Source organism: Nothobranchius furzeri, chromosome 10 (assembly GCF_043380555.1).
Source record: "Nothobranchius furzeri strain GRZ-AD chromosome 10, NfurGRZ-RIMD1, whole genome shotgun sequence".
NCBI classification, from domain to species: Eukaryota; Metazoa; Chordata; class Actinopteri; order Cyprinodontiformes; family Nothobranchiidae; genus Nothobranchius; species Nothobranchius furzeri.
Window position 1 is genome coordinate 43,540,633 of NC_091750.1, and position 67,501 is coordinate 43,608,133.

Consider the following 67,501-nt stretch of genomic DNA (forward strand, 5'->3'; position numbering starts at 1 on the left):
CAGGCTAACGTTAGCCTATCCATGCTAATAGACAGCAGAGGGAGTGTGTGAACCAGTCAATGACCAGCCGAGGGCTGCTAGTCCCAAGCGTATCTATTAGTAATGCCGGTAAAAGTGCTATTCCTCAGTAAGCAGCGCCAGCCTCTCAGTTACCGGCGCCAGCTTATCATTAATCAGATCAGTAGTTTGCTTCAGAATTTATATAGCCTCCTGCTGCTGCGCAGTAGTCTTAATTTTGGCCCCCATACCGCGCCATAAGAAAGATGGTATATCCCTCACCACGGGATATATCACCCCCAAAAACCAGACAAACTCAGAGTAGTGTTTGACGCCTCTGCAAAATACAGAGGTACCAGTCTTAATGATCATTTGCTGCCAGGCCCAGATGTGCTGAACAGCCTTAATGGTGTTCTCATCAGGTTTAGAAGGCATCAAGTTGCATTATTATGTGACATTGAAAAAATGTTCCACCAATTTCACGTGTATGAAGCAGACCGAGACTATTTAAGATTTTTATGGTGGAAAAATGGCGCAATGAACACTGAGCCCCAAGAGTTTCGGATGAAGGTGCACCTGTTCGGTGCTACGTCCTCGCCTGGGTGTGCAAATTATGGATTAAAGCATCTTGCGAAAGAAAACGAGACACAGTTTCCTCTTGCATCTCAATTCATAATGAAGGATTTCTACGTGGACGATGGGGTGATGAGCACTGCAAGTATCAAAGAAGCAATACAGCTCGCTCAGGAGGCTCAGACACTCTGTGCATCAGGTGGTCTCAGACTACACAAGTTTGTAAGTAATAACAAAACATCCAACTGGAATCCTTAAGGGTCCCGTAATGTCCATCCTGTCAGAATAGGCCTTGGGAGCCCAGGTGTTACTAGAACTAATGGTGTCTCCTCACCAGCGTGAGCCTCCAAACTGTGAAGGTTGGTCTCCAAACATGAACTAAATTCATGCATTTATCTCCTCTTGTAACTCTTTAACATGTTTTAAAAGGCTTGCATCATGATAAGTTACACCTCCCAGACCAAAGATAGGTACAATATAAGATAAAATATTATCATAGACACTATTGAGACGTCATTATTTATGAAATAGAAGTTATTTTTGTTCACCATTACTTCAACCAAGAAATAAGATGCATGGTTTTGATGAAACCACGCTGTCTCATGCAGTCCTATGTGTGTCACACACACACACACACACACACACACACACACACTGCAGTATTTTAGAATCATTTGAATGACTAATTTAACTACATTGAACTGCTTTTGTAATACTTTAATCTCTTATTCTGGAGTAAAACAAAGAAACAAGCTAAATCATCACATATCTGTGGCATCAAGAAGTATCTTCTGAGTTCAAACACAGGGATGGAGCACAATGTTTACAACTGAAACAGTATCAGGATGTTTTAACTCACAGAGGCCTGCAGGTCTTCAGTTTTATAAGCAAAGCGCTGAGAATCCGCTTGTTATGAGCGCTAAATGTTATTTTGCCGCTGCCGTGCGGAGCGGTAGGGAAACACATTTCAAACACGGAACCGAGTCTGGCTACCGAACCAAGCAGAATTCTGATGACGTCACACCGGTGCACGAAGGTGTGGGTTCCAACCCACAGGAGAAGAGGGAGAGAGGAGGTAAACAGCGAGTGGCTCGCAGGAACTGAACTGATGTTTTTGAGCAAAACTGCGGTAAAAATGGCTGTTTGTCCTCATTATCAAGAGTGTAACCCCCCCCCCCCCCCCCCCCCCCCCCATTTAGACGTGGCGCTCATGCAGGTGTCTCTGTGTTCCGACGCTGCGACACGTAATATTTTTTATTTATTAAGCCTACAATTTATTTATACCCAGTAACGGATATGATTTTAAATGTAGCAAATTACAATTCTTTTTAAAAGAAACATACTCAAGTAAAAGTAAAAGTACAGATTTTAAAAATGACTTAAAAAGTATAAATACACAAAAAAGCTTACTCAGTTACAGTAAAGTGAGTAAATGTAATTCGATACATTCCACCTCTGCCGGCCAGATAACTTTTTTCGATATAAAAAACATTTTAAATTAGATGACTTAGAATAAAACTTGAAATTTGTCCCTGAAGTAGATTTCAGCTTCTTATCCGCCATCCTTTTGAAAATACCGCGGTGTATTCTGGGTCATTTTTTACCAAGGCTAGGCTACAAGACACCTCCCGTGTATCCTTTCTCTGCTTGCTAAATGGCTAAAGATATGGAGAACACACGCCTCGATAGAACATGAACATTGGAACACGTCTTGGCGGCTCCTGATAACGTATCTCCTAGGCAACCGGGGTGGGACCGAGACATCAAGGCAAGGTTCCTTGGCACTGAGAACCACCCCTCATGTGTGTGATGGAATTACCGGGAGATGCTAAATGAGGTCATAAGCACTGAAATAAGTGTTTTATAGATCCCATGAATCCCACCACCGTGTCTACTGCTAATTCCGGAAAGGAGATTACATTGGGTAATAGGTAGGAACCTAGGTAGACACTTGGTGCTAGGAATTTATCTATGCTTAATCTAGCTTCCAGTGGAACAAGGAAACCAGACACATTTTCCCATCAAGTTTTTCTTTAATCTTTTTTAAGTCGTTTTCAGGCATAGACCAATGCAGTAAAACATTTTCTGTGCCTCCACATTACCCACAAGACAGTCAATTTGAGTCCCAAAGATCTAGTAATTTCTAGACCTCTCTGTTGCCCTACTTACATGTGAAATGATACTGATCAGCTGGATTATTTAAATGCAGAGAATTCATCAGGTCTATTGCACTGACCATTTATGGCAGAAAGGGGGCGTGTACGAGGCGGACGTGATCCACTTCTTGAAAGATATGATTTATAAATCAGGTATTATGTGCAGCTGTGCATACACAGTGTTTTCTAGGTTTGAAAATTACATTGTATAACACTCATTTATACTGTTTATTAGCAATAAAAGTGGATTTGGGGTGTCTCTGTCTTTAGGGGGGGGGGGGGGGGGGGGGGTTGGTAAGGATGCTAATCAAAGGTATTAATTGAGGCCCCAGACCTTTACTCCTCTGGGGCTCCTTAGGGGCATCAAGGCAGTTTGTCTCCCGTTCCACATACAGTTTCTTAGGGTTTGAGGCTGCAACCAGAGACTGGTGGTGTTGTAAGACTGTGTGATGTTGGGGTTGTGTTTTTGGATCATCTGGTCTTTGTATGTCTAAAGAAAGAGCTGTAGTCTCATACTCAGTACAATGTCCGTGTTTAAGTTTTGGTTGGACTGCATCAGGGCTGCCTATTGTCTTATTGGATCCTGTTAGTATTGTTCAGGAAAATGATCTAAAGGCATTGTTGTGGATAGGAGAGTGACTGGTTTGGGAACCTCAGAGTTGCTAGCTTGTGTTTTGCAGATCGTGTGATTCTGCTTGACCACACAATCTCCAGATATTATTTAATGGTGTTATGAGTTCATAGCTACTGAGTTCATTAAAAAACATTTTTTCCAGTTCAATATAATTCAGTTTATTTATGTACTACCAAATCACGACAAGAGTCGTCTAAACATTCCATTACAGTTCAGGGGTCTCGTTTATAAAACATTGCGTAGAATCCTTACTAAAACCGTACTTGCAGCTAAAAAATTTACTCACGTCAACGACTGAATCACACAAGATTAACGAGTGAATCACACCTTTAAAATAGATTGGTCAGGATGAGAGTCAAGGATAACTTATTCTGGGGCCATGACTCTCAATCAAAATAGATCTGAGAAAAAAAAGGAAAAGTCATTGATTTACTCATATATTTACAGTCAGACTAGCAAGGGCATCAGTTTGTTTTTAGAAATGCTGGGGGCAGTAACCTTACACTTGAGTGGGGCTTAAAGATTGCTGGGGACAATCATTTAATAGGCGAAGCATAGCACAACTCACACTAAAATCTACTTGTTTTTGCTAATGACCTGTGTAAATGACATGTGTAGTCACATATTCACCTTGTAGTCTTGGATTAGCCACAAGTGAGCGCTGTAGCTTAGCTTTTGTTTTTGTATTGAGTCCTAGCAAGAGCTACGGAACGGCCGTCCGGAGCGAAAATTCTTTAACTTTCAGCATTTTTGACAAGCTGCCAAAACCCTGCTTAAAGCTGCCTACTGCTGACACAGCAAACGGTTCCTGCAGAACAAAGCAGATATTGTTCCGACTCCCTAACGGTTCCATCCATCTGTTGTGACTTGGAAAACATCTCTGGACTGAAGGGTCGGTGCTACGGTATTCTACAACCTAGGTGCCAGAGGTCATCCGACCTCTCTGATCTTCAGATCCACGAAGAGGGTCTTCCAACAGGTGAGGTAGACACACAGATAGCGTCTGATGCCTTTTTGATAATAATCAACTTCATAGCTTAACGCAAACCAAATTCTTTCCCTTTTACATCCAGAAATCAGCTCTCCTAGATACGAAAGTTCTGATAACATCATATTCATACATAGGCACCATACATCACATCTCATTCCACCCACCTAGATCCATCCATCACAGTAAATATTAGTTAACTTGTCATGTTTTAATTGTTTGGAAAATAAATTCCTACTTTTGCAAACCTGACTCTTTTCCTGAATCAAGACGATGTGCTCTACAATCCCTGAATAAACAAAGAATCCTAGAATCTTCTGATTAAACATCCAAAGACTAAGCAGGTTGATATTCTATATTTATATAGAATATCAGAGCTTATTGGTCATAAGTAAAGGTAATATATTAAGCTTTTAAAGCACTACATTTACCACTCTACAGAGCCAAGCAAACATCAACCTTAGACGCAAATAAGCATTCCAGCTTCCTGCCTTCACCTGGAGGGTTCTCAGACTGGACTGGGCCTATCGGAGCAATCTACAGGTTCCTGATATCAAAGGTTCACTCCACCGGCAGTGACCATCAACCCCTCGGATCAAACGAGAACCTCCACACCTCCACAAGGGTGCATAGACTTGGCACGACAAATTGCATCTGATGCTGTTTTTAATAAACAACTCCTCCTTGAACCGTCACCTTATCGTGGTGGAGGAGTTTGAGTGCCCTAATGATCCTAGGAGCTATGTTGTCTGGGGCACTTAGTGCCCCTGGTAGGGTCTCCCATGACAAATTGGTCTTAGGTGAAGGGTGAGACAAAGAACGGTTCGAAGGATCTTTCATGGCGGTTAAAACGAAGAGTCGGAGTACCCGGCCCGGAGGGTTACCGGGGTCCCACCCTGGAGCCAGGCCTGGGGTTGGGGCCCGTGAGCGAGCGCCTGGTGGCCGGGCTTTCGCCCATGGGGCCCGGCCGGGCCCAGCCCGAACCGGATACATGGGCTCGTCCAACTGTGGACCCACCACCCGCAGGAGGAACATGAAGGGTCCGGTGCAATGCGAATCGGGTGGCAGACCAAGGCGGGAGCCTTGGCGGTCCAATCCCCGGACAAGAAAACTAGTTTTTGGGACATGGAACGTCACCTTGCTGGCGGGGAAGGAGCCGGAGCTTGTGGCAGAGGTTGAGCGGTACCGGCTAGATATAGTCGGACTCACCTCGACACATTGCATTGGCTCTGGAACCCGAGACCTGGAGAGGGGTTGGACACTCTACTTTGCTGGAGTTGCTCCGGGTGAGAGGCGGAGGGCTGGGGTTGGCTTTTTGTTAGCCCCGAGACTCTCTGCCTGTGTGTTGGGGTTTACCCCGGGGGACAAGAGGGTAGCTTCCTTGCGCCTTCGGGTCGGGGAACGGGTCCTGACTGTTGTTTGTGCTTATGGGCCAAATATCAGTTCAGAGTACCCACCCTTTTTGGAGTCCCTGGGACGAGTGCTAGATAGTGCTCCATCAGGGGACTCCATTGTCCTGCTGGGGGACTTCAATGCTCACGTGGGAAATGACAGCTTGACCTGGAGGGGTGTGATTGGGAAGAACGGCCCACCTAATCTGAACTCGAGCGGTGTTTTGTTATTGGACTTCTGTGCAAGCCGCAGTTTGGCCATAACGAACACCATGTTCGAACATAAGGATGCCCACCGGTACACTTGGTACCAGGGCAGCCTAGGTCACAGGTCGATGATAGATTTTGTAGTCGTATCATCTGACCTGCGGCCGTATGTTTTGGACACCCGAGTGAAGAGAGGGGCGGAGCTGTCAACTGATCACCACCTGGTGGTGAGTTGGATCAGATGGCAAGGGAACATGCCGCGTAGACCTGGCAGACCCAAACGCATAGTGAGGGTCTGCTGGGAACACCTGGCAGAAGAACCTGTCAAGACGGTCTTCAACTCCCACCTCCGGCAGAGCTTTGACCACGTCCCGAGAGCAGTGGGGGACATTGAGTCCGAGTGGGCCTTGTTCCACTCTGCGATTGTCGAGGCGGCTGTTGCTAGCTGTGGTCGTAAGGTGGCCGGTGCCAGTCGTGGTGGCAACCCCCGTACCCGCTGGTGGACACCAGAGGTTCGGGGAGCCGTCAGGCTAAAGAAGGAGGCCTACAGGGCGTGGCTGGTCTGTGGGTCTCCGGAGGCAGCAGACAGGTACCGGATAGCCAAGCGGGGTGCAGCAGTGGCAGTTGCCGAGGCAAAATCTCGGGCGTGGGAGGAGTTTGGTGAGGCCATGGAGAAAGACTATCGATCAGGTCCAAAGAGGTTCTGGCAAACTGTCCGGCGCCTCAGGAGAGGAAGGAAGCAACTCGCTCACACTGTTTACAGTGAGGATGGGGAGCTGCTGACGTCAACTGAGGCTATAGTCGGACGGTGGAAGGAATACTTTGAGGAGCTCCTCAATCCCACCAATGCGCATTCCGAGGAGGAACCAGAGCTGGGAGGCCTGGGGATGGACTGTCCGATCTCGGGGGCAGAAGTTGCTGAGGTAGTCAAACAACTACACAGCGGCGGAGCCCCGGGGGCGGATGAGGTTCGTCCTGGGTATCTCAAGGCTATGGATGTTGTAGGGCTGTCATGGTTGACACGTCTCTACAACATTGCGTGGTCATCGGGGGCAGTTCCTAGGGAGTGGCAGACCGGGGTGGTGGTCCCCATCTTTAAGAAGGGTGACCTGAGGGTGTGTTCCAATTATAGGGGGATCACACTCCTCAGCCTCCCTGGAAAGGTCTACTCCAAGGTACTGGAGAGGAGGGTCCGATCGATAGTTGAATCTCAGATAGAGGAGGAGCAATGTGGTTTTCGTGCTGGCCGTGGAACTGTGGACCAGCTCTATACCCTTGCAAGGGTGATGGAGGGGGCATGGGAGTTTGCCCAACCAATCCACATGTGCTTTATGGATTTGGAGAAGGCTTATGACCGTGTCCCCAGGGGCACCCTGTGGGGGACGCTCCAGGAGTATGGGGTGGGTGGTTTTCTGTTAAGGGCCATTCAGTCCCTTTACCAGAGGAGCGTGAGTTTGGTCCGCATAGCCGGTAGTAAGTCGGACCTGTTCCCAGTGAGGGTTGGACTCCGCCAGTGCTGCCCTTTGTCACCGGTTCTGTTCATCACTTTTATGGACAGAATTTCTAGACGCAGCTGTGGTGTGGAGTGTGTCGAGTTTGGTGGCAGGAGAATCTCGTCTCTGCTTTTTGCGGATGATGTGGTCCTCCTAGCTTCGTCCAGCTCTGACCTTCAGCTCTTGCTGGGTAGGTTCGCGGCCGAATGTGAAGCGGCTGGGATGAGGATCAGCACCTCCAAATCTGAGACCATGGTTCTCGACCGGAAAAGGGTGGCTTGCCACCTCCGGGTCGGGGGAGAGGTCCTACCTCAAGTGGAGGAGTTTAAGTATCTCGGGGTCTTGTTCACGAGTGAGGGTAGGAGGGATCGGGAGATCGACAGGCGGATTGGTTCGGCGTCTGCAGTGATGCGGACGCTGAGCCGATCTGTCGTGGGGAAGAGGGAGCTGAGCCAGAAAGCCAGGCTCTCGATTTACCGGTCGATCTACGTCCCAATCCTCACCTATGGTCATGAGCTTTGGGTAATGACCGAAAGAACGAGATCGCGGATACAAGCGGCCGAAATGAGTTTCCTCCGTAGGGTGGCCGGGCTCAGCCTTAGAGATAGGGTGAGGAGCTCGGACATTCGGGAGGGACTCGGAGTAGAACCGCTGCTCCTCCGGATCGAAAGGAGCCAGTTGAGGTGGTTTGGGCATCTGGTCAGGATGCCTCCTGGACGCCTCCCCGGGGAGGTGTTTCGGGCATGTCCTGCCGGCAGAAGGCCCCCGGGTCGACCCAGGACACGTTGGAGAGGTTACATCTCCAATCTGGTCCGGGAACGCCTTGGGGTCCTGCCGGAGGAGCTGGTGGACAAGGCCGGGGAGAGGACGGCCTGGAGCTCCCTAGTTGGGATGCTGCCCCCGCGACCCGGACCCGGATAAGCGGAGGAAGACGACGACGACGACGACGACTCTCTAGTTTAGAATCAAACAACAAATTCTTTTACACCCAGATTTCACAATTTCTCAGATACAAAGAACGGTTGCTACAACATCTAGCTTCCATCACAACACCTCACATCCACCACACCACATCTCATTACTCATATATTGTCATGTATAAATCATTAGTTTAGGAAAAATAATTTAATTAATTTTATAAACTATATACTGACTGTGTCTGAATGATTACTAAGTGTGTTTACGGTCCCTAAAGAAGCAAAGAACCCTAGAATATTCTGTTAAAACATTCAAAAATCAATCAGATTGATATTTCATATTTATATGGAATCATCACATCTTATTGGTCATAATTAATATGTACTAATTTCTCCATCTACAATCTTAAATATCTTTGGTACATTTCTTTAATACACTAAATTTGATAACTTGTTAAATTAAATGAAACAAATAGCTACATTGATTTTATAAACCCAAACATCACACCTTTCTGAGTCGCTTAGTAAAACATACCAGATCGTGCTTCATCAGAGTTCAATCATTGTCTCATTTAATATCACCTTGAATCACAATTTATAATCATTTGCCTTTCACCATTAATGTAGTAATAAATTGATTTTAATACACTATATTTTTTGTCTCTGTGTCAAATTATTATTAAGTCTGGTTTCCCTGGATTAACCAAAGTATCTAGTTCCATCATCAATGGAATATTAAAGGCTCAATAATACTGATAATCCATATTTTTATGGAATTTTACATTTTATTGAATACCTTTATATTCTATTGACTATTTGTTAAAAGTAACCACTTACAAAATGTTACACAAAGGTAGAATTTAAAAGCCAGAAATGACTCAAGTAAGTGAAAAGTTTTTCAATAAAGTTTTAATCGTTTCAACACAGCAGCTGATTTCATCTGTTATTATTTCTAACATCCAGATTGGGCTTTGAGACACACAGAAGTTGCATCCATTAGTTACATTGCTTCCAGTTTGAGATGAAAATAACACAAACTCTTTCGAATGTTCACACCTAACACAAGGATCTGTGTTCTCCGTGGCATGTATGGCAAAAGTGAAGGCCCATTTCTTCTTTCATTGCTTTACCATGTATCATCACTACAACAACTTTACTCCCATGACAGCTGTCACCCTCACCCCACTCCTATTTGTCTTCCTACTGGGTGTATCTATGGGTTCAGGTAGGGTGGGGGGGGGGGGGTGTCTTGGATAACAGTGATGCAACGAAAGGGACGCCCCCTTTCATAAACCGTTCAGACTCTCTGTGCAGAAACTCCAGCCAATGAGGGCTCGGTAGGCACTAAAATGGCCAAACCAATGGCTGGTTGTTTTCCTGGTATATAAACAGGGAGCAGAGATCCTCAGAGCTGGGTGACCCCTAATTTGGCTGTGGTGAACAGGATCTGATCCCAAGGCCTCTGTTCTTGTCTTGTGTGCAGGTAAAGTTTTGTTGTGTTAAAGAAAGGGGAGATAAGGAGATGTAGATGCATTTAGAGGAATAGCCAGACATACAAATCTTCAGTTCAGGGGGCGGTGGAAACACTTCATGTTTCTTACAACCTGCTTTAGCTATTTAAGGGTTACTACTGAGCATCATTTGATCTTTTAAATGTTCCTTCTGTGCATGACTCTGGTTATCTTTCATACTGCTGAGACGAACCTTTTGGATCAATGCAAACCAAAAAAAGATAAATGAGTTACACTGGAAGCTAATTCAAAGAAACTTGTTGGATTGTGGTGAATAGTGGAAAACATGAGTTGTTCATTGGAATTCATAGGGTGATGTAAAATAAAGAGTTTTGGTTGTAACTCTATGAAGATACCAAGGGGCTGTTTGAATTTGTCCAGGACATGAGGGGTGTATGGTCAGATGTACCAGGGCTAAAAATACACATGGAGCAGGCTCCCCTTCCTCTGCTACATTTCAGTGGGACATCTGAGCCTGTAGAGCAACACTTGTTCTTGGATTCCTCAGCCATCACCCTCTGAACTCTGCAGCTGTCCTGCAAAATATTTATGCTGAAATTATGAAGTCTAGTTTTTTTCACAGATTTTCAAATCATCTTGACATTGTGCCAGGTTTTGACACTTAATGGCAGATCTTTCATTCCTTTAAGTTTGATTTTTTTTCAATGCTTCCCTGTTTGTAGTGTTAGAAAGCAATCATGCCTTTTGGAAACACCCACAACAACTTCAAACTCAACTACAAGGTTGAGGAGGAGTACCCAGACCTGTCCAAGCACAACAACCACATGGCCAAGGTCCTGACCAAGGAGCTGTATGGAAAACTGAGGGACAAGCAGACATCCAGCGGTTACACTCTGGATGACGTCATCCAGACTGGTATCGACAATCCTGGTGAGACCATGAGACACTAGAAGAGTTCATCTGAAAAACAGATTACTCTGGTTTTATACATTTTCAAAATAAATGTATCTTTTTATTATTGACTTCAGTAGATTTCAGTCGCAATAAAGTTTGGTGACTTTGATCAAAAATGTTTTTGATTTGTTTTTCTAACAAACTCGTTATTTAAAATTAGACACACCAGTTTCAGGATTACTAGTGAAATGACAAACCAGTGATAATTCAAAGCTAATGAAAGATCTTCCTTCTCTTGGTCCTCAGGTCACCCCTTCATCATGACTGTTGGCTGCGTCGCTGGTGACGAGGAGTCCTACGAGGTTTTCAAAGATCTGCTTGACCCCGTCATCTCCGACCGTCATGGTGGATACAAGCCCACTGACAAGCACAAGACTGACCTCAACTTTGAGAACCTGAAAGTACGGGGCCATAGTCATCCAGACATTAAACAAATAAAGACCACAAACACAAGTTCTCATACTGGTTTTGCACACCCCACGTGGCGTATAGAAAAAACGAACATTTAAACATATCTTTATGAGCTAATCTTTCATCTTTCATTAGGGTGGTGATGACCTGGACCCCAACTATGTCCTGTCCAGCCGTGTTCGCACTGGTCGCAGCATCAAGGGATACACCCTGCCCCCCCACAACAGCCGTGGCGAGCGCAGAGCCATCGAGAAGCTGTCCATTGAAGGTAGGCCATCATTAGTCTCACCTTGTGAGTTCATGTGTTTGTTCTCTCCCCTATGATGACACACCCCTGGGCTACGAATCTGTCCCTGCAGCTCTGACCAGCCTGGAGGGTGAGTTCAAAGGAAAGTATTATCCCCTCAAGTCCATGACCGACGCAGAGCAGGAGCAGCTGATCAATGATCACTTCCTGTTTGACAAGCCTGTTTCCCCCCTGCTGACCTGCGCGGGTATGGCTCGTGACTGGCCCGATGGCAGAGGCATCTGGTGGGTGTGATCCATAACTGTTGTACTTCAGGGACATTTCTACATGTATTAGGCATTCACTTAACCACACTGTTGATCTCCTCTCAGGCACAACGACGACAAAACCTTTCTGGTCTGGGTGAACGAGGAGGATCACCTGCGTGTCATCTCCATGCAGAAGGGTGGCAACATGAGGGAGGTCTTCAGGCGCTTCTGCGTTGGCCTGCAGAAGGTACATGATGACAAGATATTTATAAAAGCCATTATGTGACTTCGGCTTTAAGATCAGTCCAGTGTTCACATCCCATCACTTTCAGATTGAGGAGATCTTCAAGAAGCACAACCATGGCTTCATGTGGAACGAGCATCTCGGCTACATTCTGACCTGCCCCTCCAATCTTGGCACTGGCCTGCGTGGTGGTGTCCATGTAAAGCTGCCCAAGCTTAGCACACACGCCAAATTTGAGGAGATCCTCACAAGGCTGCGTCTGCAGAAGCGTGGCACAGGTATGCAAAGACACTGGTGTTTAGATGATAATGCCAAGGCTCAGCCTGCCAACCATGACCCCCCACAGAGACAGCAAGGCTGTGTGGTGGCAAGTCTGCGGGATTACTGACATGTATTGTCTTCTTTAGGTGGTGTGGACACTGCATCAGTGGGTGGTGTGTTTGACATCTCCAACGCTGACCGTCTGGGCTCTTCCGAGGTAGAGCAGGTCCAGCTGGTGGTGGATGGTGTCAAGCTCATGGTTGAGATGGAAAAGAAGCTTGAGAAGGGAGAGGCCATTGATAGCATGATCCCTGCACAGAAGTAAAGAGACGCAATCTTTTGTTTTACTCGTGACCATTCATGTGCAATCAGGCCAGCTGACGGGCATGCAGAGACCAGCCCCTCACAGAGACACTCACCTCTGCTAACCTTCTTTCTTCCTTCCAGCTTTTTTCTTTTCTCCATTCTTTGTCTTTTTCTCGTTCTGCTCAGTTCTCAGTTCCGTTCGGTTGGTAACATCCTGGGATCAGCCTCCACTCAGCCAGGTTCTCCTGGCCCACCTACTTTTTATTATAAAAAGTCATGACTGAACCTGTTCTTACTATGCATTAAAAGGTGCCTCAAGACAAATGTTTAGGAGTCTCTTTTTTTTTCTTTGAGAAATGAAAGTGAGAGACAATAGCCGCACCGGACTGTGTGTTGTCTTTATGTGAACAAAACACCAGGATGAAGGAGAAATACCAACATCTGTGAATTTTATTCAACTTCAGCTCCATGATCTCTACATTTACCAAAACCACCCAGTCTCAGTCTACAGTTCGCTTGTGAGGAAAAGGATTAAACAGCAGGACAGAGAACATGAACCCATAGTGAAACTGTCTCTTTTGCATATAACACAACTGTTCCAGTAGCAGTTTAGAGATGACGGTGCCTTTTAAAACACTGAGCCCCATGGAGTCCTAATACTGTTGTGTCTCATACCAGACCAGCCTCTTAGCAGTCCCTTCAACACTCAGTTCAACAAACACTATAAAAAAAATTCACAGTATATTTCACTTCCAGACAACGTTCATCCACCTTATAATATAAATGAGCTTTGTGACTCTGGTTACCCTCTTTCTTCCATTTTACGAAAAAAGAAAGAAAACTAAACACCCACTAAAGTACTCAGCACTTAGCCTGATACTTGGTTGGGATCAGAAGACGGTAGCGTAACTTTTCTATGGCTTGGTTTCAACTCAGGGCTTTGGAACATGTCATGTAGTTTTCAGGGTTGTTCAGTTCAATTCCTATCATCTAGCAACAAGGTGGAGTAAAATCACCGTTCCTCACTGGAGCCCTTCTGTTGGTCTTTGTGAAAGGGAAAGGAAAAATGTTTCAGAACAATTGAGTTCTACAAACTGATAGTGTCTGTATTTCATTAAGCCTCCAATGCTTGGCGTACATCATTTTTCTTTATTCCCACTAAAACCCATACCCTGAAGTCATCATGCAGGATTGCAGGTTGGTTTTGTTCTCTCATGTCACTGACAGAAACTGGTTTAATCTAGTATTACTTCCCTTCTTCTAGCTATAAATAAACCTTGAGTTCTAAGATATATACTATATTCATATATTTTATATACAGCCATCAAATGACTGATATAAATCAATTTTTTATTATAATATTCTAAAAAATAAATAAAGTACCTGTGCAAATATCCACAAGTTGAAGTGTTTCACATTTAAGACATTGGCGCCCTCCAGTGACTAGTTCTGGTCATTACCTGAACAGGTACACTGGAAGGAGCTGATTCAAGTCAAAGCAAAGTGCATTGAGGTCTATATTACCTAATGCTAACATACACCGCAATGAAAACATCCAGGGAGAGGACAGGGACAGACTCCAGGTGTCCATTTTGGTGTCTGCTTCTTAACCTGAGGAGGAGAGCAGGTCAAAAACAGCCTCCCCTGTTAGACTACCAGAAACAGCACACACTAAACAGGACGGAGAAGATGCCAAACAACATGAAGGAGTTAATGACGGCTCATTGTTCCTCTCTGGAAACAAAGCCAGATGCTCTTGGCGACCAATAGAAAAAAGTTCTTGGTGTGTATGAAGGTGAAGAACAGCTGTTGGTGAATTCCTGATGGGTGGGAATGATGGGGAGCTGGGGCGGGAACTGGGCTGATTTGGGTCACCATGAAAAAAAGCCACAACTGAGAGATAGTATTAACAGTAAATCAGCAGCCAAACAATATGACTTCTGTAGCCTACGCAAATATCACAGTACAGTATTCACTAAAAACTGGGAGGGAGTATAGAAAGCTGTTTTTGTTTTTACATTAAATATGTACTGTATGAAGGGCTGTTGGTTTTAAAGGCAACTGGACAAAGAAGAAGAAAACACTGTCCACATTGCCTCCGTCATGCCTTTTCAGACAGAGCACTCCCCTGACCCAAGCAGTCATCAAGAACAACCGAGCAGTTTAGTACCTGTGCCCCGAGGATGAACAGGTCTGGGAGTGTGTGTTGGGTCTGCGTGGAGAGGTGTGTGTGCAGACTCTGGGGGTTTTGCTGCTTGGCTGATCCGTGTTTTTGGTGTTTTCCATCGGTGGGAGGTAATGAGTGAGATCACAGCACCCGACCAAATCCATGCAAGAGCTGCATTGCACTGACACTTAACTAAACTCACAACCGGAGTGGTTGGTTTGAGGAGCGGTGACCGGTGCTTCCAGGGATAAGGCTGATGACTTCAGCTGAGTTGCTGAAGGCTTTAAGATGAAAAACTCCACCAGAATTTAGATAACTGCTGTTTGTTTAGTGAAACTCACTGGAAAAATCAGAGCGGTTTTCCAGGGAGCCATCACTGGTCGAGTTTCTGATTAGACCTAAAACCCTGTATTATGTTGTAGCGAACATCTTTCTACGAATGGAGGAAAAAACCTTAAGAATTACATTTCAATCCAAATGACTGTATAAAAGACACAGCAGTTCAAGAACGTCTGGCGTGCAGAAAAGACAAGTGTATCCGTCCCACTGATTTCCGTGATAAGTAGATCCGGTATTCTATTGTTTAACTGAAGCTACGATATCCCGTTCACAGGCATCTCCATGTTGCATCTTTGGAACCAAAGTCTACCGCAGTGAACCTCATCTGGCGGCCTGCGGGCCACATCCAGCCAACCAGACCTTTCCACCCGGCCCCCCAACCCTTTGGGCCCTAGAAGAGAAGAGCATCTGGCCCTCTTGGTGTCTGCTGGAAAAAATCTTGCCCCTTGAACCAATTTAGTTCAAGACCGCTGGTCTAGACCCATGATGTGGGGATAAAAATCCCACCTACTCCTCCACACACCATCCCGGTGTTCTTTAAGCATCAAATATAAGTTACATAGGTAAATGAAATAAATGCTGTGAGTTTGAGATGGAACTAGCTTTGGATTAAGAACAGAAGGTTGATTGTATCACTGGTTGGATAGCTTTTCTCCACATTGCCCTCTGATTGGCTGTTAACAGACACATCACCTCCCCCTGACCTTAATCCAGTGCATGCATCACCGCTGTGTGTACATCAGTCAAAGCAATGCAGCTGCTCGCTTCACGAATGTGCATGTTACTGTTCCCAAGAGGTCAAAGGTCAGCAGGTCATTGTTGATAAGGGGAAAAAAAGAGTAAAGGGTGAAAGTTACTGGCATTGAAGAGAGGATTTATAATACAGGGTGGTCAGTGGTGTCTGAGTAACGAGGGAATGAAGGTGACCGTGGCTGAAAGCTAAGATCGGAGCAAAAAGAAAAGAGTCGTTATGGCTAGAACAGAAAAGGCAGCTAGACCCCCTCTGGTCCAGATCCAGCGGCTGCTGTGGCTCGGAGATCAAGCTGGCTGAGTTAGACGTAGGGGTGGGGCTGCTTCAGTCTTTACAAGTCGAATGTGTGAGTGTGTGTATGTGAAAGGCGGGGGGTAGTTGTATGTTGAAAGGGTCCAGCCCCTTGCCCTGTCTCCATCCCCCCACACACTCTTTTTCAATTCTCTCTGCACTCACTCACACACACGCACACACACACACACACACACACACACACGCAAACTCAAACAACCCTCTGGCTCAAAGTTCAAGGTCTTTAGAGATCTGGGTGGCAATGTCCCGAAAAGCTAGCGGTGCCCCCCAGAGTCGCGTGTAGCGCACCCCGTTAGAAGTGTCGGAGGTGCCCGTGGAGAGATGGCACACCTCGGCCTCAAAAGCCACACGGCCCCCTGCCATGCCATGGGTGCAAGAGAGCAGAAAGGGGCCAGAATGGTGGACCTGGCAGCCACATCCGAGTGCTGCCTCCCGCAGAGCCAGAACAACCTCCGCAGGGTCCCGCCGCCCACCGCCTCTCAGATTCCAGCCACGTCCGATGGCCCGGGGCTCGGACGCTTTTTGATACCCAGGTAGATGGCAACTAGGGGAGGAAAATGTTCAGACATTGAGCAACAGCATGTTTCCCAAAGCAGGTGCAGAACAGGAACTCACCTTGTGACCGCAAGTCTCCTGATTCCCTCAGATTCATTTGTGACCCTACAGGAAAAATAGAGCAGAGAGTAAATCCACTGGAGTACAACAATCCTTTCATCAGCTGTTCGATGTGATGGCATTCACTAACTGATATGATGCAGTGAAACCAAATGAGCTTCAGCTACAGCCAACGATGTGATCCACACAGTGTCCTCATCTTACAGGGAGATGTTGTAACTCTCAGCATGCAGATGTTAACTCAGATTTCATCCTCACAACTATTTAGTCATCGTTTGATTTTATTACACAAAACAAAATCATAGAACAATTGTAAACATTTACTACAGAGAAGATGATGGAGCACAAGGCAGCTTGCACACCAAAAGCATCCGAGTCAAGTTTGCTTCTGAACCACACAGCGAGCAACACGCTGACCAATGAAACTGTCAAAAAGAGAACACGCACACACCTGGAAGGGAAGTACTGAGAAGTGTGTGTGTGTGCGTGCGTGCGTGCGTGCGTGTGTGTGTGTGTGTGTGTGTGTGTGTGTGTGTGTGTGTGATGAGTTTCTATGATACAACAGCGGTGAGGAATTTAGTTTGCTGATGGAGCTCTGCCTCCATACTGACCTACAGTCAGTTTGGTGGATAGCAGTCTGATGTGCCTATTGACTGCACAACTGTACATCACTGAGGTCAAAGTTCAACCAAACTGCAAGAGTTAGAGCAGAGCCAAGCTTTGCAGTGTGCTGCTAATGTGCTTCGCTCAGCGTAGCATGAACATGCAGGATGCAATACAAATGAATGGGTTTCAGAGCGCTGAGTCAGCATTGCTGCCTTTGGTGTACAAGCTCCTTCAGACTCACTCTAACCAGCTGCCACAGACACCAACACGGACCCTGACTGTAAGACAGTAACATAAATCTCAGATGAGTCGTCGTCCTCGACTGTAAACATGCTTGAAACCAAGTGTGAGAGACCTAGACAGAATAAAGATTATGCAAATGCCATGCATGCAAGCAGGAGGGCAGTCGGGCATCCGGTGACGAGCAAACTCCAGTGAGATCAGGTGCGCAGATGACAGAGCAAGCAGACAAGGGAGAAGAGAGATACATGGGAACTTACTAACTGTTTTTGATCCTTGTGGAAGAGTACAACCCGAGACTGATTTGTTTGAGCCTTGGCGCTTGGACGGGTCTAGGTTGACCCTGATGCCATAACAGGGAGTGGGAAGCAGAAAAAGATAAGATGGAAAAAAGAGGTTAAGAGCTGGGGATTGGGAAAGGAGGCCATAGAAGATAATACATCTGACTCACAAGCGAGGAGGTGGTGAAGAAGAGTGCAGCGGGGAAGCTGATTGGCAGGGATAAAGCTGAGGTTTGATAGGATTAGACATGTGTGATTATGATGACTCGGAGGGAAGGCAGCGGTGGATAATCCACGGCCACACAAGGACTTGGCAAAGGGCCTGGGTGAATCTGATGTTCTGATAAACACGGACCCATACGGAGACAGTGGTCAAGCTGTTACTGCTACTGGAACACGTTTGGTGTTTTAGTCTCAACCAAAAACACTAATCTAAACCACCAGGAGCACCACATAGTACAAGACATGATTGTTCAAGACTAAGTTCACCAAGAAACTGTGTAATTAAGTCAGTTAGTCTGAGTTTTTCATGCAGACCAGAAATAAAAAAAGCTCTCCTGCATCAGCTTCTGATAGAAAACAGACGGTGAAACTCTGGGATTAGAGAAGCCTGACAGATCTCTGTCACGCTGTCACTTAACATTCATGGACTCACCCATCTTGACTCATGACAGGGAAGGCTGTTGGTTTAGGGGTCAGGAAACAGCAGAGAAGGTCTCGACTAGTAGAAGTTAATATTAGCATTAGCAACTCCACCACACAGCAGAACTCCTCCAAGCTGGTGGTATTCGTGGAGACAAAAAATCAACGTTGCAGAGCAAATGGAGTGAGTGGTAGAGTTGTGTTGCTGTTAGCCAATCAGAGGTTAGATGTCTGAATTTCGGGAAATACGATTCTAAATCCTGTTGTCTGAAGTTCAAATCTGCTCTGGCTCACTTCTAGTTCCTAAAACAGTCACACTAGAGTTTTTCCTCCGCTGAGAATGACTTATAGCAGAGACCACTGCAGATGTGTTGGAAAAAGCAAACTTTGTCTTTAACCCTCTGGAGGCAGGCGTTGCAGATTAGCAGCATTAAAACCTACCTACCTGGTTACTCCACATATGTATTTCATGAGCATTTTCTAACTCAGAAGTTCCCCTGAAGGACTTAGTAGTTCTTCCTTTCATCAAAACGTATTTTGAGCCTGAGTGGGTTAAAGGTTAAAAAGCTGATTAGTTCATTACAAACGGCTATTACCAGGGCCATGCTATTAAGAAAATGTGTTAAAACATTTTATCAGCCAAACCTATGATATCTGTGGTTGGAGCGATAACTAGCAGTTCTCCTTGTTGTTATGGTAAATGGTAAATGGCCTGTATTTGATATAGCGCCTTCTAGAGTCCTGGAACCCCCAAGGCGCTTTACAACACAACCAGTCATTCACCCATTCACACACACATTCACACACTGGTGGTGATGAGCTACGATGTAGCCACAGCTGCCCTGGGGCGCACTGACAGAGGCGAGGCTGCCGTGCACTGGCGCCACTGGACCCTCCGACCACCACCAGCAGGCAAGGTGGGTTAAGTGTCTTGCCCAAGGACACAACGACAGCGACAGACTGAGCGGGGACTCAAACCTGCAACCTTCAGATTACGGGGCGAGGACTTAACTCCTGTGTCGCCGTCGCAGTTGTTGGAGGTTAGATTACAGAAACTGTACCACTACTAGGTTTCTATGTCAAATTCAAATGATTAAGTTTAACCACGGACAACATTAGCACACAAATGAAAAGAAATACCACCCATATGTCAGTTCTAGGTATTTATCAGGTTTTAAAATAATTATAGTTAATGTAAAGTGAAACAAAACATTAATGCTTTTATTAAACTAAAGCAGAAAAGCTGAGTAGAAAACGATCTACTGCTGATCTAATGTATTAAATGATCATTACAATAATAATACAGGTGCTGGCCAGTAAATTAGAATATCATCAAAAGGTTGAAAATATTTCAGTAATTCCATTCAAAATGTGAAACTTGTACATTATATTCATGCAATGCACACAGACCAATGTATTTCCGATGTTTATTACATTTAAATTTGATATTCATAAGTGACAACTAATGAAAACTCCAAATTTGGTATCTCAAAAAATTAGAATATTCTGAAAAGGCTGAATATAGAAGACACCTGCTGCCACTCTAATCAGCTGATTTACTCAAAACACCTGCAAAGGCCTTTAAAAGGTCCCTCAGTCTTGTTTTGAAGGCACCACAATCATGGGGAAGACTTCTGACTTAACAGCTGTCCAAAAGACAATCATTGACACCTTGCACAAGGAGGGCAAGACACAAAAGGTGATTGCTAAAGAAGCTGGCTGTTCGCAGAGCTCTGTGTCCAAGCACATTAACAGACAGGTGAAGGGACGGAAAAAATGTGGTAGAAAAAAGTGTACAAGCTCTAGGGATAACCGCACCCTGCAGAGAATTGTGACGACAAACCCATTCAAAAATGTGGGGGAGATCCACAAAGAGTGGACTGCAGCTGGAGTAGGCGCTTCAAGAACCACCACGAGGAGACTCATGAAAGACATGGGATTCAGGTGTCGCATTCCGTGTGTCAAGCCACTCTTGAACAAGAAACAGCGCAAGAAGCGTCTCGCCTGGGCCAAGGACAAAAAGGACTGGACTGATGCTGAGTGGTCCAAAGTTATGTTTTCTGATGAAAGCAAGTTCTGCATTTCCTTTGGAAATCAAGGACCCAGAGTCTGGAGGAAGAGCGGAGAAGCACAGAATCCACGTTGCATGAGGTCCAGTGTAAAGTTTCCACCGTCAGTGATGGTGTGGGGTGCCATGTCATCTGCCGGTGTTGGCCCACTCTGTTTCCTGAGGTCCAGGGTCAATGCAGCCGTCTACCAGGAAGTTTTAGAGCACTTCATGCTTCCTGCTGCTGACCAACTTTATGGGGATGCAGACTTCACCTTTCAACAGGACTTGGCACCTGCACACAGTGCCAAAACCACCAGCACCTGGTTCAAGGACCATGGTATCCCTGTCCTTGATTGGCCAGCAAACTCGCCTGACCTTAACCCCATAGAAAATCTATGGGGTATTGTGAAGCGGAGGATGCAGTACGCTAGACCCAACAATGCAGAGGAGCTGAAGACGACTATCAGAGCAACCTGGGCTCTCATAACACTTGAGCAGTGCCACAGACTGATCGAGTCCATGCCACGCCGCATTACTGCAGTTATTGAGGCAAAAGGAGCCCCGACTAAGTATTGAGTGCTATACATGCACATTCTTTTCATGTTCATTCTTTTCAGTGGGCCAACATTAGAGAAACAAACATTTTTTCATTGGCCTTTAGAATATTCTAATTTTCTGAGATACCAGATTTGATGTTTTCATTGGTTGTCACCTATAAATATCAAAATTAAACGTAATAAACATCGGAAATACATTGGTCTGTGTGCATTGCATGAATATAATGTACAAGTTTCACGTTTTGAATGGAATTACTGAAATATTTTCAACCTTTTGATGATATTCTAATTTACTGGCCAGCACCTGTATATGGGGTTTAACCGGAGCATGCAGGCGTGTGTTAACAAGGGGAGGAAACGACCTTCTGAAAAGAGTTAAAGTAGTAGGTGCTCTACTGGAAAAAGGACTTTTCACAAGTAGAGAAATCCCACGCTATTGAAAGATCCTTTAAAAATGATTCTTGTTTTTTATTCATTACGATAACAGAAATTCTTCGTATCAGTTATCTTGATTGACCACACTAAACCAAGAAAAACAAAACTTCAGAAAATGCCAATCTTTGGCCTTTATCAGCAGCAGCTCCTAATCCTTCTAAGTGAAGTGACTGATGTTCACCTGCGAGTGAGTTTTGAGGTCAGCTTGGTGAAGAGGTTGGAGGTTGCCCTGGTGCGAGCATGGGGCAACGGGCTGGCTTCATGGTGGGACAGGGTGGGTGATGTGGGTGGGGCAGAGTAGACGGGAGGACCACGGTCTCTCAGCTGTCCCCCATGGAAGGTGCTGCGGATGGTGGACCCTCGGGTCAAACGGCACCGGTCCGAAGAGGACGAGGAGGAAGCTGCTCCAGCTCCAGAGATGCTGAGCGTGGAGGGAGAAGCTGCAGGCAGGCGGTGACCCAGAGAGCTGTTGAAGGAGGAACACAATAGCATACTGAAATGATACGGTACTATAAAAAATATATACAAAAGTAATTCAATTCAATTTTATTTATATAGCGCCAAATCACAACAAGAGTCGTCTCAAGGCACTTCACATAATAAACATTCCAATTCAGGTCAGTTCATTAAGCCAATCAGAAATAATGTTTCCTATATAAGGAACCCAGCAAATTGCATCGAGTCACTGACGAGTGTCAGTGACTTTACAGCAATCCTCATCCTAAGCAAGCATATAGCGACAGTGGAGAGGAAAACTCCCTTTTAACAGGAAGAAAACTCCGGAGGATCCTGGCTCAGTATAAGCAGCCATCCACCACGACTCACTGGGGATCGAGAAGACAGAGCTGGCACACGCACACACACACACGCACACACACACGCACACACCGATGGCACACACACACAACATTTAGTAGAAAAAAACTATTGTATCCTACCAGCAACTGTTTACATCATAGAAACACACACACACACACACACACACACACACACACACACACACACAAACACGTCAGGCATTATTGCCCACCCTCCACCTTAGGCAGCAGGTAGTAGTTACATGTAATCCAGTTCAATGCAAACCAGACTCAGGCTCTAATCCAGTTTCATGTCAGTGCTGATTCAGCTCAGCTGTAATTCGGTCAGGTTCAGGATTCTGCATGAAATCATGTAGATGAAGGTTTTGTATCCAAGGACACAAAGTTTACCTGTTTTCTTTGCCATTCTGCAGGAGTGAGTGTCTGTCAGCGCCCGAGCGGTCCGTGCACACGTAGGTGTTCCGGCGTGTCATGGTGCTCCCAGGGATGTTATTCTACACACAGATGAGCCACTTAAGATTCTTCACGTTTTCAGTGCAGCCGGTGCACAAAAAAGTTACCAACAGTAAAATAAAAAGTGCTACTTACACAATGTAACTATAGAATAAAGAAATTACATTCTACTTTCTAAGTTCACGGACATCTTGGCTCTATATTTAGTGTTTAGTAAAAAGAAGAAAACGTGACAATTATATTGTGAAAGCCTTAATTCAATGTTTTTGACAAATCCTCTGCCTTCATGTTATTAAAAATATGTACTAATACTCAGAGTCTGATATTCTGATTGTAATCTGACTACTGAGGATGAGTCCCACATAAAGAATAAGGCTGGTGCTGAAGTGCAGAAAGTTCAGCTGCTTTAATGACGCACTTTTTCCCCACTAATGAAATTACAAAGATGCTGATTCAGAGGAAAAGGTCTAAGGCCACCATCTTACTGATGGCGTCTCACTGGCGACACTAAATTGGTGGAAAATGTGCAAACTGTCCCCTGGACCAGGAAATTGGTTTTGGGCCAGTTCTAACCTCCAGAGACACCAGGGCTCTGGGCTGGGAGAGTGAGGCTTTTGGAATCTACTTCACTAAAGCTGTTTGCATATTATTGCCGACAGTAACATCCCAAATTTCTTAACATTTGACATTTAAAACGAGTCATTTGTTTACTATTTATGTGAAACAGTCTAGTCTGTAAAGGCCCAGACTCGTGTCTCCAAGGACCAGAAGCCTGGGCTCTTGCCCCCGTCCTGAGATTGCTGCGTTAGGGCACTGACCGTGGTGGCAGTCATGTCTTTGCGGCGGTCTGGGATCTCGGACTTGTTGGGGTTATTGGCACTGCTGACCATTGGGCTGGAGGGGGGCAGGCTGTGGCTCCCCATAACGCTGCAGCTGGCCTTACGAGAAGGCATCCGGCATTCCCGCAGCTCCCGGTCCCCCGTGCTGGTCGGGCTCCGCTTGGGGTGCATGACGGGCATGGAAGGCCCACCTTTGTTGTGGAGGACAGCAGAGCACAGACACAAAGAGACTCATATAAAGAATATTCTGTGGATGCAGTGGGATGGTCCTCACAACAAGACTGTTCCTGAAAAAGGCTCACTCTACCAGTCATCTCCCTTATCGTTAAATCTGCCTCTCTCAGTAGCTGACTGGCTGAATTAAACAGTTTGACCACCAGGCCAAGGCTCAGACCGACACGGCAGAGAAGAGACTCACAGAAGTCGCTGTGCCGTCGCTGCCTGTGGTAGGTGGAGGCACTGCGCTGGGTCTTGCTATGCGAAGAGGAGGTGGAGGAGGAGGAGGAGCCAGTGGCTGAGGAGTGTTTGTTGGTCCCGTTAGTGATCGGGCTGGGTCGTACCCTCGCCAAGGACAGGCTACTAGCAGAGCGGGCATCACTGCTCTCCTGTGATGTCCCACAGGAAGATGCACACCACAGAGAGGAGGAGGAGCAGGAGGTGAAGAAGATGACAAGACAGAAATTGTGACAGAGTTGTGAAAAAAAAGAATCTTTGAAGCACCAAATCAAACGGGGACTACATACAATGTTCTTTCAAAGCAAAAACATTAGAGAGGAAGAAACAGAGTCACTGAAGATTTAATAAACTGCAACCTCACAGTAAAATAGGCTAGTTATATTCAAAATGCATATCAATACGTCCGTTTTTATTTAAATAATAGGGAAGTTGAGCCTCGTCTTCTTTTTCCCATGACACCTCAGCAGGTTAGTCAGGAAACAAAATGAAGGAACTCACATCGCCTTTTCGGCCCAGGAGCAAATATGTGGCGGTGACCTCGTTGTATTTCTGATTGAGCAGAGAGTCTTTGATTTCCTCGGGGGTGAAGCCCATCCCGACCATCACCTCTGGGCCAAGCACGACCACAAAATAGAATAAAACAACGCGTCAGAAATAGCTGGATGAAAAACATACATCAGGTCTGCAGGGACGAGCTGACAGAACAGACTCACCTATGCGAGCCGGATCACTGTAGTCCTCCACAGGCTCTATGTGGGGCTTCAGGTCGTCACCCTCGTACCCTGTGTTTATCCATTTGTCCTTCATGACTTGCTGAAGAAACAAAGATCAGACAAATGTGATGCGAGTGTCAGAAGCAGCAGCTGCTCCTGGGCGCGTGCGGACTGCTCACCTCCAGCGTGCAGCGCTTGGCTGGATTGAGCACCAGGAATCGGCGAAGGATTCCCTCACAGTCAGTTGACATGTAGAAGGGCACTCGGTACTTTCCTCTCAGCACACGCTCCCTCAGCTCCTGGTGACCACATACGTGACATTTCACATGAACAACACAGAAGCATGACAGCAGAGACAGAATCGCAGCGCAACATCTGCACACCCGTTAGATTCTGTTGTTAAACGCAGGTGGTGGACGTCTGACAGAAAACACACCTGAGTTGAGATAGATTTAACAAGGTTTCTCCAGCATCCAGGGCATGGTCGTCTTAGTGGGAAGACCATTTGATGCATACAAAATGAAAACAGTCAAGTATTTAACTTTGAAATAGATCTTTGTTTATGTCTTGTCTTTTGCTGTAGGAACCTTGTTTGACTATAAATATCTGTTTAATGGCTCTGATGCTTGTTTCCCCCTCTGCAGGCAACATCGTGGAATCCCTTCTTTGTTTAAACCCGTTGAAGTCTCAATTCCTTGTGTTAAAATAATTTGTAGACTGTTAAAACAATAGCAGCAAGTCACTGGCCTTCCAGTACTTACATGGCTCAAAGCAAATGGGCCAATCATGGAATGGGACTGATCTAATCTAGCATAGCTGACTTTTGAAAACTTGATAATTCAGCGCAAAGTCAGGGTAAAAAGCCCAGAACTAACCAGGATAATCACCGACCACCAGGCAGAAGGCAGTCAGCAGCTGACAGGGACGTTAAGCCCGTTTATTTTGCTGGCCGTGTGCTGTTGTTGCTGATCGGTCACACTTTCAGCTCAGTAGTTTCCAGACTACAAACTCAAACTGGTTTCAACCACAGGGAACAGAATTCTGTTTCATCTTCAGCAGAGTTCATAATGCAGACGGCTTGATCACCCTCCACCTACCTCTGCTTGCAGCAAAGACAGGTTTATGAGTGCTATTCCATCACACAGAAGCGTTCTACCTGCTCAGATTACAGCACCGATAGATTGTTGGAACACTTTGGTTCTGGTGGAATTGGGACCACCATAGGGAAACTTGCCTTGAGGTTCTGTCCATCAAAAGGCAGCGAGCCGCTGACCAGAGTGTAGAGGATGACTCCCAGACTCCAGACATCCACCTCGGGCCCATCATACTTCTTCCCCTGGAAGAGCTCGGGGGCAGCGTAGGGCGGCGAGCCACAGAACGTGTCCAGCTTGTTTCCCAGAGTGAACTCATTGCTGAAGCCAAAATCAGCTATCTTGATGTTAGCGTCGGCATCCAGCAGAAGGTTCTCCGCCTATGTCAGGCATTCGGAGAGATGAAGGAGAGATGAGAGAGAAGTGTACTAGAAGGAAGATGGTTACAGTAGTTAGGTGGGTTGGAGAAGACAGGGACGGCTGGGTGGGGTGTTGCAGAGAAAGCACAGCAGAGATGAGCACAGATGGGGGGGGGGGGGGGGTTGCATGTTGGCTAAAACCATACATGACTCATACTGTGTGTGTGTGTGTGTGTGTGCGTGCATGCGTGCGTGTGTGTGCCTCCAGTTTCTTCACTCCTCAGTCCAAGCCAAATGTACAAGGACCATATTCAGACTCGAGGATGAGGATTAGTCCCACATTCTGACTTGATTGAAACGGAAACTGAGTGAATGAATGAATTTTAAGGCCCTGCCCACAACCTCGGTTCTTCTTTCTCACCTTCAGATCTCGGTGGACTATGTTCTTGGTGTGGCAGTAGTGGACAGCAGAGACGATCTGTGAGCAAAGACAGACAAACCAGAAGCTTTGACCCATGAATGAAAAGCAAAGTAGGAAATGGGAGGTTAGCATTTACCTGACGAAATTTGGCTCTGGCTTCAACCTCCTTCATTCTCCCATGAGACACGAGGTAGTCAAACACTTCCCCTGTGTGTCACACAGCAGTCAGGTGTTAAAGACATCATCATCATCATCATCATCATCATCATCATCATCACACAAGTCTAACACATGGCTGATTTCACTTTATTCATAATTTTACTGTAATTGATACTTAATGAAGTGTAAATCGGTGTTATTGTCCTGATGGGGACTTGTTGCCACACAGAGGAACAGTTTAACATGATGAGCAATGTCTTTTCCTGCCAAGGGTTTGATGAAGAGATCGAAGAGCTCTCATATCTGTTCAGACACATTTCAGAGAAGCTTTGCTCCAACAAAAGATGACAAAAACATCTGAGACTCAGAAACCGGTGCTCCAAATCCTCCTCTTCAAACACAGCTCCGTAACTTTAGAGAGAGGAAATAAACCTGCTGCTGCAGGGCCCCATCACCTGGTCTGCTTTAGCCACAAGCTAACAGAGGGTAACGCTCACTGATGGATAAATGAATGCCTTGTGAGTCGATTTTTGTGGGGAAAAAAGCACTGGTGCTCGTGTTTTAGGAAGAAGAAGTGAGCTATAGGAAAGGGGAGCAGCAGACAGCAGGATTTGGAGTCTTATTTCCTGACATCTGGACATCTTGCTTCTAAACGGGAAGTAAATAATGTAAATAAACCAGTTTCTCTTCCTCTGACATTAAAAGTTTTTCTGTGCAGTTGTTTTAGACCGCTCCTCTGGGGAACAACTTCCTGACTCTATATTGTGTATTTTCCACCGATCGTTGTAGAAACCATGTTAAAAACAGCATCTGTGACATTCTTCAAGGACACGGTGAGTAAACGACACCACCTGACTCTGAACACAGCAAAGGGGTTTATCACAGGAACAAGCACAGGAAAGGAGAGTGGATGGATGGAGCGTGTCTCCATTACGCCTGAAATCAGATTTACTCTCAGCTCAAACAGCAGTATAGTTCTTGCAGCAGGGCTGCTGGGATGCTTCTGTTGTGGCTCCGTGTTCTGGGAAGTTTACAGAACAGCTATAAGGGCGGAGTCCACCCTCACTAAAGGTGACATCATTCATACCTGATTCAGAAAGCTGTAACCAAACAACCACTTAAAGATGCAATATCTAATTTGGAAAACAAATGAGCTTAACGTGTTTTAATGCCAACAATCTAACATAGTATAGCTACAAACATATAAAATTATAATAAAAAGATGAATAAAGTGGTTCTCTTCAATTTTTCTAAAAACCTCGGCCAATAACGCGTTACGAACCAAAAACAAGTGTTGGTCTAGCTGAATGGCCACACTTCCCTGGGTCCTCCACTCATCACACGCTCACGTATTTAGCAACAGGACTCCGCTGGTGTGAGAGGTTCTCACTCAATAACATCAGAGAAGGAGAAACAGCCGGCTGCTACCGCTTCAACTTTAGGACAAACTCCCAGAGTCTCAAAAAGAAAAACAGCGTTTGAAGTCACGGGCAACGAAATACATTTGGACCAAGAAAACAGCGACTGGTGTTTAACACACTCTCTTCGTCCAGCATGACGGGTCTCCAGTTGCGGCAGGAAGATTCCTGGGGGGAGGAGTGGATGTTCCATGACGGTTTCTGTTCAAAACAGCTTGTTCTGTAGATTCGCTAAAGCAGCTTTGAACTAGATACACTACATTGTTTAAATGCTAATTGCTAAAATTGACAGCTGAGGCTGCTTAGCTGGAGTGAAGCTGAGCTTAATCGCCTTTATAGTTAGGCTCCACCCACTCCATCCCTTTACTGATGGAAGGAGTGAAAACACCACATTCCTATCTTTTCAACGAATTACTGGAACAATTAACCACCATCTTCTCCACTAACAGCTAAATGTTCCAATCACTGGTGAAAACACATATCAGTAAACAAATAAGTAGTTTTTCACTGCATCCCAGATAATGCACCCACCTCCACTGGCATACTCCATGACCAGGTAAAGGGTCTTATCCGTCTCAATCACCTCAAACAGCTTCACTGTAGACCAAGAGGAAATTTCAATCCAGTGTGAAAATATAAATATAAGCAATAGATTATGTGTGGGGGCAGAGTCGGTTCATGTCACTGTAACTTACTCAGCAGCTGCAGCCTCTCTAAAGAACACATAGATGTAAAACATGATGAGTCTTACCTATGTTAGGGTGATTTAGGCCCTTCATTATTCGCACCTCACGGAAAAGCTGGAGGAGTAAACAAAGAGGAACTCAGTTATTGTGATGAAAGGGTGATTCCTCATCCACCTAAACATCAATCAAATCAAAGATACTTTGTTAATCCCAGAGGGAAATTAGTGTTTCAGTACACACAATTCAGAGATCAGACATATATGGGCAAGACACATGACAAGAATTGGTGACTGTGGTCATTCGCAACCCTGAGTCGCACAACCTTAATAGAGATAAGAGGGGTTTACATGAGGATTGGTTCAGGTGGAGGGGAAAAAAGGCACTTCAAAGTTACCCTCTCACCAGGAGGGCAGCTTTGCTCTCCAAAAAAAAAATGCCTCAGACAGATATGCAACAGACTTCAGACAACACAACATAAGTGTCCACTAGGTGGGGTGGTGGGTCGGGACTATCCCCACTTCAGTTCCTGCAGCCACAATGAAGCAGCGCACGTCACCTCAATGTGGATAGGGGAGGGAGCATTGAGGGTTGGAGGGATGCAGTGACCCTGGATGCTTCAGCGGCCTTCCCGCAGTCCCACCCAGGCTGGGAAAGGAGACAGAGTTGAGTTACCATGGCGACGGCACATTCCACATATCTTCTGAGGGGGGAGTTTTCGTTGGAGCATTGCAGGCTCGCTGGAGTTTTTGACAATTAAAATTGCGCCCACATTTTCTAAGTTAACACACATCTCTTTTAACAGTGCTAGTTTTTGCATCTTCACTGTTTCCCTGCTTCAGCCCTCTCCCCCTCCCCCTGCGCAGCGGCCGCAAACTCACTGGTGCTCCTGCAGCCTCTCAGAGTTCCTGCTGCTCTAAACATTAAAACAATTATTTCATTTTCTGTTCCTCACTTCTGATTACCTTCAATGGTGTCTGTTTGTTGCAACCACCAGGTACAAAAAATAACTTGTTTTTATTTGACTATTTTTCTGTCCTGCCTGTTTATTATCTTCCTGCATCTCCTCTCAATTCTAAAGAAAAACTGCTACCTGGCTTCATATATATTCACCTTATGAGATGCCGCTGAACTGCAGTTCTAAAAGAGCTACCGACCGCTAAAACAGCGGAGTGCGCGCTGCGCGCCAGTCGCACCGGTGATATGTGTCACCGGAGGACAAAACAGGTGATATGCTTCGCTCCACTGCAGCGAAACACATCAGGCACAAATAAAAGACAGAAAACATAAAAGGAAATGAGCCGACATGAACGACCGTGTGTTAAAATTGTTTTTGAGGTGGCAACACCTAATTTGATATTACTGTGGCTGTGCTCAGGACGCAGATGTCTGGAGCGCGTCAACGATCAGAGCTTTGCATGCGCAAGCTGGTTATGGTTAGGATGGGGTGAGGGGAAGATTAAATTGCAAGAGGGTAAAGGTCACAATTCGGTCAAATGTCCGTTTAATGGCGGGCGTCAGGTACCGATGCTCTGGCACAGAGCGACGCCTCCCAACGCGCAGGGGCTCGTCACCTGCTGTCTTTTCCGAGGACTGCATCTCGTCGGTCATTATCACATGACAGCGACTAGTCTATGAAAGGCATAAAAAGTCACTACAGAGCAGTGTAGTCGACTAGTAGACTAGCTGATACAACCCCTATGAATATGTTAATTAAACATGACGTTTAGTTACAGAGCAAGTCACCCCCAAGCAGAGTATTACTCCACTCCCACTTCATGTCTGAAAAATGCAACAAATGCTGTTGCCTGGCAGAACGAGACGGCGGAGCCGCTAACAAACACAAGCACACACAGGCTCACAACGACTTTGTGACATCATATGGTACCAGCTAATTTCATAGGGTACCTCTTAGCCAATAGCGATGGCAGATTTAAATTCAAATGCAGTGCAGAGTTTTTACCTGATGATAACTGACAGTTTTAGGCAGAATATTTCATTTTTAACTAAGGTGCACTAAAGCGCCAAATCATTGACTACATGTGTCTACAGCACAATTAGAAACTCATTTATCTAGTTTATCAGCCCAAAAATACATTGATTTGGGGGTGACTTGCTCTTTAAACTCAAACTTACTCTAGGTCAAAGGTCAGTTTGTGTGCATGATCAAACCTGGTGTATCAACCTAAGAGCCGGCCATGCAGCTCAGTAATCATGAAGAAGCTCTCAGCTTCACAAAGGTTGTGACCTCTGCTCTAGAGTATTCCAGACTGAAACCGGAGCAGGTAGAGTTTACTGAAATGATCCAGGTTTCTGACGTGGACTCAGATCTTCAGCACATCCCAGAATCTTCAGTCACGTTCAGATCTTGGAACCTTTAGGACTTTGACTCTGGACACTTCACCTTAGCCTGGGTCCAGGTTTCAACCATCTAGCTGATCGTTTCAGAACCACAGCATGATGCTACCGTCACAATGCTTAACTCATTAACTGCCATTTACAACTAAAGTCGTCAATTGCATTTTTTAATGGGGAGGGCCTGGGAATGAGACCCTGCACCGTGGCTTTAGAGATGATCTTCACCCATGTGTGTCACACGTCACGTGATCAGGAAGCAGAAAATCCCTGAATTAGGAAATTGTTTTGGGACGCTGCTGTGAAAAAAGCCAGGCGCAAGCCAGAAAAGCTTCTGCAGCTCACACTTCGACAACGGATTATGAAAGAACGGATAACGCTAGAAACAAGCTGATTCTTCCTGATGTAAGAAGGGAGTCAACTCTTTCTTTTGGCAGTTTTGGTGTTTACATATGTACAGTGAACGAGCTAACATCTGGACCAGTGTCCAGAAGTCGCACGTTGTCTCCCACCAAACAGACTTCTTGTCCTTGTGTCCAACCAGCTCCATCTTTGTCTTGTCTAACCACAAAACCTTTCTCCAGTAGACATTTGTCTGGTTCATGTGGACATCTATGAGTTTCTGTGCAGCTTGAAGGTGTCTACTGAAACCAGAATCTGTCTTGTCTTGGTCCTCGCAGTCCAGACTGATGTGAGACTATCTTCACTGTGGACAGAGACACGGGTGTTCCAGTTCATGGTAGGCTTGACCCTACGGTAGGTGGTTCCTGGATCATATGTGGCACACACACACACACACACACACACACACACACACACACACACACACACACACACACACACACACACACACACAAGCTTCTAATTCTTGTGCAGCAGAAAGAACCGGTTCTAAAAACTTTTAGGTGCCACACCATGATGACTGCCCAGCTTAAGCCTGAGTAGTTTCTTCTCTTCGGAGCTCCTCCTCCCTGCATGTGACATGTCTGCTCTAAGGATTATTATGAGCCAACCCCCATGACCATAACGGTGTGCTGGCCAAATTAAAGGCTGCAGCAGAAAACAACAACTCTACTTCCCACAAAGCTATTCTATTCTTTATTCTTATCCTCTACTTCCAAGACACACACTGTTCTCTCATCCTTCATTCAGTTCTTCTAGCAGCCTGCTCCTTTAGCAGCATCTGACGTCACTGTTGTCCTAGCAACCTGGGTATTAAGACCAGGCTGCTTCCCAGCTTTTCCAGCTGTACTGGAGGGAATATTGTAGTGATCTTCCAAACCATCCTATTCGTTTTTGGTTCCCAGCTGCTGGGTCGAACGGGTCAGATCCATCTAAGCAACAGGAAAACAACTTCCCAGCAACACCTGACCCTCTTCTTCATTAAATAGATAGCAGCCCTGCGACAGCAATGGAAGCTCACACTGTGGCAGAACAGCCCTGCTTGGATCTGCTGGCTGGAGTTCAAGTCTGGCAGATGGTGACGACCCGCATTAAGTGGAAGTTTCAGCATGGATGTGTCGTGTCTCAAAAATACACACAAGTGAGTTTTCAACACAGAGCTGTGATTGTTGTCTTCTCACAAACACACACACACACACACACAAACGCACATGCACACACACACACACACACGCACTAGCCTGACCAGCCAGCCCCATGCTTCCTTAAGGGAGACATTGGTTCTGTATATAAAATTAAATAGAGGATGAGTCTGGCAGGCCAGGTACTGTACAAGTGCACACACATGCGCATGCACACACACACAAATGCATGCACACATAAACACACATGCACAAACGCAGGCACGTGCATGCACACACAAACGCATGCACACACACATAAAAGTACGCAAGCAAGCACAAACGCATGCACACACACATTCCTACCACCCACTACAGTTTAGATTATGCTAATATAAACTCTTTCATGTCTTCATTCCTGAAGCTTTTCTAAATCCCACATGCACATAACGCAGTCCACTCTGATCACTGGTACGGCTCGGTCCGGTCCAATCAGATGCCTCCTTCCTCAGAACCGTCGTGTATGTTCCACCAGCACCAAATCCAGAAGTGTCTGGGTAGACTTCAGCCCCTTACATCTATTCTGTTTTTTCTCATGCCAACAGATGGAGAAGCACGAGAAATTTAAATATCAATAATAAAAAAATACTAAAGGGGTTAAATTAAAGGTACAGCATGTAGTCTAGCCTGATGACTTCATGGTGAGTGGTTGATGCTGTTGCTGGAGCACAGAAGATAGGATCAGCTGCTGCTCTTTATGTAGCAGTTCACTCAGACACCTTCACAAACATCTGAGTTGGATTGTTTCATCTCTAATCTGATTCTTCTGTTTCCTTCCCTTCTTCTTGTTCCAGGAACAGTGCAGGGTACAGGAGCTGATGTAGGCAACCCTGGTCCCAGGGAGCTGCAGTCCTGCTTGTTTTCCAACTATCTTTGTTGTTCCTGCTGTTAATTACCTAGATCAGGTGTGCTCAGCCAATTAGAAGCTGCAAGTTCATGCCTGGCTGGAAAACATGCAGGAATGTGGCTCTCTAGGACCAGGGTTTCCTACCCCTTCTCTAGGCTCAGGAGGTTTCCTGTTAGACTTGTCCAAGAATCAAGGAACCAGGAACAGGAACTTCAAAGACACCTCTCACTAGAAACTGTGAAATATCCTTCACCACAATGTTCATTCTCCACCAGGAAGTCCAGGGAAGACAAATTAAGACCTCGTGCACAGTTGCACACAGAGAGAAGAAAACACAGGTTGGGTGATGGCAGCTTCGAGGATGAGTCACCACCTCTCAGGGCAGTGAGTAGCTAAGACAGAGATGAGAGATGATATGTGGAGCAGAGGTCTCCTTCTGCTCCCATCCGGTCTCTAGCACCTGCCAAACAGCATCACGTCTCACGAGCCCCTCTCTGCATCAGCTGCTTCCCTTCCTGACACTTCAGAAGACGGAAACAGCCGAGGAGGAACCCAAACCTCTGTCACAGCCACATCACTGTTTCTGTTCTCAGCTAATCGATCAGAACAACAGACTTCAGTCCACAAAGCCAGGCGGCGAGGTGCAGAGAAGGTCTCAATCTAAATGTGTGACCCATCCTTACAGAGAGGTGGACTCACCTTTTGTAGGCTGGTTGGGTTCAACTGAGTTTTATCGATGATTTTTATTGCAACCTGGAAAAAAACGTATGGAAAAGTGAAAACAGTTAAATATGTCCCAACATGATTTTTGTGAATCCTCTGAGAACTCCACAGTTGGATCACAGGGATGTAAACTACAGAATAAACTTCCTCCAAGTTATTTGAACACAACCTTTAAGCCATCCCAAATAGCTTCACTAGCATAACTGCTGATTTCTTTTCCAGTAGTAACTCTGCTAACACACACCTGCATGCTCCAGACCAACAAGCTGGTTGTGGATTTGAGAGCCTATACTGATATGTGACCTTACCTCTGACCTCCTGATACTGATTTGAAACAATTCAGATTAATCTCAAAACACTATAATTAATTAAAAAAAAAAACACTATTTTTCTCATTCTAATGAATGAAAAATTCCTGATCCTGGAAATTAAAATGTCTTCATTGAAATGAGGATGGTGAGTTCAAGGGCCAGTGAAAACTGCAGGTTTCTCATTACTGCTCAGAAACATTAAAATGTTCAAATGTGAACTCTTTGTCTCCCGGAGCTGAGAGGTTGGTGTCAAAGCTTTGCTAGCAGCATGATGACAACACGAGGACTCTAATCCTATTTCACCAAGAAATTTATTTTTCAACAGTAACTCATGTAGTCACTGCTGCATTGAAGTTATAAAAAGAGCTGTGCTCAAACTTTCCAGTGAATCAAACGAAGATAAACATCAGGGACATCCAAGGATGTGTAATGTCCAGCAATGGTCAGTTTAGGTTCTGTTTGACCATTCAACATCTGGTCAAAAAGGAGACACAAGACTGCACATTATCCCTTTAATCCAGCCTGCCTTCCTCTCACCAGCTGGAGATCAGAGCCTGCAGCTCTGACAGAGATAATGAAATCATAACAATAACACTCTCTCCAACCAAGGTCCCTCATAGAGCAACTCTTTTATCTAAACTCATTGACTCACAGAAGAATAGAAGAAGATTTTTAAAATTAAAAATGAACTTCTGAAATATACAAGAGATAATCATTAAATAAATGTTTGTTTATTGCTACTTATAATAATAATAATATAATGAAATGTTTCATTAATCTGGGCTCATTGATTGATATATGTTTCAGCATGTTGATATGACGAGGTCATCACCATTTGCACTCACACAAGGACAAAGTAAGGTTAAGTTAAACGCGTGACACATTGTTAACGTTTTGCCCAGATCAGAGCCTCAGAATTTCAAAGAAGGCGTGTGTTTCTGAGATTCTTGGTAACATCCAAACTTGTCAGCTTTTGGTTAGCTACTTAGCTACCGATTCATAACATCTTAGCATTAAAACTAGATCACTCTGGTTTTTCTTCGGTTCCAGAGTTCTAGAGAAAGCTTCAGACCGGCCATCCGTAGCAAAACCTCTTTAACCAGCAAATATTTTGACACGTCATCAAAACCTTTAAAACCTTTTTTGCACCTGCGAAGCTGATACAACAAGTTAGTTCCTGCAGAACAAGTTTATATTGTTTAGACTCCTTAAGAGTCCCAGTCGCTCGGTTCAATCCAACTGTCATACCTGGATACCTGGAGATGACCCTGGACTGACGACTGAAGTTAGTCTACTGACTTTGGTACCGGGGTCTCCGACACACCCCCCCCTCCCCCCTCCCGACATCTCGGATCCAAAAGGGCATCTTCACTTGGGTATGTAGACACACAGATAGTGTCTGGATGTGGTTTTTGATAATATAAAAAATCCTAGAGTCTTATGACTAAGCACAAATAAAGACCAGGCAGGGTGATATTCTATATTTAGATAAGAGTATCACAGCTTACTGGTCACAAGTTGAGTTAATATATATACTGAGCTAAAGTACCCAATTTATCTAACGCAACAGGCGTTTCCTCACCCAGCAAACATCACTAATTTAACTACTGCCTTCCTCCCACCCGAGCTTCTGCTGCTCCCACATCTCACCTCTCTGCCTGTCAGAATGTGGCGAGCCAGTTTGACTTTGGCAAAGTTTCCCTTGCCAATGGTCTTGAGCAGACGGTAGTTGCCAATGTGTGGCTGCTCATCAGAGCAGGAGGCGATGGAGTTCCTGCAGCGGGCGCCCAGAGAGCGGCTGGACTGGCTCGTGGCCTTGTCTGAACGGCTGGCCCCCAGCGACACATGCTGTAAGACACCAGGAGAAGCATCAGTACCACATAATGTAGCAGCATCAGAGAACTGGAAAAGCGCAACTACTGAAAAATAATTAGTCATAAAACTGACCCTAACCCTACACCTCCTAACCCAAAGAGAATGGAACGCTGTTCTAGAAGCAGTGAGCAGTGATTGTGCAGAACTTTTTTACTAACCACTCACAGCACTTTGCATTATAATCTATGTTCATCCAAAGCCAAACCTACATGGAGTAAGGCATGAGCACCACCTCACCCCTGCCACGTGGACCTCAAGGGATAAACCATCAATCCTGCTCAATGGTCAACTTTCCTCGTGGGGCCACACCCGTTAGGACAGTGGGAGGGTTGAGGAACAGGAGTCAAACTCAGGCCCTCAGGCCAAATTTGGCCCTTGGTCTATTTTTATTTGGCCCACGAGACCAAACATCAACTATATGGCCCACCAGCTGATTTTGCTGCAAAGACTACATATCCCATAGTGCTTTGCAGCTAAGTGCCCCTTCCTTTTTGTTTACATTCATTCATGCATCCATGCTACTCTGCAGCATTACCCCAGTCAGTCTCAGACAAACTGGGCTCCTCTTACTCAGCGCCAAGTTTATTCAGCAATTTGCCGACTTTGAAGCCCAGAAATGGATTTTAACCGCTCAGTAATCTGTTTGCTGCTATCAGAGAAAGTGCAAAGACCAACTTCCAGACCGAGATGATTTAACTCGAGTTTAGTGACACGCTGAAGTCAGTACGACTCTGTGGCTGCAGTGTTTATCTCTCCTCCCCGACACACCAACACAACAGCGTGGTCCAGCTGCTCAGACGCTCTCCATGTTCAGCAGCACAAACCTGTGTGAGCAACTGTTGTCTGTGATGAAGATGAACAGAACAACACTGCAGTCTCACTGATGAACTCCTTCCTCAGCTCACAGCCTGACCCCAGAGGTGCAGGTGTCTGGCTGGAACAGGTGAGCATCACAGTGGAGCAAACTGAGCTTGGATTATTTTGGTTTTATGCACTTTTTCTGCTTCATAGCACAAACGTGAAAGAGCTAATTGCAGGTTAAATGTTTTTTTCTATCCATCCATCCATCCATCCATCCATTTTCATCCGCTTATCCGGAGTCGGGTCGCAGGGGCAGTAGCCTAAGGCGAGAGGCCCAGACTTCCCTCTCCCCAGCCACTTGGGCAAGCTCCTCCGGGGGAATCCCAAGACGTTCCCTGGCCAGGTGAGAGACATAGTCCCTCCACCGTGTCCTGGGTCTACCTTTAGGTCTCCTCCCGGTTGGACGTGCCCGGAAAACCTTACCAGAGAGGCGTCCAGGAGGCATCCTGACCAGATGCCCGAGCCGCCTCAACTGGCTCCTCTCGATGTGGAGGAGCAGCGGATCTACTCCGAGCCCCTCCCGAATGACCGAGCTTCTCACCCTATCTCTAAGGAAGAGCCCAGCCACTGTTCGGAGAAAACTCATTTTGGCCGCTTATATCTGCGATCTCGTTCTTTCGGTCACTACCCAAAGCTCATGATCATAGGTGAGGGTAGGAACATAGATCGACAGGTAAATCGAGAGCTTTGCCTTCTGACTCAGCTCTCTCCACCATGACAGACCAGTACAACGCCTGCATCACTGCAGATGCAGCACCAATCCGCCTATCGATCTCACGCTCCAGTTTTCCCTCACTCGTGAACAAGACCCCGAGATACTTAAACTCCTCCACTTGGGGCAGGACCTCATCCCTGACCCGGAGAAGGCATTCTACCCTTTTCCGAATCAAGACCATTTTTTCTAATTCACATAAAATGCTGTCGTTTTAAAATACATAACAACAGAGTTTTTCTAGTAAAGTGTCGTTTCTCAGCAAAGCTTCTAAAAAGGCTCTTTTTTTCTACATCTGAACCTCTAACATGACCAAAGGGACTTAGAAGCTAGGCTGCCTCAGCTCAGTGTGGAGAGTGGGTAGTTTTAGGGTAGAGAGGTCATGTTATCCGGTCAGCGTGTGTGTTTTGGATTGTGTTCATGTTGATAAACTACAGTATAGTGTGTGAAGGCTGTACCAACTCCAGCGTGTCTGGACATCGAGTCCACGGGTTTCCAGATAAGAGAAACAACGCCTCTATCTCCGTGCCTGAGGATGTTTTGTGAAGCTGAAAAGATGGACTTCTGTAGCCCACATCGGTCGGTACCGGGACAGGGAGATCCGCGCTGGGCTCCGGAGACCCGTGGAGGGGTTTAGAAAATTAAATGCGGATTTCTGGAACTCAGATCACCATCAGAACCAGGTCAGAACCAACCACCAGAAGAGACGCGTGGCTCAGCGGGCCAGTAGAGCTGGTTTATGGGTCTGCACCGGATCAGAACCATCGCAAATCTCCAGGAGAGGATCGCTTTAAAAAATACCAACTCGACTGACTCGCTGGTGTCTGGGTCACATCCAGCTCACAGAAGTCCGCATGAGCTCCAGAATCGGATGACAGGCGTATCTCTCCCTCTCTCTAAGCGCTAAACTTTGTTACGTGAACGGATATTAACGAGTATGAGACCGCTGACAGACGCTCATTAGTATTAATATTATATTAACTGACCGATACAATTGTAATTGTCTTGTACATGATAGTAATCTGTACAATATTGTGATGTTTGCACACAAGTTTAAGCTAGCATCGTTAACTCACAAGCTGCTCCCCCGCTGCTCCTCCTTAATCTCTCTGCTTTGGCCGACGATTTCCCCCTCTGGTTGGTCTCTGCTCTCTGGGGCATGCAGCAAACTCATAACTTTATGGTTTTGGTCCATCATAAGTAGATTTATAAACATTTAAATTTTCCTCAGTGTCAGAACCGGCATTAGAATCCATATTTTCCTCTGGATTAAGCTAACAGGACTCCCTCAGCTGACGTCACTTGGTTTGGCAAAAAAAAAAAAAATAAATAAAATACCTTTCTCACAAAAATCACTCTAAAAGTAGTGATGCACCGATATGAAATTTTTGGACCGATACGGATATCTGGTATTAAGATCACTGTTATGGCTGATAACCGATATTTGCCGATACCGATATACTGACATTAATGCTGCTAAAGTCAGAAGATTTTGCACATAATGAGAATATTAAAGCTGAATTTACATTACTATGTATGCACAACACACATTTATGGTTCTGAGATGATTACATTCACTGTTCACATGACTAAACAATTACACATCACCCCCTCACCCTCTGAAACAGGCAAACAAAAAGAGACAAGATGGAAAAAGTATTGGTTGTTAATAATCGGCCCGGTTTTATTTATCGAACCGATACCGATATGCTAAAAAAAGACTAACATCTGCCGATACCGATATTGATGCTGATATATTGTCCATCCCTATCTAAAAGACTAAATAATTTATGTTTGTGTAAAAAATGTTTTAAAAGAGTTTTATTAATTGTCTCTAAACGTTGGTTCATGGGAGTCTCTAACTTGCAATTTGTGTTTTAACAGGTGAGATATTGCATTTTCATTTAACATAATTACTGTTTTTTATTTTTGTTGTTGGCCTGTGAAAAAATATTAAACCCACTTTAAAACAGGAACTGGAAAAACTACAGATAGATGAATAGAATAGCAAATCCCTTTATTTGAAAGTCTTTTGTGCGCTCGTACTGTGTTGTTGTCTGTAATCCATGTTTTTGTTCTTTTCTTACACAGTTTAGTTTAACCGTTTACTAAACTGTGTAAAAAAAGAACAAAAATCCCGTTACTGTTCCTCAGTGGGGAAAGCTTGGTGTCCCAGCAGCGATGACATTCATTACAGGAGCAAAAAGGAGAGTAAAAAAATAAGAACAAAGAGTGAACAACGGGAAAACAGAAATACTTAAAAGATGCTAAATATTAAAAAAATGTTGTGTATTTACACAATTTACAGGGGGAAAATAGAATAAAAATATGAGACATAACTAAGTAACGAATACCACTAATGTGTGCTTCATTTAAAATCAATTTGCTCGTCTGTGATTTCCCTTTTCCACATTCAGTGTTTTGGTAAAAATAAGTTTGTGTCCAAATGAAAAGGTTCAACAGTACATATAAAAAAAATACTGAGTTTGGCCCGCGACGTCGTCCCAGTTTTTCATTTTGGCCCAGTGTGAATTTGAGTTTGACTCCCTGGCTTACGGCGTTCTTGTTAGAATTCTGTGGCCCAAGAAGTCAGGAGTCGTGTTTCCTGGTTGTGGTTAAACAAGCTTCTTATAGAAACAGCTGTCTGCTACACACATCTGCAGCACCGGCCACTGACAGGCTGAAGAAATTAGTTTTGGGGATGCTTTCGTCAGGAAGATAATGAGAGGGTTTTGTGAAAATTTAGAGATTTTAGCTCGGATCACTGGCACCGCTGACTGTACCCACAGCAGTCAGCTAATCCAACAGGTCCTTGCACTTTTCTCATTACAGTGGCTGGCCATGCTAATTGTGAGTATTTGTGAGCATTTGTGTACTCAGGTGGAAACATAAAGGTTTAAAGAGAAAAAAACTGTTTTCTTCATCTGATGCATCAGATGTTTGAACAACTGGAAGAGCAAGTGGTCTACATGTATTTATTTATTTATCTGTTTGTATACAAGCGCCTGTGGCAGATAGTGAGCTAACAGTGACATGTTGCTGTGATTCTGCCAGATGTTCAGCTGAAAAAGACAAAACTGACTTTCCTGTGATTGCACCCTCACTCCCAATCTCTGGTTTAACAGCTGGAGTCCAACATTGGAGCATATTGTTCTGTTTGAGGTTCAGCGCCATCTCCTCCAGCAGGGAGGTGAAGAATGAGAGTGGTGCTGTTAAAGCTGGGTGGAGACATCTCTGCAGGCTTGCCTCTACATTTATGACAATAACCCATCAGATTACTGTGCAAAACTGATGGTGACGAGCTTGAGTCACACAACTTACTGAGCACCTAGGTTCTGGAAGTTTGAGAGAGAGAGAGAGAGAGAGAGAGAGAGAGAGAGAGAGAGAGAGAGAGAGAGAGAGAGAGAGAGAGAGAGAGAGAGAGAGAGAGAGAGAGAGAGAGAGAGAGAGAGAGAGAGAGAGAGAGAGAGAGAGAGAGAGAGAGAGAGAGAGAGAGAGAGAGAGAGAGAGAGAGAGAGAGAGAGAGAGAGAGAGAGAGAGAGAGAGAGGGAATAGGAGAGAGGAGAGAGAGAGAGGGAGAGAGAGAGAGAGTGAATAGGAGAGAGGAGAGAGAGAGAGAGAGAGAGAGAGAGAGAGAGAGAGAGAGAGAGAGAGAGAGAGAGAGACCATTGTCATTAGTCCATCTTAGACTGAGAGACCATCTAAAGGCTCAGGGACCCTTAGCAGGTGTTCTGGATTCATTAGCTAGTCTAGAATATTGAATATTTTCACAATATTATAAATGTCTGAGATTTTGAATTTCAGTTTTCATCAGCTGTAAGCCATAATCATCACAATTATAACAAATATCCATCCATCCATCCATCCATCTATCCATTCATTATCTTCTGCTTATATGGGTCAGGTTGCGGGAGCAGTAAGCAGGGAGGCCTTTACTTCCCTCTTCCCAGCCACTTGGGCCAGCTCCTCTGGAGGAATCCCAAGGTATTCCCAGCGAAGAGACATAGTCCCTCCAGCATGTCCTGGGTCTCCCTTTGGGTCACCTCCTGGCTGAACATGCCTGGAAAATCTCACCAGGGAGGCGTCCAGGAGGCATTAGACGCCTGAGCCACCTCAACTGCCTCCTCTCGATGTGGAGGAGCAGCGGGTCTACTCCGAGAAGTCAAACGACTTCTTCAAATCCCACGCACCCTCCAGGACCCCCTACAGGGTATAGAGCCGGCCCAGTGTTCCATGGCCAGAATGAAAACCACATTGTTCCTCCTGAATCCGACGTTTGACAATCTGTAGGACCCTCCTCTCCAGAACACGTAAAAAGACTTTACCAGGGAGGCTCAGGAGTGTGATCCCCCTGTAGTTGGACCACACCCCATAGTCCCCCTTGATAAATAGTTTTAAATTTACAAATAGTTTTAAATAATTTGTATTTTAAATAGAAATACTGAGTTTAGAGATCAAAGTTAGATTTACACATTATTAATATTCTGCAAAAAAAGTCTCCTAAAATTCAAAAACAAACCAGGATGGAGAGAAAAACTCAAATCAAACTATCAGCCATGTACAGTCCAACTTTCTGTGACAATTTAAATGATGGCTGTAATAAATCAGGTTTGTTCATGATTTTGATTTTAAGATCACAAAAAAAATCTACAAAAAAAGATAATTATTTGTTACATTCTGCTTTTAAAGTGTACTTTTATCGAGTCATTCCTTCTGAACCATGTGCATTTCCTCTCTTTCCAGCCGTGTATGACATGCAGCAAAAATCCACCTCCTTTATTCTTACATATGACTGCCCACACCGTTTTTATTTCCAACACTTGTGGAAATCCCATTTTTATGCATCATAATCTCTGCTGGGACACCAATACTTCTGTAGCGGCTTTTCTCTGTCTTAAGTATCCTGCAGAGCCATCCGTCCATGTTTTATTCACCACTGAACTGCTCACATCTGCCACCCACTGGAGAAAACCGGTAAAGTCAACAGGAGTCATAATAAAAACTATTGATGAGGGCATCTCTTCATGCTGTTTTTTTGATGAGCCACTGGCTGTGTCCAAATTCAGGGGTTGCATGCTTATGAGTGCCCATCTTCATCGGTCTCAGGAGAATGTGATGTTAACAGATTAACGTGAATATTCAAGTTTCAAGTTTATTCAATTCAACTTTATTTATAAAGCGTCAAATCACGACAAGAGTCGTCTCAAGGCACTTCACACAGTAAACATTCCAATCCAGGTCAGTTCATTAAGCCAATCAGAAAAAAGTTTCCTATATAAGGAACCCAGCAAATTGCATCAAGTCACTGACTAGTGTCAGTGACTTTACATCAATCCTCATACTAAGCAAGCATTTAGCAACAGTGGAGAAGAAAATTCCCTTTTAACAGGAAGAAACCTCCAGAGGATCCTGGCTCAGTATAAGCAGCCATCCGCCATGGATCAGTGGACAGTCAAGCCTTAAATAATAGTCCCCTACTTGGCAGATGACCTCCTGTCACCTAGCAACAGTTACCGCACTAAGAAGAAGCTGCAGAAATGGAGCTTGCACATGTTTTAAACTTGTTCCTTGTTTTATTACTGTTTGAAGAGCTACAGCAGATGTACCGCATATTTTGTATGTCAGGCTGAGACGCAACAATACGCTGGTATAGTAATATTTGCCTTTTTTATCTCTGAAAGCTCTTACCAATTTAAAGTTTTCAAATGAAGGCAACTGGACTTCTTTAGTTTCTTGAAGACGTTTTGCTTCTCATCCGAGAAGCTTTGTCAATTCTAACAGGAATTTGGGAGAGTCAAGCTTATAAGCTATAGCTGTCTGTTGTTATTTAACAAGCAGAAACTACTGTGGAATGGTCCATCCAAAAGACCAAACACCCAAACAGAAGCTCAGTGGTGTTGTTCATGTAGTCCAATGTAGTGAGGACTGTCCAGATGTTTACATCGGGGAAGCTAAACAACAATTACACAAGAGCATGGCACAACATAGGAGAGCTACCTCGTCAGGTCAAAACTCTGCAGTCCACCTTCACCTGAAGGACAAGGGACCTTTGAAGATGGCAAAGTACAGATTCTGGACAGAGAAGATAGATGGTTTGAGAGAGGAGTAAAAGAAGCTATCCATGTCTAACATGAAAAACCTACTTTAAATAGGGGAGGGGCTTAGATTTCACCTTTCCAGCACCTGTAATGCAGCTTTGGATCTCATTCCTAAGCAGTTTGAGTCGAGGTCACACCTTCCTGCATCTCATCAACACAACGACTCCCTCACAATAGAGAACAAAAATGTGGCTGGTAAAATGTTTGAGTGGCTGGCACACATGTTCCTCTATCAGCCACAAAGGCTGGTACAGAAACATTTTAATTTCCACCCCTGGTGAGGAGACTACACCACACCTATTCTCTAAATCAGGGAAAAGAAGAACAGATTTAAATTTGGACAGACTTCATCGCGGCGCAGTGACGTCACTGGTCTTAAAATCCGGCCTCATGAGCACGCACCCCCTGAATTTGGACACAGCCATACTGTTGTGTTCTCACCAGAGTTGCAACAGATTAAAATTACAAAGATGGCGTCGGCTCAGGAATGGCGCTCGGCTTTGACGATAAATTTGGGTGATTTAGACTTGGGCTTTTTTTTTTTGAGAAGAGGAGATAGATGTACTTAAAACATGGATTTACTTCTTCTTCAATGGTTTATGGAAGACCATAACAGATTTCTGTAGTGATGAATACTCATGCTGTTTGCTGCTCTGATTGGTCCTAGCACTGTCCAATTGTGTGCGGAGACCGAAAGACAATGGCAGATTCCGCCCTACGACCGAGCTGTCTCTGGGTCGTGGCCTGACTTTATATCTACATATGTGAGGTAGCTTCTACATGGATTCGACGTTTTCCTTTAATCAAGCAGTTTAAATGTCAACAGGACTGTGCCTGTTTTTGCTCATTTTGTCAAAGTTGTGCAACAAAACACTACCAAGTATAGCAGGTTACTCCTGATTAAGCCACATGTTCTGATGTTTGTTTTGCATATTTTTTCCCGATCCTGTCACAACACAAATGATGGTAGAATGGTTAACCGGAAGGGCGCTTCAACACTTTAGTTCTGGCGCTCCACGTAAAGTGAACATATGCTGGCACAGTCGTACTTGGCCACAGACTTGTTAAAGAACACACAAACACAGGCACACAGCCTCAGACTCCACCTTTAGACCCTGGGATCCTGCTCCCAGTCCAACCAGCACCTGGTTGGACATTGTAACTGGGACCAGAGAAATGTAATGGATCACAATGCAGACCGAGTCTTACCTGGGCCCAACCCTGTTATCCGCTCAATTCACTCACCTGTCATCAGGGCTTATGTGGTGACAGGGTCTCAGTCACAGCAATCACAGCGATTAGATTAGATAGATAGATAGATAGATAGATAGATAGATAGATAGATAGATAGATAGATAGATAGATAGATAGATAGATCTTTTGCAGTAACGTGATGCACAGCCTTCACATTTTTACGTACTATAATCCACTACGCTTCGAAACACACGAACCCACATATTCTCTCTGCGTTCATTTGGGCCTCCTTCGCGCTCGTCCCACCCATCCGACTTAAACCGGGCACGCGCACACACAGAAACACACACGGAGCAGCTGTTAGGGACCCGAATGTGACATCACTGTCTCTGCACAGCGCTGTAGCGTGAGGTGACTGTCGGATCTGGAGCTTTCTGCGCATATTCGCAGAGCCTTATCGAACCTGGACAGGCATCAGCGCCTTTCCCATGCACGCGCGCACATATACACACACGCACGCAACGTTAGCCCCGTCCCAAACGCTACAGCAGACTCACATCTGTATCACATCCTGAGGAAAAACAGCGCCGTACCCCCCCCCCCCCACACACACACACACACACACAAAAGGCCACATACAGGATGAGATCCTCGCTCAGCCATCTTCATGCACACAAATAGAACCACTTACATGTTCCCCTGTGCTCCTGTCGCTCCCAGACGGTAACGCAGATCGAGAGGACATATTTTCCTCCCCCCTTCCGTCTTGTCTCCCCCCCCTGAGTAGGAATCTCGGTGCGTTTGCGCGGATGGTGTTCACAGGCTCCACGGACACAATGACATCCGCAGATGCGAGCCACCGTCCCGAATCACTCTGCCTGTTCTCCCAGAGACCGAGCCGAGCTCGAGAGGAGACCTCTGGCTGTCATGGCAGCGACGGATATCTGGTAGAGAGGGGGAGAGGTGGGGGTGTCCTCAGACGGGCTGCATCTTCCACCTTGCAGTGTGTGTGTGTCCACCTTGCAGTGTGTGTGTGTGTGTGTGTGTGTGTGTGTGTGTGTGTGTGTGTGTGTGTGTGTGTGTGTGATCTGCGAAGAAGCAATTGCAGCTCAATGCAAAATCCCGAGCATGAAGGAGGGAGAGGTGGCAGGAGAAGGGGCGCTAAAATGCGGCGATGCTTGGCCAGAGCCCAGCGTCTCTGTGGCGACTCTCCACCCCCTCCTCATTTCACCACCCTAAACAAACACGGCTCCGTCTGGACCACGAGCGGTATCCGGTTTGACTTCAAAGCCACTGACAGAACGGCTCGCTTGATCCCGGCGACGCCTCGGCGACCTCGGTGTCGTGAGGAAGACGCAGCTACAGCGGCTGGGAAAGGGCCGAAACGTTCCCAAATCGGTATCCCAGCTCTGTCAGATGTGTAGCGCCGTCAGCGCACAAATAACGCACACGGACACCACTTCCGATTGGGAGTTTGGCAATAAAAGACCAACTTCAGCGAGTTACAGTCCTAATTTACTACTTGTGATATAAGCATTTGTGTATGATCAATTATAAACCCAATAGCCACCCACCCATCCATCCCTTTTCCTCTCCAAGGTCATGTTGTGGAGAAAAGAGATCCAGGAGGGAGGCATAACACCCCTCACCCCAGGAATACACAAGGTCTTTGGAGAGGATCCCTGGTCCTTCCCAGACCAGCACACATCTAAACTAGCTCCATGACGTTCTGCAGGGGTGTCAATCTCCAGTCCTCGAGGGCCAGCATCCTTCATCTTTTGTTGAGTTTGTGGTTCGCCTGTGCAGCAGCTCATCAAGCTTTCCAGAGGCCTGTTAATCACCTGCTGGTTGAAATCAGGTGTGTCGAAGCAGGGAAAACAGCAACATTTGGTATCAGCCCTCAAGGACCAGGGTTTGACACCTGTGCTCTAGAGGGAGGTGACTGGGAGACATCCATATCAGATACCAGAACCACCCCTGACTCCTTACACTGTGGAGGAGTGCAGCTCCTGATGGAGCTCCTCACCCAGAGAAAGCTCATTTCAGCCATTTGTGTCCAGGGTGTTGTTTGGTTCAGTCACAACAGAGCATAGTGACAGTGGGTGAGGGTCTCTACCCCTGACATGCTGGAGGGGGCTGAGTACTCCCTCGATTGTAGACAGATCCAATATGATCCAATTTCTGTCAATTTCTGATGCATTAATATTATTTATTCCATTTGAACACTCAAGTGCAGAATTTTATGTGGTCTTACAAAGAGAAGCCAGCATCTTTCAGGATCTTCTTCTCTCTCTGATGTGTTGTCTTGATGTGTTCCTGCTGCATCATCATCTTCTTCATCCCTACCTGCCAACCATTAAACGGTTCTTTCACCTGCCCTTCTTTCTCCTGTTCCTGCCCACATGCGTTTGGGTCCTATTGCACCATAGAGGACCACTCCACCACACGACAGCATCCAGACACTCTTGTTTGTTAGAAATTACGAGATTTCAACACTTGAGCAAAATCAGGAAAATATCACCTTATTCTGAAATCCAAACATTTTCACTTCCTGTTGTAACAGGCTCATCTTTTGCTGCTCGACACAACAGTGATGCGCCACATCAGAGATGCTGACAGATTCTGCCGGTTTTACAAGCGTAGAGTTGTGCGTATAAAGCACAGCATGTCCTAAAACCCAGAAGGTCCCTGGTTCCTCGGTGTTCCCCTGCTTCCGTCAGACCTGCTGGAAATGACAGGTGTCCTGGCATAGGCCTGCTCAGGGAGAAGGCCTGAACTCCTCTCTCTGTCAGAGGAGAGGAAGGATTTAAAAAGACAGTCAACACTTCACCCTCAAACCTTCAGCATGCTGATGAAGACACTACACGTGTCTGTCATTCATTTTGTATCAAACAGTCCCACCTGGTCCAACACGGTTGGTTTCACCAGTTGGAATAAACGATTTCCTCTGAGAACAAATGAATTGTATTTTTTCCTTACATGTAGGACAGTTTTATTCACACATGCTCACCAGAGATGTACGTTAGGATCTAGTTGCTCTCAGTGCCCCCCGTGTGACGATCACAGCTCATCCCAGCAGCAAACTTTATCCTTCTGTTTGATAGACCTCCTCATCCTGGCCCTGTGATGGACAGGGGGCGTGTCCAGCATTTAGAGGCCCTCTTTAGCACTCCTATACTCCAGATGTGGACATGTGAGAAATTCTAAAGTCAGACAGAGCCAATGTGACCCCAGGTGGCCCAAGGACAACCAGAGACAGTCTCAACAGTTAATAAATCCTCGTGCAGACAAAAGTGAGGGACGGGAGGACAAAAGTTATTTTTAAACAGTAGACAGAGAGGACTAGCAGCAGATAGAAACAGAGTGGTTGTTTATCCCATTTAGCTCTGTCATGATTTATGTCTGTGTGGAAGTCTTTTCACTAAACAGTCCTCTGTCCATGCCCAGATGTCTCCTAACACCACTACAAACAAGGACCATTACTAGTTAGCACGTTTTTGCACGTGGTGTCTCCATCTTGCTTCAAACCTAGTCCGCATAGGAATAAAATGTCAAAAAGTCGGCCATATTGGGAGGGGCAGCATCAGCCAATCAAAGAGAATGAGAATAACTCTGACAGCTTGAGCTATTATTATTATTTATAACAACAATAATAATAATGTTGATGAGGATGATGTTTTGTTTGTGTTTCTTGGTAAATTGACTGTATTTGATATAGAAACTTCTAGGATTTTACAGCCCCTCAAGGCGCTTTGCACAACACCCAGTCATTCATCCACACACACACACACACACACACACACACACACACACACACACACACACACACACACACACACACACACACACACACACACACACACACACACACACACACAATGTAGTGAGCTACATTGTAGCTACAGCTGACCTGGGGAACACTGATGGAGGTGAGGCTGCCGAATTCAGTCCGGTCCCTCCCACCACCACCAGACAACGTTGGGTAAATGTTTTGCTCAAGGACACAATGATTGAGACAGACAGGGCTCGAACCTATAACCCTCTGGTTATGAGTGGGCCACTCAGCTCCTGCCACAGAATTTGATTTCCTCTGAGTTCTTCTCATGCAGAGATGTTGATCTAATATTTTATACTTTGTCCAACATTTCAATGAAGAAGTTTGTTTTTAAAGTTGTTTCATATATTAAGTGCTGGAAGCCAGGGTCATGTAATGCTATGCCTGAGCCACCAGAGGGAGGCAAACCCAAACTTGTGTTTCCTCTGGCTTCGGAGCTGATGGCTGCAGCAGAAGTATAGCAGAACATTGATCCATGTTACCATTTAAGGGACAAGAACAGCAAACATTTAAGCTGGTGGTGTACAAATATGATGCTGCTGATCTGTTTAGTTCTCACCTTGTTGGCTAATGAAGACCTACCCAGTATCTTGTTTGTTTATTTGTCTCCAGGTAGAGGCACCATGTTCCTGTCTGATCCTGGTGGAGCTGAAGTCAGACAGGAGAATACAGACCAGGCAGTTCCACTCAACAAGAGTCAAAGGCTACAGAGGACACGCCGGTAGCTTCAGAGGGCAAGTTTACAAAGGGTCAAAGGTCAGAGGGACTGTGGAGTCCTGAGGTTCGCACGTTATCTCTGCTGATGGGGGTGGTGGGTGTGAAGGAGTTTCCCGTAACAGCTGTAAATTTCATAGTTGGTTTGTTGCCTCATATCGGCTCGTGGCTAATTACAACAAAGACATTGCTTGACTTCAAGTTGCCTCGCAGCAAAAGGGTTTCTGGTTTGAATCCCAGCTTTGGTCTTTCAGTCTTGGCATATCCTCTCCGTGTGTGTGTGTGTGTGTGTGTGTGTGTGTGTGTGTGTGTGTGTGTGTGTGTGTGTGTGTGTGTGTGTGTGTGTGTGTGTGTGTGAGTGAGTGAGTGAGTGAGTGTTTGTGTGTGTGTGTGTGTGTGTGTGCGTGCGTGCGTGTGTGTGTGTGTGTGTCTGTGTGCATGCATGCGTGCGTGCGTGTGTGTGTGTGTGTGTGTGCGTGCGTGCGTGTGTGGAGTGTGTGTGTGTGTGCACGCATGTGTGTGTGTGTGTGCATGCATGCGTGCGTGTGTGTGTGTGTGTGTGCGTGCGTGCGTGCTTGGGTGTGTGGAGTGTGTGTGTGTGTGTGTGTGTGTGTGTGTGTGTGTGGTGTGTGTGTGTGTGTGTGTGTGTGTGTTCCAGTTTCCTCCCACAAACCAAAAACAGGAGTTGTCGGTTCCTTATGAATTAAAGTAAAAAGCTTAAACATCAGCATAAGGGTTCTAGCAGAATGTAGTGATTTATTTACTAAATCAGGACAAGTTAAACATAAAACTAAGATTTTACTCTGACACCTCTGAGTAGAAAAAAACAGCTAAGTGATTAAAACAAACATCTAGCATCAGCACTTCAGTAAACACACAGACATTGATTATTAGTATTAGTGATGAGGATGGATTGTTTGCCCAGAATCCAGTTTCTGATGATCATTTCTAGGTAAAGAACGTGTTTAAATGGTATTTATGAACATCAGAAGGTTATTTTAATGAGGTTTAATGCAAAAACACAGAAACATGAAACACACTGGGCATCATTTATAAAATAAATGCAATGAGAGAAAAATGGCAAATCAGGAAGCTTGTTTTTCCTGCTGTTTATTCCTTCAGCGGGACTGTGGCTGAGAATGACAGATAAACGTTATAAATGTGAAGTTTCATTAATCGGAGTAGATCTGCCGCTCCTCCACATCGAGAGGAGCCAGTTGAGGTAGCTCAGGCATCTAGTTGGGATGCCTCCCTGGTGAGGTTTTCCGGGCACATCCAACTGGGAGAAGATCTAAAGGTAGACCCAGGACACGTTGGAGGGGCTATGTCTCTCACCTGGCCAGGGAATGCCTTGGGATTCCCCTGGAGGTGCTGGCCCAAGTGGCTGGGGAAAGGGAAGTCTTGGCCTCGCTGTGCAGGCTACTGCTCCCATGACCCGACCCCGGATAAGTTGTTGAAAATGGATGGATGGATGTTCTTATATACATTTAAGTTGTCGCTGTTTCCCTAAAGGCTGTGTTATTCTGACACTGAAAATTTTTCTAATGAAGTAAATGATGTAAAACCTGTTTTGTTAACAGCTTTGTGAGGCAAAGGCTTTTATCGTTTTAGATCGCTTTAAATTTTAAAGATGTTTTTAAGAAATAATCAAAGTTTAAAGGTAATTATCCCAACAGGAGGCGAGTTTAACATGTAACACAACAAATCCTTTGTTTTTATTCTTATTAAAGTATCTTAAAGTGTATCTAAAGCACTGTTTGGTGGAGTTGGAATAAACACAATAAACAAATTAGACTGCAGGTCAGTTTAACCTGCCAGCAAAGTGGAAACAACACTGCATTTGAGCGAATTGAGCCAAGTGAATTTCAGGCTCCATGTGGATTCTGGTGCACAGGTCACACAAGTGTTTACCCTTTCCCTCACCTCCTTCTGCGATCAGATAAGCTGTGTTTTGGGGTCTAATGTTGAGAGTTTACTCTGAATCTTACCTCAGATTTAGGTTTCCTGTAACACCTTTTCCTGATGGGGTACAGGACACAACCTGCTTACGTAAATAAGCCGGGGGAGAAGGCACAGGGAGCCAAAGGTGAGACCCTGCTGCCATATTTCATAAAAGCAACCATTGTTTTGCTCCACACATATTCCTTGCAATGCAAAGTAGTTTCCGTTCTTGCAAATAGCCTGAGCCAATAACTTTTTTGTTGGTGGTAGGAACAGACAACTTGTACGGAGGCTTGTCACAAAACAAAGCGGGGGAGGCTTCTTCACAAACCCTGGAGTTACTCTAAGTAGAACAAACCATTTTGACCATTGTTATTAAAAACAAACAACAATCATGTGATCATCATGAAGGAATTCCAGGACGTTCTCACGTTTCAACCAATAATTTAAATTTTTATGAACGTTCCAGCTGAGGATTTTTGGATTGTATTTAATCAAAAAGGGTCATGTTTGTTTGTTTGATTGGGGGGGGGGACAACAACAATAGTTCTTCCCAGAGAGTGAAGGTGAAGCCTCTCAGACAGACTATAGACTTCCCCTACGAATACCAAACTTTTAAGGATGTCCGTCTGTCCTCCCAGTTTTCCATGAAAGGTCTCAGTCACTCGCTGTCAAACCCCCCCCCCCCCCCCCCCCCCCACACACACTCTTCACTCTTCTTTTTCCACCTTCTTTGGTCTTTTCATAGTCTTGAACAAGCTGCAGAAAATTAGATCACAAATGAACATTTGTTACCTTTCAGCCCCATAAGGCCACATTTGTTACGTCATTTTATGGTTTTAGGACCCCACCCTCTTTAACAGGGTGAGAATGGGCCACCTGTAATTTGTTACACTTCCGCAGTGAAATCAGGGTATAAACACATCGATCCAGTCAAAACCATGCACACTGGCATACCAATAAACAACCCAAAGAATCCTGTCAGGATTTATACACTAGAAGTGTATAGAAGCTGGAGTGGCGTGATCTGGAGGAACGGCCCGCCCAATATGAACTCGAGTGGTGTTCTGTTAATTGACTTCTACACAAGTTGCGGTTTGGCCATAACAAACACCATGTTCAACCGTAAGGATGCCCATTGGTATGCCTGCTACCAGGGCAGCCTAGGTTACAGGTCAGTGATTGACTTTTTAGTTGTATACAACTAGTGTGACCTGAGACCGTATGTTTTGGACACTCGAGTAAAGAGAGGAGCAGAGCTGTCAACTGATCACCACCTGGTGGTGAGCTGGATCAGATGCCAGGGGAAGATGCTAGAGAAGATGCTATGCAGACCTAATACCTAACATATTGTCAGGGTCTGCTGGGATCGCCTGGCAGATGAACCTGTCCAGATGGTCTTGTAAATGGTAAAATGGTAAATGGCCTGTATTTGATATAGCGCCTTCTAGAGTCCTGGGGTGGATGAGATCCGACTTGGGTATCTCAAGGCTTTGGATGTTGTAGGACTGTCTTGGTTGACACGTCTCTGCAACATTTCGTGGTCATCGGTGGCAGTTCCTGCGGAGTTGCAGACCAGGGTGGTCCCAATTTTTTAAAAGGGGGGCCAGAGGGTGTGTTCCAACTTTAGGGGATCACACTCCTCAGCCTCCCGGGAAAGGTCTTCTCCAAGGAACTGGGGAGGAGGGTGCGGTTGATAGTTTAACCTCAGATAGAGGAGGAGCAATGTGGTTTCCGTCCTGGCTGTGGAACTGCGGACCAACTCTTTACCCTTGCTAGTGTGATGCAGGGGTCATGGGAGTTTGCCCAACCAATCCACATGCGTTTTGTTTATTTGGAGAAGGCTTATGACCATGTCCTCAGAGGCACCCTGTGGAGGGCACTCCAGGAGTACGGGGTGGATGGTGTTTTGCTAGGGTCGTTCAGTCCCTGTACCAGAGAAGTGTGAGTTTGGTCCGCGTAGCCGGCAGTAAGTCGGACCTGTTCCCAGTGAGGGTTGGACTCCGCCAGAGCTGCTCTTTGTCACCGGTCCTGTTCATAATGTTTATGGACAGGATTTCTAGGCGCAGCCGTGGTGTTGAGGGTGTGGAGTTTGGTGGCCGGAGAATCTCATCTCTGCTTTATGTGGATGATGTGGTCCTCCTAGCTTCATCAGGCTCTGACCTACAGCTCTTGCTGGGGAGGTTCAAAGCCGAGTGTGAAGCGGTTGGGATGAGGATCAGCACCTCCAAGTCTGAGACCATGGTTTTCGACCGGAAAAGGGCAGCTTGCCAACTCCAGGTCGGGAGAGAGGTCCTGCCTCAAGTGCAGGAGTTCAAGTATCTCGGGGTCTTGTTCACAAGTGAGGGAAGGAGGGAGCGGGAGATAGACAGACGGATGCCATTGCGTTATATATGGAAGTCAAAGTGTGCCACATAATCATAAAAATAAAAGTAAAACATAACATTTAAAAAGAACTTTATATATGTATATGTAAATTTAAACTTTCCAAATATAATGAAAACTTCTAAATAACGTAAAACAAGAGGAAACATCTGTTGGTCAGAGGCTGAAAAGTTTGGGAACCACTGCTAAGTGGTAAGTGAATGTCATTTTTTATCATATTTTATGTGCAGTGTTTTTACAAAGGGCTTTTTATGTTTTCTGTAAAGACTGTAGGGCTAGGTGATATGGCCTAGAATCAATATCACAATATATTGAGGATTTCACCTCGATAACGATAAATGGACGATAACTACAAGTATGGGCAGAAACAAATGTTGTACACTAGATGCGGCTGTCACGTGTGTTACGTCAAGGTGGTACAGCTTCTTAAAGGGACACGAACGTTGCCAACCTACACACATCTATTCGTTTTTTTATTATCAAATTTATTGACATGGGAACATTTTTCTCGATGAGGGTCAGAAATTTTGATAACAATACATTTTTGATTCATTGCCCAGCCCTAAAAGATTGGTACGCTGAAAATTAGTCAATGTTTAAATAAAACACGTTTTGCATAAAGCATGAGGTTTTGGTTGGGGGGGGTTACATTGGAATTTTGTCCCCACAGTTTGAAAATCCTATCCGCGCCCTTGCTTTCTTGTAATAGACTTACAAGACTTTCATTTCTACTATGAAGACTCTTGAAAATGTATATGAGTAAAGTTGACCTTTCAACCTATAAATTGTCTTTGTTTTATAAAATGACACAATAAACAGTCTTTAAGTCTATGTGGACTCAATATGGGTGACTTTCACACACTCCACTACACCCCCCCACCCCACCCCCCACCCCGCCCACACACACACAAACCTATAAGCACTTTGGAGCAAGAGGAAGAATGACCATCATAATTCATCAATAAGGCCAAACTCATTGTCAATAAATGTTTGTTTTTGGTCAATGGAAGATGAAAAAATCATTTTAGAGGTTTTAACTGAAAGGTTCATTGCCATCAGACATGGCAACCAGACCATAATAAACATGACAGTGTCAAAAGACCACCTGAGCTCCCAATCGGATCATTTGGCAGCAGTGTGAGGTTGTTCGATGAGTACGGGTAAATTCTGTTTGGATCATCCCGCCTGGAGGTCAGAGGTGTTCCATCTTCTTTATGATGGTATCAGTGGTGGACTGGTGCTGATGCTCTGTGTCCTGCTGTAATGAGGCCAGGTCTGGGAGGCCAGGGGATGTGCTCTCATAAATACAGACAGTCAGGACCAACAAAGCCTCCTCCTGTTTTTTTCTCACTATTATAGAGACGTCAAAATAGTTTAAACAAAGGAAAACGAATAACTCCACAGGTTGGGATGTTTACAGCACACATGGCAGTACGCCAGGGAAGACCTGAGAAAAATATTTATATCCATCATCCACCCAAAGCTATTCAAATCAAGCCATAAACATTTAAGGAATATGTTCCAGTGTGTGGATACGTTTCAGAGATGTAATTTGGGACAAAGGCTTCACGATATTGAGAAAGTTTACTTTAGATAAAGTTCCTGCTTTTCAACAACGGTGAGCTTCCTCCAGCCAGGCTGCCTGCGTCCAGGAGCTGAGAACCATGATTTAATGTGACTGCTGATAACAAAACAAACAAGTTGACGTGTTTGCTCAGACTGTTCTGGAGAGGAGCGGGCACACGGGGCCGGGTCCCTCTCCTGCTCGTTGCTAAATTAAGATCCACTTGATGGATCTGCTCAGATAACATAAATCAGGATATCCCATCAGGAGTGACGAAGTGCACCATTGTTTTAGTTCAAGTGGGCAGCCATCCTGATAGACAGACCAAGGAGAGGATAGGAGGTTCTCTCTGAGGAATATGGACCTGATGGGTCATGTCAGAACTAGGCGCTCATGGGTTGTTATGCAATCTGTTAGTTAAAAAAGTCACGTGTCAAAACTCACATGGCAATGGTCTATGCCCCCTTTTATCTTTGAACAATAATCAGAACTAAATGCTGCCAGCTGATTTTATTCTATAGCTATCTCACTTACTCTGAAACGCACAGATTTGCTGATTTGTCACAAAGCATTTTGAAATTTGAAATACATTATAGAAATCAATAAAACATTAGAAAGTAACTTACAACATTTTTATACAATTGCAACGACATTGTACCTTTACTGAATACGAATCCCTCTCTGGAGAGATGATTCTTTGATTCATGCTTTGCTGTTTTACTGGAATGTAATTTGATAAATTAACTGATTTGTTAAATCAAACATCACTTCTTTTCTCAAGAAATAATGAACCCCAAGGGAAGCAACATTTTCTCAACTTGACTTGACCTTTTTAACTGTGGATTTGTAGTTAATGTTGTAGTAATTTGGTCTTTGTTAGAATGGCGATAAGGTTTGTGGATGCAGGCTTCATTTAAAATGATCATAAAAGCTGTTAGACATTGTTTATCTGCTTGATTTTCTGTCTAAAATTAGATTTCAAGCTGAATGCAAAATTGAAATAACATTTAATGATAAAAGATAAAAATTTTCACAAAGCTGATTTAAGTCATTGTAATGACAGCATATGATAACCCTTTGCAGCCTGACCAATAGCCTGTAATGGCCTGTATTTGATATAGCGCCTTCTAGAGTTCTGGAACCCCCCAAAGTGCTTTACAACACAATCGGTCATTCACCCATTCACACACACATTCACACACTGGTGGGGATGAGCTACGATGTAGCCACAGCTGCCCTGGGGCGCACTGACAGAGGTGAGTCTGCCGAGCACTGGCACCACCGGTCCCTCCGACCACCACCAGCAGGCAAGGTGGGTTAAGTGTCTTGCCCAAGGACACAACGACAGCGACAGACTGAGCTGGGCCCGAACCTGCAACCTTCCGATTACGGGGTGAGCACTTAACTCCTGTGCCACTGTCGCCCATCTTTTTTTCATCTTTCATTGACCAAAAACAAACATTTATTGACAATGAGTATGAAACTAGTTAAGTTATTGTTGTGAATAACAAAAGTATTTACTGTTCGTTTAAATTGCATTATTATTATAACAGGCACCATGTTGGACAGCTATGGGGTCCTTGGCAAATTTTTACAGCAGTTTGTGGGTTTGAATAAAAAATGATATCAGGGTCGAACCTGACAGGATGTTTATGTTGAAAGAGACACTTGGTCCTATGTTGAAACACTTTAATGATGCTCTTTACTTAAAAGAGAATTGAACATTTTTAAAGTATTAGGGATGGACAATATGTGGGCATCAATATTGGAATCGGTCATTGTCATTTTTTAACATATCGGTATCGGTTCGATATATAAAACTGGGCAGATATTAACAACCAATATTTTTTCCATCTTGTCTCCATTTGTGTGCCTGTTTCAGAGGGTGAGGGGGTGATGTGTATTTGTTTAGTCATGTGAACAGTGATTGTAATCATCTCAGAACCGTAAATGTTTGTGTTGTGTGTGTGTGTGTGTGTGTGTGTGTGTGTGTGTGTGTGTGTGTGTGTGTGCGCGTGTACATAATAATGTAAATTCAGCTTTAATCATTTTCATTCTGCACAAAATCTGCTGATTTAAGAAGCATTAATGTCAGTTTATCAGTATTGGCAAATATTGGTTATTGGCCATAACAGTGATCTTGATGTTGGATATCGGCCCAAACAATTTCATATCGGTGCATCACTATAAAGTATGTATTCCCGGTGTGGTTATAAAGCATAGGGAAATCAACTTCAGCTAGAATTTTGAAAGTCAAGTATGTTTATGTTTATTTGGCAGACGCTTTTATCCAAAGTAACTTACAATTTATAACAATAGGGCATGTAGTGATCTCTGGGGGAAACCGGAGTACCCGGAAGACACCCACGTATGCATGAGGAGAATACGCAACTCCACGCAGAAAGGCCGCAGCCGAGTTTCGAACCTGCAACCTTCGTGCTGCGAGGCAACAGTGCTAACCACTGCGCCACCATACAGTACAAAATACCTTAAATTAATCACAATAAAAGCAACAATAGAAACTATGCCTCTTTGTATTTGAAAATATACTAGTAACAAAATTATTAGCTCTCTGTTCAAGTTTTACAAAACATATAAACAAAAACCTGTAGTAAAAAATATTTTATTCTTTCTTTTCAAAGGTTGCTTGGAAAGATTTTTTGGAAACCGTTCGTTGAGCCTGCCTCCATAAAGCATATGAAACTTGTTGCGGCTCACAAGGACCCAGGTGCACTGATAAATGGCCACATTCAATCCCATAAGAAAGCCCTACAATGATTTTCCTTGCCCTATTCGCCAGCACTGGAATTTTAAATGAGCTGAATGCTGATTGCCCTATTTAGAGGGAGAAATGCAAAGATTTCCCTCATGCAGCTGAGGACGTTGTGTGACCAAATATGGTTAATTGAGGATGTTTCTGACTGAACGGACACAAGCACCTGGGTATGAAGGTATGAAGCTTGTAGCTACATCACTTCAGTTCGACAGGTGTCATCATTTGATCCCAGCCTTACAGCCCCACCCTCAGCTCCACCTCTTTTTCCTTTTATGGAATTGTCTGGACTTGATGGAACCTGTGACACAGTCAAAATGGCGGTGGTAGGAACCTCCCATTTTGGCACAAAAACTTATAATTGGAGCCTATGGACACAAATTGTCCAGTAAATATGTTGATGGTTTTAACGCTGCAATAGCAAATCTACAAAACAAGCTACCTTTTAAACACAAGCATGGTCATGGAAAACTCATCCCTTCCATCGTAACAGAACCCGCATTGCCAGAGTAAACGAGAGAGCACTAATAACCAGTCGCTGTTTTCTAGGTATAAACATCTTCTGTATTCCATGACTTCAAATGGTGCTTTTCTTTTTTGGACTCTGGTAGTTTGTGCTAAATTTGAAGTGGTAGAAGCTGGCTGTTCATATAGGCTTCATCCATTACAGCCTGGTTTATGTTTCTTCTTCTGCATCGGTATGGAGACATGCAATACTATTATCCATCCTTGCAAGTGCTCTCCAGCAGGCTAACAAGGGTGGGTGGAGCCTAGCCCACTTTTATAAACATCAGACGAACGAAACTGAGTGCACGCTTGTGACTGGTCAGGACACCGCTTTCGTCAACAATGCCGACGTAGCACCTTTAAAGATATCAAGAGAACCAGAACTAGCAGACAGACATGGAGCAGCTTGAAGAATACCTCACGGAAAAAACTCTAAAAATAGGAACGTTTTATTTACCCTTAACTGGGGGAGTAAAAAGATACAAAGCAAGCATTTTACTTGTGGATGGAAATTAGAGGTGGCGAGCGCATGAAAAGGTGGAGAATGACAGACAAATTTGTCCTTGTTAAATTAGTATCTAAAATATTTAAAATTCTAAAACACAATAGTAAATGCACTATCTTGGACTGCATACATGACATGATACCCCAGAACATATGCTACGCCCTCTGTTGTCCTGACAAGGAATTGCTTTGCAACACTTTCCAGGAGACGAAGTCCGAGAGCAAAATGTCTCTGTCAACACGAGTGCGTCTCTTCCTTGTAGAGCTGATACAGAAGCAAAAACTCGTCTCCTATTAGATAAGACGCTCTTGCATTAGCCAACCATTAAACAGCTTTCAATACATGCCTACCTTCCATGGACCCTCTCCAGTAAGGGGAAAAGCAAACATTCTGCCATTGTCTCTTCATGCCACAAGCTACAGAGCAAATAATTATTTTGAAGAGCAAATCATCCTGAAGATTACTGCAACACTGTGCGGACTTGCCCTTCTTCCTATACTGGCTTCATTATGAGCGGCTACCTCCACCCCAAATATGAGGTCTTTCTTGGGGCTCACCATGCAGGCTTTACTTTGACACCACAGGCCTCCTGCCCCTTCTGTGCTGTTCTGTCTTTGGCTGAAAAGCTCTGCCCATCAAACTCTTCTCCACCGCTGCTGATGAGAACTTGGACAAGGCACTTCAGTTTTTCAATGTCAGGTGACTCCATCTGGACTGAATATGATGATGATGATGATGATGATGATGATGATGAAGCTGGCTAACACAGCCCTGCTAACACTTCCCTCCCGAATAGTTTGGAGGTTAACGAGCAACCCCAGCAAGCAACTCCACTCTGAAACTGCCTTGCTCCTCCTGTCTTCCAGCCATGAGATCACTTTTCCAGCAGCTACCAGCCATTATCTCTGTGGCAGCTGACCACAAAGGCTTAATCGTTTTGGAACTTGCTCATCCGGGGAAGGATGAGAGAGGGCGCTGGCTTTGTATGTTCACGGCCCCTCTGTCCATGATTTTTTACTTTGTCTTATAGCTTTTTGACTTTTTCTTTTGCGCTAATGTTATTTGACTTTTGGCAGTAGTAACCCTGTAATTTAGACCCTACATTTGATTCATTTTTATCTGGTGGCTACGCTAGGTAGCTAAACACCAACATGTAGCAGAAGACTTGCTCCACCTAGATCGGGGCTTTCTGGGTTCAGCTACCATCAAAAAGAGCCTCTCGGATCCATCCATCATTTCACCCTGACTGGCAACTTTTCTCCATTCCACCACCAGTTTAGTATCTGGTGCTAAAGGTTTCTGCTAAAGTTGTCTGGCTGGAACCCCTCCTTGGTCACAATGGCATTTAGATCTTCCAGTTCACAGCTCCGCCAACTTCATTCAGTAACCACTCCTGGAATAAATATCCCCATTGTAGCGTCATGAATATCCTGTTCATGAGGGGGGATATGATGGTATCCGTTCACATCTCTCCGCCACCGCTGCCATACCCACCCAAACTGCTCACCTGTCCTTTGAGATAATCCAGCCCCTCCACTCTTTCTGTGTGGCCACACAAGAAGAGGTGGAGGTAAAATAAAGCTGTCTTCCTGTTCCTTGGACCCTCTCCCTTAAGCTTTGTTGAAGGCCAACATCCCTGCTGTCTCCCCATTGATGACCAAAATTATAAACCACTCCCATTTGGCCAGCATTGTTCCACCTGACTTTTGGCAGTAGTATCCCTGTAATTTAGACCCTACGTTTGATTCATTTTTATCTGGTGGCTACGCTAGGTAGCTAAACACCAACATGTAGCAGAAGACTTGCTCCACCTAGATCAGGGCTTTCTGGGTTCAGCTACCATCAAAAAGAGCCTCTCGGATCCATCCATCATTTCACCCTGACTGGCAACTTTTCTCCATTCCACCACCAGTTTAGTATCTGGTGCTAAATGTTTCTGCTAAAGTTGTCTGGCTGGAACCCCTCCTTGGTCACAATGGCATTTAGATCTTCCAGTTCACAGCTCCGCCAACTTCATTCAGTAACCACTCCTGGAATAAATATCCCCATTGTAGCGTCATGAATATCCTGTTTATGAGGGGGGATATGATGGTATCCGTTCACATCTCTCCGCCACCGCTGCCATACCCACCCAAACTGCTCACCTGTCCTTTGAGACCCCCCACCCCCACCCCTTCTTTCAGTGATACTTGTTTGTAGGCATGCTTGCCACCCTTCCTCGGTGCGGAACAATATAATTACTGTGTTGATAAAGTCACTTGTTTTCCCTGATGGGTTTTTCCAGGTGAACACTTCCAGGCTGTTCCCCTGCTGTGTGGATACACATTGTGACTTTTCCAACACCAATTTGGCTCCTCCTTTCACTCCTGTGACGCCTGCACAGCAGGCCTTGGAGGGGAGTTATCCATGTAGATTGTTGGAGCTGTAGATGCCCTTGAGGTGCTTTTATAAGACACACCATGCCGGCAAATCGGCGTAATATTACCGCAGTGGTATTTCTATAAACGCGCCATGCCAGCATGGTGTTGCGCGATTATTGCGGCATTCGTTCCGCCTCGCTTGGTAGTAATATTGCGGTAATGGTCTGTCGTATGCGCCCTGGTGCAACTGAGGCAGATGTCATGATGACGTGGGGAGTTATTGCTGAGCTCCGGCTGGCAAATGTATTGAAAATGAAAGTAAATACAGGCAATAAGGTTTGCTTTTTGAACAAAATCAGCTGAGATGGCAAACTAGAGCGCCACAGTGCTCCACGATTGATGGTTTATCCCTTGAGGTCCACGTGGCAGGGGTGAGGTGGGGCTCACTCCTCACCCCTGCCACATGGACCCAAGGGATCAGCCCTGCTCAATTGTCAACTTTCCTCGCAGGGTCACCCATTAGGACAGTGGGAGGGTTAAAGGATGTTAATTATTTATTAGGTAAGGCATCTTTGATGAAAACCTGTTATTAGATATTGGCCAGAGGCTAAATGCCTTTGAACGGCATGTGTAAAGTTATAACCTCAGATGAAAAAGGTTTTTGGGTTTTCGTGGCTGGAATTTTAAGAAAATCTGATGTTTGTGACTGGCGCGGGAAAAATAGAAACTAACCTTCGGTCTAAGCGCTGGGCAGCTGGTGACGTTTCACAAGGCGCTCAGCTGAAACAGCGATAGTAAACAACGCCTGGCTCCGGTGTTTCTGCGTTAGCATCATAGCAGAGAACAGTGTGTCATCAGTCAGATGTAGCTTGTGAAGCCTCTGCTAGTTGGTCAGAATTGTTTTTTTTTCTGGGATACGGCGACAAGAATGGATATTGGATTACCGGAGACGTTCAACCCAACTCCGTGCCTCGCTAGCTGGATATCAGAACCGGAGGTGCAGACATGCTTTGGACCATTTTACTCAGAAAACCCGCGGCCCGATTGGGACACCGGGGAGGATTCTGATCGTCTTCATAACCAAAATCGGTACAGTTTGTTAAAGTTTGTTAAATATTTCATGTCTGTGCTCCACCGGTAGCTTTCAGTTAAGTTCTCAGCTGGTTAGCTCCATCATATTGTCCCAATATAATTCAGTAATCTACAGATGAGTAAAATAACGTGTTGCCAGCTTTACCGCTGGGTGTATTTATTGATATAACATCAGAAAATATTTAACCGATTGCTTACCAGAATAAATCTTCCTGATGCCACCTTGCTAGCTCAGATCGTTGTTTTCTAATCCAGGATGACACGGAGGTTCTACCGGTCCTATAGGAGGATCTATTGTTGAAAAATGGGAATCATCTTTCAGATTGTGTGTGTGTGTGTGTGTATGTGTGTGTGTGTGTGTGTGTGTGTGTGTGTGTGTGTGTGTGTGCGTGTGTGTGTGTGTGTGTGTGTGTGTGTGTGTGTGTGTGTGTGTGTGTGTGTGTGTGTGTGTGTGTGTGTGTGTGTGTGTGGTAGCTTTCACACATTACTTGTTCTTTACTGGAGCTAACACGGTTAGCAGTGTTGCTGCAGTCATGCTAACGGGACTTGCCTGCTGGAGTCCAGAAGTACCGGTGCGGTTCTAGGTGGATTTATAGATGTAGGTTATTATTTTCGATCAAACCTATGTTAGTTAAAAATACGTGTAGGACACGGACATATGGTTCAGACCTTTAGCTGCAGCGGTAAACGCAATGATCTGTTTTAATTCGAAACACGATTGTAAACATCGGCTGCATGGTGGCGCAGTTGTTAGCACTGTTGCCTCGCAGCACGAAGGTTGCAGGTTCAAATCTCGGCTGTGGCCTTTCTGCGTGGAGTTGCCTGTTCTCCCCATGTATGCGTGGGTTTCCTCCGGGTACTCCGGTTTCCCCCACAGATCACAACATGCCCTATAGGTTATAAATTGTAAGTCGATTTGGATAAAAGCGTCCGCTAAATGAATAAACATAAACATAAACATAAACAAAATACAGTGATTTACCATGCTAGCAACAGCAGCTACCTGGTATGACGTGTGTGAGTGACGTATGCAAAACACAGTTCTTCACTGCCTGGAGGAGAGAATTTTGATTTTCTGTAATGATTTATGAATTCCTTAACAAAATGAAAAACTGAACCCAGTTCATATTTGTATAGATGGTAAAGTGTAGTTATACTATATTTCTACAATTTTAATGCTGAGTCTGTCCAATACCTTTAAGACATCACAGGTTTTATTTATGCTGCTTTTCTTTTTATCTCTTGCTGATGCTAAATTAGTTTAGACTTCTTAATGACATTTTATAGAAAGTGAAGAAACAAGTTCGTTTTTCACAAGGAAGTCCAACTTGTTGGGAGTTGTTGGTGTAGACTAAACAAGCCCTAATGCTCCTATCCCATCCGAAACAAGTGGCCCTTTCAGCCATGGCACAACCTTTTAATTACTTAATAATATACAGAACACTGTATGAAAAACAAACAGAAAAGAGTGGACGCATGAAAAGTGCATGACAGTGCGAACAAAGGAGGGCACGGCTTGCTTCCGAAAACAAACAGTGAATACAGCCTGATGGATTTTCCATCGCGGAGCCGCGTTAATGAGAGGAAGCAGGGGTGTGCTTCCCAGGGATTGCATTGTGATACCGTGCACAGTTTCACCTTCAGCAGCTTGTTCGAGGGAAACCTCCAAGACTTCAGCCAACCTGTCTTTCTCAGTCAGGGAAGGTACATCCCCGCTTGGGACACTTGGAAAACTACCGTCCAGCATCCGCCAGCAGCCTTCTGTACGAGAGGATGTCTGATAATGTGTCTGATAATGTTTTCAGATATACTCATGACCCACAGGCCGTACTGCCAAACTTAACATTCAGCACATGCCAACTTTACTTAATGTACATCCTGTTCTGTTCCACAGATTCTTGGAACATGTAAAAATAAGGAGTGCACGGAGCAGTCAGGGGTCACCGAGAAATGATTACAAACAACTTAAAGAATGAATTTGCAAAAAGTCACTTGACACTTTTCATTTTGAGAGTTTTTGTTTGTTTGGATCCTGACAGCTTCTTCACAAATTCAATGCGTGCATTACTTTATGTGTTGGAAAACGATAGGGTACTTAAAGGCATCAGAAGCAATACCATAAAGGTGCAGTATGTAAGAGTATAGTGAGAATTTTACAGTGAGAAAATCCCAACAGAGTCTAATGTTTCAGTCATTTAGGAAGGAAGGTTATACTGAATCATATTTCACATCCAGCTGGCTGCGTTTTTTTTCTCCTTTCAAAACAAAGGAAGGAGGAACATAACGACGATTTACCAACGGTGAGTGTGGGGGTGCCGTGTCTCCTGCGAGCTAATGCTGCAGCGCCGACATTTGTAATTTGACGACGGTAGGCAAAAAGCTCCAGAGTTGTTTAAAATGGTTGCAGTAACCACATTTTACCAGAGGATGCAATTTTTACTTCCTTGCTACATAATGCACCTTTAAACGATTTAATTATTCACTTGTGTCATTTAATGTAGCTTATGCCAACGAAGTAAATGATGAATTAAATGGCCTGTAATTGATATTCAAATTATATTCAAAATTCAAAAATACTTTATTAATCCCAGAGGGAAATTCAATTGTTTCAGTACAGAGAATTCCAAGATCAGACATACATACATAGACACATGACAAGAATTGGTGACTGTGGTCATTCACAACCAGGGTCGCGCTACCGTTATAGATCAAGAGGGTTTATATGAGGATAGAGTTGGGGAGAGGGAAAAAAGGCACTTCAGAGTTACTCCCGACAGAGAGGGCAGCTTTGCTATGCAAAAAAACACCTCAGACAGATATGCACACAGACTTCAGACGATACACAACATAAGTCTCCACTAGGTGGGGATGGAAGGTTCTGGGACTCTCCTCACTTCAGAGTGTGCAGCTGCAAGTGCAGGGTTCACCACCTCTGTTTGGACAGGGGAGGGAGATAATTGGGTTAGAGAGCACAGTGACTCCTAGAGACAGTTCCACGGCCTTCACTGGTCACAGTGCCGCCCAGGCTGGGAGAGGGAGAAAGCGTTTCCATGGCAACAGCGTTGGGAAGAGCAGGGAGGGAGAGGAGAAAAAAGCGCCTGTACTCTCCAAGAGCCTGAAGCAGAATATAGCGCCTTCTAAAGTCCTGGAACCCCCCAAGGGTCATTCTTCACCCATTCACACACTGGTGAAGATGAGCTGCGATGTAGCCACAGCCGCCCTGGGCCGCACTGACAGAGGCTGGGGCTGCTGAGCACTGGCGCCACCGGTCCCTCTGATCACCACCAGCAGGCAAGGCGGGTTAAGTGTCTTGCCCAAGGACACAACGACAGAGACAGACTGAGCAACCTTCCGATTACGGGTTGAGCACTTAACTCCTGTGCCACCATCGCCCAAGTAGAAATTTGTGACAGAAATTAAAAAACAAATCTTGCATGCAATTCAGAAGAACCTCTGAGTTTGCTGTGGCAATGATGGGCTGTCCATACGATTTCTGTAAAACTTCTCTGAGAATACCTTACAAACTCACTACAACTTTCCTTCTTCACAGAGTATTTATAAAATCCTGTTCGTCATTTAATTCAAATACAGATCCCTGAATCAGAGGGGTCAGCATACAGAATGAACTCTGCTGAGGGAGGCCAACTTTGCTCAGACTTGAAAAAGCTGTGGAACCGCCATGGAGAGGAAGTTTCCTCTTGGTGTATAATGTAAACTTGGCTCCAGTAAAGGCATCCGTTGGCACCTCACCGGACAACAGGAAATCTTTGTTTATCACAAACCATTCCGTTGTTGGCCTCCGGGTCTATGACCCCTTTTGTTGTGGCGGAGCATCTCATTTTAGGGTTTGTTTACTAAAAAAGAGCTGCCACGTCTGAGAGATAAACAACAAAGACAAGGGGGGTACACAGATTGTGTGTCAGGCCGTCCGGCTAATAAATATTCATTAAAGTCATTTCAAAGTAGGTGCATTAATAGTTTACAAACAAATCCTCTCAAACTAGAAAACTACAAATTTCAACCCAAGCTCACAAAAACACGTGAATCCTTTGATTCTGCCCAGTCAATGGGCTTTTATTGTTTCCAGCAATCGATCAATTTCATTCACAGTCAGAGTTCCAAACATTTTCAGATCCTCTCTTGCAGCAATGTGCAATTCTAATTTTAGGCAAGTGACAGTGCCCTCAAGAATAAAGCAAGTTTTATTCATGTGAATGTTTAGAAAACTCCAAGCAAAGTGCAGTAAATAAAACAAAAACATAAACCTTGGCCCGTAAAGCTGCCCGGCTCACACCGGTACTCCTGAAAACAAACGTTTCTGTACGAAGCACGTGGACAAGCTCGCCACCGTGTCTCTGAGAG

The 67,501-nt window shown here is 44.9% G+C and overlaps 2 protein-coding genes across 3 annotated transcripts; one reads left to right on the forward strand and one right to left on the reverse strand.

The window, feature by feature from the left end:
• Positions 1-9,650: 9,650 nt before the first annotated feature.
• Positions 9,651-12,823, forward strand: ckma (creatine kinase, muscle a). The gene is made up of 8 exons (XM_015960623.3): positions 9,651-9,839; positions 10,551-10,758; positions 11,029-11,183; positions 11,329-11,461; positions 11,553-11,724; positions 11,812-11,935; positions 12,021-12,210; positions 12,340-12,823. The coding sequence occupies exons 2-8, from the start codon at positions 10,566-10,568 to the stop codon at positions 12,516-12,518; spliced, it is 1,146 nt and encodes a 381-aa protein (XP_015816109.1). The 5' UTR covers positions 9,651-9,839; positions 10,551-10,565; the 3' UTR covers positions 12,519-12,823.
• A 108-nt stretch (positions 12,824-12,931) lies between these two features.
• Positions 12,932-47,623, reverse strand: mark4a (MAP/microtubule affinity-regulating kinase 4a). 2 transcript variants are annotated; one of them, XM_015960622.3, is made up of 18 exons: positions 46,155-47,621; positions 36,374-36,571; positions 34,389-34,442; positions 28,973-29,021; positions 28,753-28,818; positions 26,781-26,851; positions 26,645-26,701; positions 26,008-26,244; positions 24,953-25,072; positions 24,774-24,873; positions 24,559-24,668; positions 24,023-24,209; positions 23,584-23,795; positions 22,703-22,806; positions 21,676-21,960; positions 17,790-17,872; positions 16,684-16,728; positions 16,397-16,612 (listed from the first exon to the last, which is right to left on the reverse strand). In XM_015960622.3, the coding sequence occupies exons 1-18, from the start codon at positions 46,206-46,208 to the stop codon at positions 16,548-16,550; spliced, it is 2,097 nt and encodes a 698-aa protein (XP_015816108.1). In that variant the 5' UTR covers positions 46,209-47,621; the 3' UTR covers positions 16,397-16,547. The 2 variants fall into 2 exon arrangements, with proteins under 2 accessions (XP_015816106.1, XP_015816108.1); XM_015960620.3 differs by lacking the exon at positions 17,790-17,872 and having other exon boundaries at positions 12,932-16,612; positions 46,155-47,623.
• Positions 47,624-67,501: the final 19,878 nt, after the last annotated feature.

Bases quoted from the DNA above. Each gene is read 5' to 3' on its own strand.
- ckma (XM_015960623.3), top strand. From the start codon at position 10,566: ATGCCTTTTGGAAACACCCACAACAACTTCAAACTCAACTACAAGGTT. The intron at 11,725-11,811 runs GTGGGTGTGATC...ATCTCCTCTCAG, and splicing joins CCCGATGGCAGAGGCATCTG to GCACAACGACGACAAAACCT. The intron at 12,211-12,339 runs GTATGCAAAGAC...TGTCTTCTTTAG, and splicing joins TCTGCAGAAGCGTGGCACAG to GTGGTGTGGACACTGCATCA.
- mark4a (XM_015960620.3), bottom strand. From the start codon at position 46,208: ATGTCCTCTCGATCTGCGTTACCGTCTGGGAGCGACAGGAGCACAGGG. The intron at 26,702-26,780 runs GTAAATGCTAAC...CTTTGCTCACAG, and splicing joins CCAGAGCCAAATTTCGTCAG to ATCGTCTCTGCTGTCCACTA. The intron at 24,210-24,558 runs GTGAGTTCCTTC...GGGACATCACAG, and splicing joins TCCTGGGCCGAAAAGGCGAT to GAGAGCAGTGATGCCCGCTC.